Consider the following 71,162-nt stretch of genomic DNA (forward strand, 5'->3'; position numbering starts at 1 on the left):
TGTGGAAGTAAATTTCCCTCTTTCTCCTGCCATCATCTAGCATCTCCCATGATTTTCTGTTTGTATGATGCAGCTAATTTACTGTTCTGACACTCCTTGATATCATTCCAATCCATCACAAACTCTAAACATTGTGCTTGTGCATGTGTTTTATTCCTTTATTTTTTAAATAGATGTACACAAATGAATCCTGACTCCAGGCCGATTTACACAGCTGCAGATGGGTTATTATGCCTTTAATTTGCAAGCATGGTTGATATAATTAAAGAAATTTCTGCTTTTTAGCCCCACAATTGCATATGGCTTTTTAGAAAGAATGATACTCCTGAAGAATTTTTCCCCACTAATGAACATAATGATTGAACATCAGGTACAGAACCATTCTGAAGGCAAAAGAATAACATTCCAGTAAAATCTCACATGGGTTGGTAGTTGCATGGTCTGGAAATAGCATTATTACCAAACAAACCTGAATTTTGCTGACCATCCTGATGTACTGCCCTTTTTTGGGGGTGATAGAGGGAATGTACAGGAGCACAAATATATGATAGTCCATAAATATAACACTACTCGCTAAAATGATCTTTTCAAATAGTAAAAAACTTTCCTAAAAATGTTTCAATACCATATAATCTATTTCACTCCCTCAGTAAAAGCAGAAACAGCTTAAAAATTTCAATAATTTTGTGTAGAATATTCCCGAGCAAGTCATTTGTATGCTGGATTTTCACTTGATGCAATATGAAACCACAGAGATACCTTATCATACTCCAAAGGCTGACACTATAAGGCACCACTGGAAATATTGCAGAGCTTTGCACAGCAAAGAACATTCAGCCAAGCAGCTGGTGAGAGTCCTGTGTTCTTAAACATGGATACCTTTGCTGCTTCAATATTACTACTTCAGGAGACCAGAACCTAGCCCATAATATTTATATCACTTTTAAGTGTCATGGGTGTAAGAAATCCAAAATGAAAAGGAAAGAAAGAAAAAAAAAAAAAAAAGAAACAAACCAGGGTGAAGGGATGGGGAGAAAAAGCAATCTAGCTGGGAAAGCTCCAGGGACTCAGTTCTTGCATACTGACATTTTCACCACAGTGAAAGCTTCTTTTAATGCTGGGCTGTGCAAACAAGCAGAGGGATGTCCCTGCTTTGGAGAAATGAGAGGCTGATGTGACCCAGCCCATCTCCTCTCTCACCCAGCAGAGCACTTGCTCAGGTGCTGTGCAGTGTCCCCAGCACGGCAGGTGGGTCTGCCCAAACACACTGTCATAAAACCCACAGGCTGATCTTTAAAAACAGCTGGGTTTGATACAAGCTGTGGGTTGGGTTTGAGTTTTTGTCTCTCTGCTTTGTCTAAAACTTGACATTTAAATTGTGGCTTCCTTAGGGAAGGCTGCACTTTCAGATGCCTCTTGTTTTCAAGTAAGATCTCAAGTTTTTATGCCTGGTTTTTCTGAAGCCTTTGGAACTGGGTATGGTTTTCCCATGGAATCAGAAATGGTGTTTATGTAGGTTTTAAAATAATTGGTTTTAAAATATCTCCAAGTGGTTAAATCCTTTGCTTGTAGATGATAAGGAAACATATTTTTACTGGATATTTACTGCTGTTTTCATGGCTTTGTGAACCTAAGCTTTAATTTTTCTTCCCATTTGTGCTTATGTCCAAAGGTGTTAAAGTTGAACCATTGTAAAATTAATTGCATCAGGAAACACAATGTTATTTTTCTCCCATATCTGATGTTCATATTGCAGCTAAGGGAGGGAAGGAGATGGAAGGGGAGGTTTCTGAATGTTGTAGCAGACAAGCTGCTTGTTTCCTTCACTGATAAAGAGAGTGATTCCTTCAAAGTGGAGTAGAAACATGGCTTGGGGCTTTGGCTGTGACTAACATCACACACAGCTGCAGCAGGAGCAGAGTCAATATCATGCTTTGTGGCCCCTGAGTGTCTGGGAATGAATGCTTTATGGTCACGGTTAGAGCAGGCTGAACCTCATCTAAAGGAGCAAAAGAGTTTTCTATTCTGAAAACTCAGACCTTTGCAGAATGCCTTATATATTCTGTACTAATAAGAACTGTAGTAAAAACTGACGCTGAAGATTTACACTGACACATAAACACATATAGATGCTAATGTGCATAAGGAGCAGGGGAAGAGAGGAGGCAGATTTAGATGTGAATGCAGGATGAAAAACTAAACACAGTTGGACTGTTGTAGCCAGAAAATGAATTAGTGCTGCATTTCTCTGCCAAATACAGAATATCCATCTCATTTTTAATTTTTTTCCTGAGCCATGGATATAGAGCTAAATAGATGTGATAAAAGGTCAGGGGTTTTAAACTCCACACTGAAACAATAAAAAAGACAGGACTAATTGTCCTGAGACGTTTTGCAGCTCATAGGAAGGACAAAGACAACTTTGGTGTGGTAATTTAGACTTGATTCTGTTTCATGGAGTTCACGGAAGTATTGCCCTCACCTCGCCCCTCAGAAGAGATTTCTTCCTCACCTGGACATTTAGAAACTCTCTGCTCAAATACTTCCAGGCAGGACAGGAAGTTACAATGACACTGCTAAACTGTGGTGTGATTTTCAAATCTCCTCATCTTAATTATCAGTCTCTGAAGATTTATTTGTCTCTTGCTGTTTTCTCAAAATCTAATAAATCCCATTCTTCTGCCAGTAATGACAAAACTATAGGGGGAGAATAGAATAGAATAGAATAGAATAGAATAGAATAGAATAGAATAGAATAGAATAGAATAGAATAGAATAGAATAGCTTTCAAAAAAACCCAATGCCGTGAAAAAAGTAAAGGGCCAAAGTCCACAGAAATTTCTGAGGCTGTAAGAATTGAGCCTCTTTGAAGGCAGATTTATCCCCATCTGCAGAGAAACCATAATCTGGTTCTTCCAGTTGCTTGTCGAGGGCCCCAGCTCTGCTTCCCCTGACCCCCATCTCAGAGGGTGTCTTATGCCTGGGCAGTGCCTGTCTCATTTCCCCATGACCTGATGTCCAGCTTTCCCCTCTCTGCCACCTCCCCAAAGGGCTTTCTCCCCTCCCCACTCCTCCTCCTCTCGTTCCCACCCTTCCCAAGCCACGAGTGCTCAGCTCTGGCAGCACAGAGGGGACAAACCTGTGTCCCCACCTTGGTGGCACTGCACAGGTCCTGCTGTCCCCTGGGCTGAGCCCTGGTGTGCTGCCAAGGGAGAGGCAGCTCGGGTAGACTAAGTGTCAGCTCCATGGCAGCATGCAGGGCTTGTTCTGCTCCAGACTGCTCCTCATAAATGTGATTTATGAGGGCTTCTTTTCCCAAGATGGTTTTGAAGAAATGATGATGATATCTGTATCTATCACACAGAAAAAGCAGAGTAGGGGTGGTTTTTTGTTTAGTTTTTGTTTGATTTTTTTCTTCCTTAGTATCAGATATCTCTGTGGAACAAGTACAGAATCCCTCCTTTTTTTCTGTATTTAAAGTGTGGTCTTATTCCCTGGATTAAATTTCAACATTACCATACAACATTTCACTTATCCTGTGTAGTGTTGCAGTGGTGAATACTGAGATAAAGCTACAGAAATCTGAAATCAAGAAGTTTTTTATCTCTTTTGAAACTGTTCAAAGTCATTCTAAAGTTAGGAAGAAAGAAGGTATACTCTCTAGAAAAGGAGCAGACATTCACCACAGTTTGTTTATTCTTCGTTGTTTGTAAAATAGTCCTCCTTTCACCTTAATAAATAGAAGAATTAATGAAAGCTTTTTTTTGCACCCTGGCTATTACTTTTATATAGCCATCAAAAGGAAATGTGAACAGGATTGACAATTTCATTTATCTTTGTGATAGAAATGCAAAGTAAAGAATTTGTAGCAAGTTCTGTGCACATCATAATAAAAGGGCAGCAAGAAACCCTTTTCCAGCCAGTGCAATTTATTTACCTCTTTTCAAAATCAACTTCTTATTGTGTGCCTACAAATCTGCCTGCTCTGAATACGCATTCAAAGAGAAAGAAAACAGGGCAACTTTCAAAAGGATATTACATAGGAAATTGCAAAAAGTACTTTGTAATTAGTTGGAAGTTTCAGTAGGTTGGACAGTGCATTTTTGTGCATTTCAAAAGGTATAAAAATGCACTCAGCTGATGACCATGGAGTCAGCATGAGGAGAGCAAGGTCCATTCCTGCCTTCAGCAGCACCAGCGAGCAGTGCCCATCCCCAGGAAAGGTGCAAAGGCTCTCATCTGCAGAGGGTCAAAGAACAGAGGAAATGATGACTCTGAGGCAGGACTGATTCATATTTGCTGTGATTAGATACTGTTATGTGAAAAGGAGCATAAGATGAAGGAGCTGAAATGAAGACTTTGAAGTTCCCCATCACAGGGGCTTTTCACTTTCCAATCCCTGAGAATGGAGATGGTTAGCTGTCCACGGTGGGTGATTCCAAAGAATCAAAACCCCTTAAAAAAAATCCAAATAATCAAAACCCCTGTGCTTAAAAATGCACAGTTTTAGTATAACAACTTGGAAGGAATGATCTAAATCTACCGGCCCCACGTGCTTTGTCCCACCTGCTCAGGTCCACTGGATGTGTTGGCCCTCACTGCTGCAGGCAGGGGCTACAAGTCCACACGTGCATCTGATCTGCCAAATTCCTGGCTCTTCCTAAGCTGGAAGAAGGCCCTAGTGGGAGGTAGCCAACATCTGGAGCCCTGAAAGCCATTTCCAAGATCGTTGGAGAAAGGAGCCATTCACTTCCATGACCAGGCAGTTCCAGCACTTCCCAATCAGAACAAATCTCAGTAATAATATTTATATAAAATGTAATCAGGGTTTGTTGCAGGAATGGAAGAAAAAATTACTTCTTGGGTTGAGGAGAAAAGTAACAACCAAAGTTCTAGAAATAATTAATTATGGGTACAAGCGAGGCAAGTTTTTCAAACACAAGTGCTACAGTGCCCATCAAGCATCTGCCAGAGAATTCCAGATAATCAGCCATGAGAGGTGATGACAATGACAATGAGAGGTGGTGACTAATGACAATGAGCAGCTGGGGGAAAATAACAGACTCTCCATGCCTCTCCAAGCTGGTACTTCCACAAAGTCCTAATCAAAGAATGGATCTCCACCACTACTGTTTAACTAAACTAAAGGTTTACGTGGCTCTTTGTCCTGGAGATAATGTACAGTCTCTTCAAAGAGATTGTTAAACTCAACTCACAAAACCTTCAGTCCGAAGACAGGGACAAAATCAAAACCATTGCTGAGTCCACGACAGAAAAGATTCTTGGTGTTCAGTTTGGCAGCAAACCATTTGGTGTCAGGAGCACCTTCTTCCTTTCCTTGGTCTCTAAACACCAGCACAAATCAAATGTGGAAAAAAATAATTCTTCACTAGAAACAACACTGTATTTCATGTGCTTTCTCTGTTTGTCATTTCATTGAATTTGCAAAAATCTGACAAATCTAACCAACCATTAAAGTGTGTAATAACAGTGATAACTAAAAAGCATGCTTTGAGGGAGCATACACAAGCAAATACAGACGATGAAGAAGCATTAGTAGAATTTCTGACTCATGATGAAGAGATTGAATAATTTGGTCAGACAGCTTTAGTAATTCGTCATTTATTCATTAAATTGTACTGCAGCATACTCCTATTTATTTCGAGTGCAATGGCAAAGTACAGCTGCACAGAATGTAGGCAGAGAGCTGGACAAAGGATGGTTTTAGGACAGGTGCTCTCCTAGATTTTTAAGCAGACATTTCTATAATTAACAGTGGATTTACCACATCCAAAACACTGACTTGTGTAAAATGCCCTCATATATTATCAAGGTTATACTAAAGCCTATCAATAACTTTGGAGAATTTAAAAGACATTATAGGCTAATGTATTTGTAGACTAAAAGGTGAATCATTAGGTTTTTTAACAAATTTAACTTTATAAATAAGACCTTTTCCACAGACGATAATTTCTAATCACATATCTACAGAAATTCCTACTATGGTATTTACATTTCACAAACTACAAAGGTTTTCAGTGTGTGTGGAATATTGTGTCAAATTCCCTCTGCAACACAATTTGATGGCATAGAAAGTTGTAGCCCAAGCACTTGTTCAATATTTTTGGAAGCTGGTCTCTGTCAAAAGTGCAACTTGTTTTTTCTACCTGAGTAAGCCCCAAGTTCAAATGCAATCAGATGAACATTTTAGTCTTAACTTAAACTCTACCAGACAAAGAGTCTGGATATCAGCTATTTCTCAGGAAAAGGTCAAAAATAACTGCCATAACTGCCAGCAGCTGTGGCTGGATAGATAGGTTGATCCAAGTACAGCCAAAACAACAAAAAGGATCTTGGAAGAAAAACTAAGTACATATTACAGTATCTTAAAAGTGTAAATCATTACAGTAGTCATGTTAGAGAAGTCTACCTGCATTTTTGGTCATCTCTGGTTATTTATTTAATCTTGAAAAGGTGAGATATTTGGGAGGCTTCATGACAGCAGTGCTGGGGAGGCCACCCTGGCCTCACTGCCTGTGTCCTTTTAGCCATAATTGCCATCATCAATTTCAGGGCTCTGGTTTCCATAGATCTGCTTTTGACTTGATGGTATCAAGTTGACAGTGAACCTACAGACAACAGAAGAGCTTCCTAAAGCTAAAAAATATTGCTTGTTTTTATCAGAATTTTCATTAATCATGTGATTCACTGCCATGAACTTCACCATCAGCCAACCAGTCCTGCCTATTTGACTTGGCTTTTCTAATCCACAAAACAAGGCCATGAAGTTGGACTTTAAAATTAGACACCTTTTCCAAAAAGGAAAGGTTTTATAGAAAATCATAAGCAGCAGTGGGGAATCATCACCCATAAAATAAGAGGATACTCTGTGAAGCAGATAATGAAATCCTGGTAATCAGGATAAGACGAAGCATGGTGAGATTATGATTTGAAATCCAACTAGAAGTTTCCCATTCAAACCTTTCTTTGAAACACTGGGGATAGTGTTTATGGCAGAATCCATGTGCATCATACAGGGAGAAAACACAGAAAACATCTCCATGAGGGTTCTGGCATTAGAGTACATTTTGGTGAGATTTTGGCTTTCAGGAGCTGGTTTTGGAGGCACAGCCAGGTAGCTCAGGCAGAGCAGCCCCTCTCCAGCACAGGGATGTCCCCAGAGGGGTGCTCTTTGTGGTCCCCGTGCAGAGCAGTGTGCTCAGTGTCCCTGCGAGGGGCAGCACCGCGCCTCAGTGCCCAGGTGCACAAAAGCACTCCTGACATCTGTCCCCTTTGTCACAGCGACCATCTGGCCAAAGGACTTGTTCCGGGGTGTAAAGCACGGCTCAGAGAGGATCTATTGCTGAGGGAGATGCAATAAAAATAGATAAGCGGAAAATGTCACCCATAGAGCTTTCATACAGAGAATAATAATGCTGGGAAACAGACAGGACTTCCACACGTGGTGGTCTAAGTTGGGAGCAGTAGAATAGACTGCAAATGCTCTAAGAAAAACACTGATTTTGCTGGGATAGAAAGCTCAATCAGTGCTTAGATTTGCCCTCAGTGTTCGTCTGCTAACAGTACCATGACTGAATTGATTCTGGTTATCACCACAGTTAAGACCTTCCAAACTTTTTCTCAGTTTCTTCCTGAAAACCTGAACTCCACAGTAGCCAAAACTATTGAGTGGTGGCAGGATCACAGCTGAATGCAAAGAGCTCTAAGAGAGAACACGTACTGTGGTCAACTCTATGCAGGTTTATGAGGATTATCTCCCAAAAACCATCAAAAACGGCAGACCTTCTGAACAATGGAAATCTCTAACTAGCAGTGTAGTCAATTTATTTAAACAAATGTCTATTTTTACATGGTGGGTTAATCTCAGATTAGTGAAGTGCTTAATATTTATATACAGATGCTTAATATTTATGCATCTGTAAACATCTGAAATCTTGAATTTTTAGAAAGTTGTAACTGTTTGCCTCAGATACTTTCCTGCCCATTAAACCTTTATCCTCCCCGCTGCAGCAATGTGCTGAAGGCAGGTGAGGCTGTGAGCAGGCTCTGGCTCCTGGGCTGGGCAGGAGACTCCTGGGCACAGCTGGGCTGGAGCTGCAGACCCCCAGCACTGAGACACTGCCCTCACAAATGTCACCCTCACAGCCCAAGCTCCAGAAACCGAATGAATTCCCAGCATGTTACGGAGCTGTTCTTCCTAATTCACCTGGATACCTGCCTGCAGTGAGCTGCACATGACTGAAGTGCAGCTTGAGGAATAAGCATTCTGCTCAACATCTGTCACTGTGTAGAAGATCCAAGTCAGAGCAAAGTCACATCCAAGGACCAGGACTCTCACCCAGATAAGAGACCAGGAAGGGAAGGACAGGTTTATGAGTTTTGCGAGTTACATGTTATCCCGACAGGAGAGCTTTCATGGAGGAGCACCTGAAGTCAGACACAGGATTATCCCTAACAGTAGCCACTTTGAATGAGTGTGTGTTACAGGGTATTTTTCTAAAAGTCTGCAAATAGAACAATTTGTCTGTGAAACTCTTTGTTAGAACCATTTGCTCACCTCCAAAGACTCATTTAATGAAGATATTTTGTCCCAGACTCTTCCAGGATGCTTTTGTAGATCAGTTGCTGGGTATTGTGTATGGTGTATTTTGTATTTCTGAAGTGGTCTTTACTATTTTAAGCTGAAAAAACCTCATTTAAAATTTTTTAAAAGTCAAACTCTTCTGAGTATTTCCTCAAATCTATCTTCCCATATGTTGAACATCTCTCCTGAGTATTGGGCTTTGTCTACAGCCAGCGTTTTCTGCCCACGCTTTTTGCACCTAACAAACTCCTGTTTGATGAAAATTATTAGTTACTACTCTAATGCACAGCTTCTAACCCACACCTACCAAACAAGCTGCTGAGGTTAGGTTTTGGTGTTTCTTACTAAAATCTGTACAAAAGGATGACCTGTCAGAAGTTAACCAGTTCAGATCTTGGGATAAGGGAGGTGAGAATTATTTTTAATGTAATTTCCCTGAGAACACTGAGAAAAAACGTCAGTCTGCACATGAAGGATGTGGAATCAAAAACAATCTGCCTTTTCATTTCCTTCTTCATTTCCAACTTCATTCCTTCGCTTATGGCAGTATCTCCTCAAGTCTCCTAGTGCCACAAACTCTATGGAGAACGGGAAGAGGCTCCTCTTCCTGGATGCTGTTGATCCTTTGGGGCTATGCAACTCTTTCTTATTCGGAAGAAACTTCTTTAGGGCCATGGGCTGCAGGAAAATTACCCAAGAAAAAATTCATTTTGGCCAGGAGTGGGCTCCAACCTCCCAGTTAGAAGTTGAGAGGCATCCCTCACAATTCAGTTTCCCAGGTCAGTGGCTGGAGCTCTGAACCAGCCCCTCACAACTGAGTGCCAGCTTCCTCTCATTTTGGGGGACAAACAGTTCAGTTTTCTGAATGGATTTTTCTTGAGTCCTTCCTATCATAAAACACTGACATGCCAACAGGCCATTCCAAACTTCCCCAGTGTCACCTCGCTGTCCAGCACTTACTCCCACACATCCATCAGCCCTGCAGCTTTGTAACTGCAGTGAGCACTGAGGACACACCAGCAAGTAACTGCCTGGACCAAGGAGCCATTTCAGGTCTCATTTAGGAGCCATGGTCTCTCACAGTCCTCCAGAAACAGCGGATATTGGGTTGATTCACCAGCAAACTGAAGAGGTACGTCATCAGTGGAAGGGTTATCTGCAAACTGAAAAGCCCTCGTCCTGTCACACTCCCTCCTCCTTTCCCCAAGTGCATGCTGTGATGGCAGGGGTGTGGAGGGAGCCCCTCTCAGCCAGGCTGCTCCATCCAGGCTCTCTCACAGAGCCATGGCTGCCCAGAGGAATGAGAACAGAATAGGGGATCGGGGCCAAATTTTCCTTCTTCTTCATATAAAGAAATGTAAGATAAATGATTAAGTCAGAGCATCTGATTCATCCATACAGCATGAGGTCAGGTGTTCCACTTGATAAACGAAGACATCGATTTATTAGCTCAGTTTTGGCAGAATTATTAAGAACATGTTTACATTCAAGCTCATTAAGAGAGACATCCGAAACCAGAAGCATCCAAAATTAATGGATGCTTTTTGAGACTGTTGGCTCCAAGGAGTTGTGTTGCATTCTTTTATTAAGTGGATAGGTTTTTGTGGTTTAGGCAGACAGCAGCTGCAGACAGTTCCTTAAAAATATAAATGTATTCTGTAAAGGAAAATTAATTGAATACCTAAAAGCCTTTCTGTGCATCAGTCCACATGTTTGTACCCAATATGATTTCCCATGTTGTATGTGTTTTGTGTGTACTACAAGATTCTTGTTTTACGTGGACTTTTCCTTGCACTCTGATCTTCTGTGTCCTAGTATTAATTGGAAAGATGGGATTTCTCTAGGTTTCCTGATTACACTCATTTAACAAAGGTCATTATTTTGGCTTTACCAACTCACCAGATTGACACTGTCAACACCTTTTCTCTTGCTGTCTCACTCACCCGTGATTCAAAAACATGGTACATTGATGTGCTATGGACTTAAACCCAAGCTGCAGCTGCAGTAACCCACATCCATTTGGAGTATTTCCTTATGTTCTCAAAGCTTAAGTGCCATTTATAAAAGTATGTAATATAGAAAATCTTACAAATCATTTAAAGCACAACAACTCTGAATACCACGTGTCTATATAGAGACATCATGTCTCTCTATATAAATACAGATCAACATAAAATAGAATTTATTGTGTGTTAAACAGCTTTTAAACCAATTGGTACTGGTGAAAGGCCCACAGGTGAGCACATGAAGATTGTCCCTGTACCTGGGTGAGGCCAGGAATCAGAGACCATCAGGCTGCAGAGGATGCTGCAAGTGTTGCTGACTCACCTTGGCCCCTGCCTCCTGCAGGAGCAGATTCCTCTCACCCACAGTGGCTCACCTGAGCTACCTGGCAGCCACATCAGCAAACCTAATTCAACCACATTTCAAATGAAGGCTTTTCTACCAGCTTTAGCTTCAGCTTGACCAGAGGGATGCAAGAGATGACTTTCTAATGGCAACTGTTTTCCTTCCAAATGTTTATCAAGTTTTCAAGTATTTATTATTAAAAAAAAAAAAAAAGAAAATAAATCATGTATCCTAAGCAAACACAACTCACTTCCCCACCTCTACTTAATCAGGCTTTATTTGCTTAGTATCTGTGATGTAGCAGTAATTATACTAATTCTCCAGTCATTCACTGAATCTCTCTCAAAGAACTGGATAGATGTGACTTGAATTTCTAATCCTTTAGATTTTCTAGCTTTGTACTAGTGGAGAAGTGGAGAGCCCAGCATGATCAGGAAAGATGAAACAACCTTAGCTTTTTTAAAAAGTAAAGCAAACTCCCTGATTTTACACATGGGAGAACATATGTTCTTCTTTATAATATTGCCCAGCAGGTAGATCTCCTCCTCCTTTATATTGGAGATTGTTGAGACATTTATATTGCAAGTCATAGAAACACTTGCAGAACTGAGAGGCCTAAGTGTTTAAGAGTTTGCTGCAGATCTTGTCTGATCTATTGGTTTCTTATGGATTTCTTTCCTTACGAGATGCTGGGAGTTCTTTGGGATCAAATATATGTTGGTTTTTTATGTGGGAAATGTTATTAATATCTGTGAGCACAATGGGATTACAAGGGATTGCCAAACTCAGTGGTGTTCTCTCTTGGACTTAGATATGGTGATCTAATATAATTTCTAAAGATCTTGGTGCAAGTTAAACATTTTCCTCCCAGGAAGTGTGTAGGTAAAGATATTTCAAAGTCAAAAAAATTCCCCTCCATTCTGTTGGGCACTGCTGGGACATCTTGGAGTCAGAGCTTCTCATGGTAATGTGGAATTTTGGCAGCTACCCTGTATTTCGCCTACTTCTGCAAAGCAGAGTATTTTTTCTAATTCCCAAGACTGAGCTGAGTTGGCTTTTACTCTGCTCTCTGCCTCTGGGTGATCCACCTCAGTCAAACTCTTCCCAATAAATTTGCTCAATCCCTTTTGTATGCAGGAGTTGCACTGAGCAGTGGAGGAGCAGCAGCTCCCATCTGCTGCAGGTTGAGCTGCCAAATGCCAACCCCACGTGCTGCTGGACCTGACAGATGACAAGCTTTACATGTTTTCTTCTCATGCCGTCTTATACTCCTGTCTGTTAGGCAGCCAGCACCACGTATTTTATTAAAACAGACTATGTGGCTATAAATTTCACATACATTTTACAGTGTGGAAATAATCTGGCTTTCTGACTGTCTTTGATTTTGTTGTAATCATGGTATGCTAGAATGTGAGATTTTGTTGCATTATTATGAAGATGTTGTCTTCTCTTTCCATATGTTTCTGCATGAGTGTCTCATCCTGTTAGATCATTTAACAAAGAATGTCAGATAAGAAAGCAAAAGTAGAAACTAAAGTTAATTAAAAATGCATTTGCTGCATAAAGTGAGAACCGTGCCTGGCCAGAATGCAGAAACATGCTTTCTACCTTAATCAGTTTCATGGAAAGTTAAATGGAGTTTTGTGGTGGAAATGTCACTTGCCCAGAGTAAGGATAAATAAACCAACGAGGCAGCACAGTCTGCCAGTTTTAACCCTGAATTTCCTCATATGACACCAATCAGTTCTTTCTCAGATATTGTGTTAGAACTTCTGACTGTCACCTGGATCCTGGAATAACCTCAAGGCAGTGCAGCCCCTGCTTGGAGATGGGAAATAGGAAATTCATAATGTATATTGAAAACAATCCAGCCCTTTGAACTTGCAGGTTTTATGATCTTTTACAAACTCCTTCCAGAAACACAAACACGTTGTTCATATTTGACTGGGCCCAAAACACGGCTTGTTTTTGGGGGAACTGGAATTTGGGGGGTGGGGAGAAGGCAGAAACAAGGCAATTATACCTCTTGATTTGATGTTAAACCAGTGACATTTTAAAGTCAACCAGGGTGGCAGTTGCCAGCCTGTTTTTATGAACTGCTCTGAGATGGAAGCTCCACAGTGAAGGTCACTGTGCTGGAAGCAGAGATAGGAACATTTTAGCATCTCTCTACTTTTGCTTTTTTGGGTCTCTTTACATCCAATGTTCTCTTTGCCCCCCATCTATTTTCTACAGAAAATGCAGTTTGCAGAAGCCCCTCAGCATGCCGTCAGCACACTCAGGTTCCAGGGAGGCATCCTGAGCCCCAGAGTGTGCTGGAACCCCTCCTGGGAGCTGTGAGTGACAGCACTGTCTGCTCCAGCCCCACATGTCCACAGGGGGCATGTGCAAAAGCATTTACTTTCTGTGACTAGAAGCAAAATTGGCCCCTGTGACTACAAAAACATGTCAGTCTAATGAGAAAAATGAGAAGGAAAAAAAAAAAACCTGAAAAAAAATTGAAGAATAGAGTGTTAAATGGACTTATTTCTGCCAAAGGATTTAGGGGAGAGATTAATATTACTTAAATATGGTAGGAATACCATGTCACATCAGGTGTGTTACACTGCTTTTATACCAGCTCAAAGTATGTCTCATCTCACATGCTTTATGTGTGTAAATGTGGATGGTTTTGCAGCTTTCTCCTTTCCAAAGGTAATCTGCACTGCCCTAATTCCAAACAGGAGTGAAGGCTCCTCAGGCAGCCATTAGGAAGTATCTTGGTCATTCAAATAGAGGAGCTGCCAGTCATTTAAAAATATTACAGGGAGAATTTACAGACATTCTTAAATCTAATCAGCTACACAGTGCTGGAACCTTTTAGGGGATTTCATCAGTTCCTGTAAAGCACAGTCCAGCAACACCAAAAAGAGGTCTGCCACCACCAGCCCTGTGAGTGACAGTGGCTCACCATCCATCCCCTCCTGGGGTCAGTGGTCATTTCATAGAGGGGGACTTGGGCTAATAGTGGAGTATGAGAATGAGACTCAGAGATGACAGCGATGGCTGTCCCTTCAGGAGGAATTCTGCTGGTTTCATCCAATGGTCCCTTCAGGCTCCTCCTGGCTTACCTGGAAAGGTGCTCAGGAGTCAGGAAGGGGACTTCAGAGCTTTCCCTGCCGCCATCCCCTCAAGGAGTGCCTAGGAATGAAGCCACTTGTACAAAGTGATGGAGAGTCCTGTTACAGAACAAATGTTCCTGTGTTTTGGTTTATCCTATATTAGAGGGATTATCTAATAAATTCTGATTTGGAAATGGGTTACTATGGAAATGCCATAGGATTTCTCCACAAAAACAACCAATTTCCATTTGCCCAAGTGTAAAATATTGTTACCTATCTGCCATAAAAAATAAAGTCATCAACTAAACATGGCCTTTGCTTTAAGCACCTGAACGGTTTCCCTGATTTCTGAGAATTTCTGGATGATGCTGCAGAATCAGCAAGTGCTAAGTGAGCTTCTCCCTATGACATTCCTGCCATTCATCACCTGTTTGGGGTAAGAGTGCAAGCAGGTGAGAGCTTTTGCTGTAGAAGTCCTTTTGTGAGTAGGATTGAATCAATAAATGACTTCAAATGTTATGATCCTAAGAAAAAGATGATTTGCACAGAGTACTTGCTAGTGAGTATAGAGCACCACAGACCCTCATTAGAGTTTTAGTAGAATAGGAGAACATAAAAAGGGTCTTGAATTACTCTAACTCAAGATTGGGAAAAACACTCTCTTGTGTTTCTTATTCCTTATTTTAATTGAACAGAAAGATATCAGCACTTCAGTGTCAGCTGCTACACATAAAATCAAACTTGAGGGCAGTAAATACAGCAGAACTGAAGGTTTAGTGTTATATATTGAGAGAACCATTCAAGACAGAATTGTCTTAACCAACACTACTACTACAATAACAACCTTAAATTTATTAAAATAGAGCTAAGTTTAAATGCATTTGCCCTTCCTTATCATTTTTATTATGTATTTTTTATCTCTAAGAAACCAAACTCACTTAACATAAACTGGGTATTCTCACTTTCCCAGCTGTTGTAAATTTTCACAATGTTGCAATCTCAGAAGAAATTTCTAAACATCAATTTTAACAGAAACTTGAGTAAAAGTGTTTAAAACACGATTTGTCACTAGTCATTTGATATAAAAATTACTTGTTGTGATTCTGTTTATCCAGTAGGAGCTTTCTAATCAATCCTCATGCAGAGGGCACAAAGTTGTGGAATTGCCTCTCTAACAAAAACCAACTTAACCCATTCCTGGGATTTGACTGAAAGACTTGTGCTGCTGAGCAGAGCTGCTGCTGGATTTACTTCCTCAGGTGTGTCTGTGCTGGTGGCCTTTCCCTGCCTTCTTCATGTCCTGGTAGGAGGAGGACTGTGTGGGGACTCTGGCAAAGTGACAATTAAACCCCCTGCAGTGACAGGTGGCCTGAGGTCACATGCCAAAAAAGAAATAATGCTGGGTGAAGCACACTGAGCTTTTGGGTGAAAAAACAAAGTGTCAGTAATTATTAGGCCATTTAATTAAATGGTGTTTACTAGTTATTAGAATAAGTTTCTATGATTGGCGGGGCCTAACTCCACCTGCCTGGGGAACTGAGCCCTGCCTGGGGCAGGATTTAGGCTCCCAGTGACCAATCTGGAGAAAGGCAAGTTGCTCTTCAGCCAAATTGTCACAGACCCGCCAGAGGACTGCCACAGGATTTAAGTCATGGTAAGATCAGTAGGAATGGCTGAAAATGCTCTGAAGAAAAAATTTCCAGCAAGAAATATTGATTTGATGCAGTCTGGGTATTCTTCAGTGCTGTGTGAATTTTACTGGAACTTGCTGATGGAAACCTTGCAGAGGTGGCTTTTTTTAGCAGGGAAAAGCAGGGTCCAACCTCCACCAGAGATTTTTCTGATGGGACAGAGAGGCAGCTGGGGAGCTATAGACTACATCAAAGCTGGTCTGATTTAGTTATTCAGAAAGTGAATGTTCTCGAATATTTTGTTCCATAGAAATCTACATGTATCCAGCTAACACATTGTGGTATAGAATGAAGCCATTAAAAATATAAAGGTAATTTTCTGCAGATCTTAAAACGCACCTCCCAGGCCATCACAGTGATTACATAAAATTGTGGCTGAACAAAATGGTGACTTTTAATGGAATTTCCAGTGGGGGAAAGGGGAAATATTTTAGAAATGCACCTCAAATTTATTAAAATACAGCTCCCTCACATTACTTTCTGCAAAAACTCAAAATCTGCGTGTGATTGATACTCACTGTAATGACTTTGCTGATGACTTTTTGACGCTTCTATTTTTTTAACTGGGACGTTTGCCTGAGAAACAGCTGATCCACGGAAACGTTTTCTTGTTATGATACCGTTTCCTAAATCAGTAAGAGTGGGTTTGTTTGGGGGGTTTTCCCTCCCCACAACGTATTTTAACAATAACACAGGCAGTGAGTTGGGAAGCCTGGCGGAGCAATCCGCCGGGGGCACGCAGCCCAGGAGGAGCCCCGGGCGTGGATGGGGATGCCGCGAACAGCCGCGGGATTGCTGCCGCTCGCTCAGGGGCCTCGCAGGTAGCGGCAGGGGCCGGAGCGGAGCGGGCCGGGCGGCCAGCGAGCCCCGCGGCTCGGCCGGTCCCCGGGGCGGCGCCGGGCGGGGCCTGGAGCGGGGGGCGGTGCGGGGCGCGGGCGGGGGCCGGGCCCGCGGGGCAGCTGCGGCCGGGGCCGCGCATCCAGCGGCTCCAGCGGCTCCGGCGGCTCCGGCGGCCGGGCGGGGAGAGGCGGGCTCGGGCTGCCGCCGCCTCCGCCGCGCAGGGGCAGAGCCCGCGACGGGCGCACGGCGGGCGCTGCCCGGGCGCAGGAGGGGAGGGGAGGGGAGCCTCGTCCCCGCCGCCGCCTCGCTGGACCTCGCGGCGAGCTCCGGGCGCGGAGCGCTCCGTGGGATGGGGCTCGGAGAGGCGCCCGGCGTCGCCTGCTCGCTCTCGGGCTGCGGGAGCCCCCAGGCAGCGCAGGGCAGGTGAATCCCGCCCGCGGCGGAGCGAAGGAGCGGGACGAGATTTTACTGCTGCATTCCCAGAAACGTCGCTTCCACCTGCGAGCGAGTTTGAGCAGCCGGCTGTGGATTTTATATTTGCTTCTCTGCAAACCGAGGTTAGCCGGGAGGCTTTGGCTTTTTGGGAAGGAGCCCTGCCCCGGCCCCGCTGTGTGCGATGGATTGAGGCGTGCCCGGCTGCGCCCCCAGCCAGGCCCCCGCCCGCAGCCCACATAGATGCGATGGAAAGTCGGGGGCTGTTCTGCACCCTTTGTTACCTGATGTTCAACGCTCCTCTGCTGTTCATTGTCACCGGTGAGTAGGAAAGTTCCCGCGGCGACGCGCCGCTCGGGGCACAACTCGCTGGCGGGAGGCTGCGGGGCCGTCGGGGCTGCGGGGCCGCCCGTCCGCAGCCGAGCTGCAGCCGCCCCGCTGCTCCCAGGCCCGGCCTCCCCGGCGCGTTCCCAGCGCGGGGCTGGGGGCAGGGAGCTGCCCGGGCGGCCTCTGGCAGAACAAGGTGGCACTGTTGGGCCGCAGCTGCCGGCAGCGCGCAGCGGAACGGAGCGGGGCGCGGCGGGCGCGCAGCCCGGGACGGTCCCCGCCGCTCGGCGGGAGGGGACGCTGGGACACCGGTGGCCGAGTATCAAGCCCACGGCTTTCTTAGAAGGACCGGGGGGGGTTTAAAGTCCTCTTCAAACTTTCCACTGAAGCCGCGGCTGCAGGGTGACGGGGGCCGGCTCGGACCTGCCCCGGCTGCGCAGCCCTGGATGCTCTGCTTACCCCGCGATCTCTGGGCTCCAGGAAACCTGTGCCGCGGTCAGCGCTTAGCTCTTGAGCTGAAGCAGCTCACGTTAGACTGAAAAGCACTGATCTTGTCTTTTAATCTCTCTCGTTAACCAGCCCTTGTAACTCTATCTTCCCCTCCCAGCTACCTTTACTGAAGTTCCCAAAGATGTGACTGTTAGGGAGGGAGATGATATTGAGATGCCTTGTGCTTTCCGAGCCAGCGGATCCACCTCTTACTCCTTGGAAATCCAGTGGTGGTACCTTAAAGAACCAGCCAGAGAACTTGCACACGAATTAGCCATCAGTGTCCCCGGCAGCAGGAGCAAGGTAATACATTGCAATGGAGATATAGCTCTTCGTCAAATGCAACGTGCTTAGGCAGTGATCAGAATAAACTCAGCATTCCCAGAGTGCTTCCTCTGCCCAGTGCCAGCCACCAGTAGGAAGCATCAGTGTGTCTAGGCCCTCTGAGGAATGTAGGAGTACAGGGCATGCACCGTGAGGGATCTGGTGTCAGAAAAAAACATCAGTGCTTCAAGGACTGTAAACAGAAAATGATAAATGTTCCACTGCAAAATCAGCAATGAGGTCCCAAGAACAGCTGTAGTATGAAGTGTGGACAAGCAAAAACCAGTGCTTCTGTGGACTGAGCTGGGAAGAGCCTCTGCTCCCTGATAGTGTAGAGAAAGGCACGAGGGATGCACCTCTCTGTTGGTACATTAATGTGGTATCAGTCTGCATCTCCAAATGCACAGTTACTTGTACATGTCCACACTTGTGTCCATATCTGAAGCTCAGCAAGATTTTTTCAGTCAGATGTTGCAATTAAAATGCATGAAGCGAAGTTAAATCTTGCGTGCCTTTTCCCCTCCCCCTAGGAAGCCTCTTGGTGTGAGGGTAGGCTTTAGTCTAAATTTTTCAGCTGCATTTCCCCAGCATAAGCCGGTTCATTCTACAGCCCCCCCTTCACCAGAGCAAAGACAACTTGCAGGTGCCAAATAGGGCTGCACAAGGAGTGGGGCAAAGCAGGACTTTGAGGCTGTGTTGCCCTACTGTGCAGAACATGTCATCCTCTCCAGCCCCTGTCCTCTGCGCCAGCAGGGTGGCCCGCGGCAGCCTCTGTGCCTGTGCCAGCTCCCGTCTCTGTGGCACGCTTGTTTTCCTGCAGAGCTCAAATAGAGATGCAAAGCATATAGACACTGAGCTAATGTGATGCCGCCTAGCTGGGGAAAGTGTAAGTCAGTTGTCAGACTGGGAAATAAATCGCTTGGATTTAAATGTCTTCTTTAACCTTATATAAAAACTGTGAGCTGCTTTTACAATAAATGATGACAGAGCAAGCCTGGAGAATGATGACCGTCTCCCCGAGAGGCGTATCAGTGAGGTCTGAGGCATCACTTAGGTTTACAGTGGTTGGCTGGAGACAGAAACATAACCAAATATGAAACCTGCTGTGTGATACCTGCTCCCAGGGTGTTTCAGGACTGAAGCTCTGCCCTGAGCCATGCAAGATCCAGCCTTCCCAAGCCCTTCCCTGCTGCGCTGCTGGTGAAGCGTCTTCCCCAGTGTTTGTCAGTGACTGTGAGCAGCAGAGCATGCAACAAGCATTTCTTTGGCTGCTGTTCGCGCCCTTGGGGAAGACAGCGCTTCTGTGGGGCAGCACGGGAACTTTACCAAAAGAGTCCCTGCGGGCTGAGCACTGGTTTGCTGCCTTCCCCATCACCTGGGGAACTGCCCTGAGCCACACGGGCTGTGTGAATGGCAGGCGGAGAAAGTTGTATCTACCCACGTTCTGTCCTTCCACTGGGCTGGGAATATGAGCATCCTGTTGATGTGCTGACAGCTCGGAGTCTAATTGCCCTTTTTTTTCTGTTCTTTTAGGTAGCAAATAAGGATGCAACAAAAATCAGCGTAAGTGCAGCTCGAGATGGGTGCACGCCCGTCCTCCCACGCACGTGGGATTTCCTGCATGCCCCCCTCATTTCCTGACACACGAATGCAGCTGGTCTCACTGGCAGCCGCGCTCCTGCAGCACGGCGGGAGCGTGGCACGTTTCCCCTCCTCAGTGTGCCGTGGCTCAAGACGTTGTTACCATCTGTTGCTGGTTTTGCAGTCACGTCTCATTCCTTGCAAATCCAGAGGAGGTGACGCTTACCTTACAGCCCTTCCTTAGCCACGCTGGAAAAGGACTGTGGGCCAAATCAGAAGAGAATCTTGCTTTTCCCCCAGCCTTGTGCAACCCCCAGTCGCCTGAGGCGACCCCTTCTCTGGCTGTCCTGAGGAAACACGCCCCTTTCCCTTGGATGTGGCGCGGGTGCCGGGTCCCCCTCCGCGGTGCTGGGGACACGGGCCAGCTCCTTGGAGCCGCGGCGGGGACACCGCCGGGCCGGGCCGGGCTTGGCTCGCTGCAGCGGGCGGGGGCAGAGCCCCGGGGGCTGCGCTTTCCTCGGGGGGAAGAACGGGATTCGGGAGGGCTCCTGAGGGCTGGGGACTGCCCAGCCCTGGGAACCTGGGACCGGCCAGGGGGCGAGAGAACACCCGCGGGGGTGGTGGCAGAGCGCTGGTGGTGACAGGTGGGAGGTGGCGTGGGAGCGGTGCGGACAGAGGCTGGTTCTGGACGGCCCCCGCCAGGTGCTGGGCTCAGCGTCGGCTGGTTTGGGGGACTCAGCCCCGGCTCCGTGCTCCTGGCAGCGGGGCCGCAGGGCGGGGCCGGGCCGCTGCCCGCCGCTGAGGCCGTGCCGGCCGTGCGCTCTCTTGCAGACGGTCCGCGTCCAGGGCAACGACATCTCGCACCGGCTGCGCCTGTCGGGCGTGCGGCGGCAGGACGAGGGCGTCTACCAGTGCCGCGTGTCGGACTACAGCGACGACGAGACGCAGGAGCACAAGGCTCAGGCGCTGCTGCGCGTCCTGTCCCGCTTCTCCCCGCCCGACGTGCAGGCGGCCGAGGCGGTGTCGCACATCCAGAGCGGGGCGGCTCCCCGCCGCCACGGCCCCGCCGCCCGCCCCACGCCGCCGCCCGGCCCCGCCAAGCGCCCGCCGCCGGCCCCCGCTCCCGGCGCCACCGCCGCCACCGCCACCGCCTCGACGGCCGCCGCCGCAGCCTCCTCGGCCTCGCCGCCGCCCGGGCAGGCCGCCATCCTCCGCCAGCAGCACGGGTCAGGTAGGGCGGGCCCGGGAGGGGACCCCTGCTCCCGCACCGCACTGAGCCCGCCACTGACCCTCCCGTGGGGTCGGGCACTGTGACCGACCGACTCCTGCCGTGGGGGAGCTCTCGCTGCCGCGCTGAAACTCGGTGATCGCGCCCAAGTCTGTTGGCAAGGTGTGCTTAGGTGGTCCCGAAGCCGGGACTGGGGCCTTGCCCCAGCCTGGACAGGAGTGAACACAGGCACGGAGCTGGGGAGGTGGGTCCGAGTGCAAGGCTGGGACCTGCATCCCTTTGGTAGGTGCAATGGGAGGCCCCACGTTCAGAACCCCCTTGCAGCTTTTTGGGTGCGGTGTTTGAAACAGTAGCTGCAGCCTCAGGTGAGCGAAACACCGTGGATGTCCTGCACAGGATTTAGATTTGCAGAGCATTTAGATCAGTGAGTGGCTTGCAGGGCTGGCTGTCCCAATCAGATTCAAAGCCTGTGCAGAGCAGGATTCAGAAGGGAAATGTCAATTGCCGTGTAATGAGCTCCACATCTGAATTAATGGCAGGATAAGAATTGGAGATACAGTGCCGTATAATGTTTTCCAATGTAAACATCATGCTAATACTGATTGTCTATCAGTTAATACTGTATTAAGTTATTAATGCCACATTACCATATTGTGGTTTGCCAGAGAAGGCAGTTATGAACCTTTATTTATCCAATGACAGGAATGTCTGGGACAAAGAACACAGTCCGAAATCTGCATTGCAAAAGTGTTTCAAGCTTCAGAGGTGTGGTGCTGCTTTGGCTGGGCTTCAGCTCTCCTCTCAGCCACTGTGACTTAGCTAATGGTGAACAAATGTCCCTGCCAAGTTATCTGTGGAAGAAGGGAAACAATTTTATGCCACTGACTGTGCAGGGAAGGCCCTGAGCTCCCTTCTCTGCTGAGTCTCTTCTGACGCAGATTCATAATCTTCACACAGGGAAGTTCACACTTCTTCCTGATACCTCTTCACACTTTCTGGGCAAACAGTTGCAGGTTTTGGCTCACAGACATGGAAATCATTCCTATATGGGTCACTGTGACCTGCAGGTGCTTTACAGGTGCTGTGTTTAATCTGGCTACTACCGTTTTCTGAATAATTTAGTTTCTTTCTTCTGTAGAAATACATGTGAAAGTTTACTCTTTATCATTCCCCAGATTAAGCTGGTTGTTCATTGGTGTCTAGTGGAAGATAAGGTGACAATTCCTGAGATTTAACTACAGGTGCTTGTGGCCATTTAAAGAAGTTCATTTTGCTTTTGCTGAATCTACTAACCCCAGAAGTTAAACCAGACACCGTAATGCTTATGATCTATTGTTTTTTGTTTGGAAAGATCTGCTTTCCTCCTGGGACCCCAAGGCTAGGGGTTGTTTTCATGTTTCCTCTCCACTCTGTGACTGTGAGAATTCTTGCAGTGTTTTCCATGCTGTCCGTAGAGGTTGGGTTTAGGACTTGCAGCCCTGTGCACCCTGCCTGCTGAACCCAGAGCTTATGTGATTCATATGAACTAAAAACCAGGACAGTGGAAGTGCAGTGGGCTCAGTTCCACGTCAACAGATGGATACGAGCGTGTGCCGCCAAGACAGCATGTCACATATGCCTGTCAGGGCAAGACCTCCTGCCCAGATCAGCTAAACTGCTGTCTGTCCCGATTTTTTACATGTCTGTGGTTTGGGATATGGCACTTCTGCATCCTTTCTAGGCTGCATTAAATTCTGAAAATAAGCTGGTTGCACTGTGGCCAGCATTGTGGAAGTAACAAAAGGGTTTAAATCAGTGAAAAAGGTAGCAGAGCACAGAAAAAAATCTAGTGGGTGTCTCCAGGTAGAGACTGATGCTGAGGGCTACAAAACTGACTAAACCAAAACTTGGTGCCGTGAGCTCCCTGCTGGGCACACTGGTCTCTGTGAACAGTGCCACTCCGTGGCAGCTCCTGTGCTGGAGAGAGCCCAGTCGGACTGTTCCTGTTCCTCTACTGACTTCAGACGGGGTAAACCAGCACCTGCTCTTGTCCCCATCAGAGGGAGGGAATTAATCGTGTACTCTGTATGGTCCTCTTGTAGAAATAATACCTTTTTACTCTGCTTGCATCAAGACCTCCCTGAATAACAGGCTTCTCCCTGGTTTGTTGGAATTTCTGTACCTATGGCAGTTTGGAGCTGTAATTACTGAATCAATAGAACATCAATTACAGCATGGCTTAGGAGATTTGCAGCTGAGGGACTTGACCTTCAAAACTTCATGACTGAGGTGCCTTCTGGACCAGAACTGAGTCTTGTTACCACAAGACATCTCTTTGGTTGCTTCTGTGAAGCAGATTGCTGCTGTCCCAGTCCTCATCTCCTGGGTATTTTAGAAAGACTCTCTGGGCCAGGGATTTGGTTTGAAGCAGAAAGACAGCTTGGTGTAGAGGCAGGAAGTCTTCCCTAGACATGAATGTGGCATAGAGACCTGGATAAAATACTAACATGGCAGTCAGTGTGATGAGGGCTTGCAGGAATACCACCAGCTTTTGTGAGGAAAGGGAAGATGAGATTTCCAGTGCTGTCACTAGATTTGGATAAGCACTAAACTTTCTGCAAAATATCCTAAAAGAAAATGACATCTTAGATTTTCTGAGTTTCCCATTTGTTGAAGTGGTGTTCTTTAGAGCTCCATTAGGTACAGTAATTTCTGTTCTCCATAAAGAATGCAGTTGCTTTATAGGAAATGGGGTTTTTTGTCCCGTTTATTTACTACTGGGAACTAGAAGCCCTGTTTTAAGTCCACTTCCCTGAGGCAGTGTCATAACTGGTTTTCCACACAGTAGGGCCAACAAATCCAACTAAATCTTTGTTCACGTGGTGTTTAAGACTGCAGGACCTAACCCCGTGTTGCTGTATGAGTTACATCTGCATAGCAGCATAACTCATACACTTCATTATCCTATTTGGAGCTCTGTAACACATACAGATAAGTACTTGCACCAAATCTGTGTGTAATAATTGAATAGTCTAATACATTGAAAGTATTTAGCATTTCTAAGTCTTTTCATTGTACACAGGGATATTTCCTCTGTATAAAAGCAGAAATGTGGTTGAACAATGGATTTGCTGTCAGTGATTAAGAAGCACCCTCATTTTAGACACTGGAGAGCTCTGCCTCAGAGCTGATGGCATGGCACTAGCTACAGTGTCCTGCATGAGTTGGCCTCTAATCCTATTTTCCTTGCAATAGAAATCTTCCCAATACTTTCAGTGTAGTAAGAGAGGGGCCTTAAGTATTTGGATTCCAATAAGCATGATTGTAGATGCAATGCTGCATTGGGATGTGCATGGAGGGCTCTTGTTGACTTCAGTTGCGGCCTCATCATGCACCATGGGAAAGTGTGATTCTTCACATTTTCTAAGTGAATTTGTTAAGATAAATGTTTCTCTTACTGATACTATCTAAAGAGCAGAGAGTTTCATCTGACAAACTGGGTATGAATAGAAAATCCATTGTTTTGGACATCAACAGAAATGGTATTTGGCTGAAGTTTGTGATCAGCATTATGGTGTATAAGGCAATAGATCCAGTATAGCTGAAAAATTGACCAATATGCCACAAATACTAGCTACTTGAACAGAATTTTATCCATGATGTTTAAACAACCATATAAAAACTTAGTGCTGTGATCCCATGAGTCAGAAAGGTTACTGCTTGTCTGCCAGCAAGGTGAACTGAAGTGGAAACCAAGAAAATGGGATTTGGGCTGTGAGGAGACAAAGATCTGCTGGCAAGACCATTTTTAACACTATCAGAGAAGCAGTCATCCATGTGGTTCTAAACGAAATAATATTGAGCTTTTAGTTGAAATGCTTGTACACAAATGGAATCTTACACTGTAGGAAAAATATTGGGGTGAGCAAGTGAAAGTGTGCAGAGTTGTTGCTGTTTGGTGGTGCTCTTGGTTTTTACTGGGTAGGGTAGGGGGGATGCAGGAGCATCACTGAGTGAAACACATGGTGTCTCTGTCTCAGGAAATTTGCAGTCCAAGTTTGAGACATATATGTTTGAGACAAATAAATGACACAAGAACAATAACTGACTTGGTTGAGTCGTGTGACAGCTGTGAAATTAAATATGAAAACTTAATTTCAGATGTTCTAAATTTAAGTCCAGTGCCTTAGTTGTGAGACTAACTTTGTCATCTGATGGTGAAGTAATAAACAAGGATCTTCATCCTGACCTCCTGGGAGGGAAATTGACTGTATTATATCCTAGCAAACTGTCTCCAAAATGAGTGCCTGTGTATTTGCTTGGGGGCAATTTTTAGTTTAACTTCTGAGCGGAATGTAGATCAGACATTGCAGCTTCCAAATTCCCTTTTATTTGTTTGATCTCTAGCCTCAAAGCTCAGAAGTGAAAGCTTTAAATAAAATAAACAAAGGTGGGAGTGTGAAACAAGAAGCTCTAGGAGGGACACAGGCTCATGTGTTATGCACAGATGAAGTGGTCATCGCGAGGAAGAAGATAAATCTTCACTCTGTGCCTGTCCCTCCCCTCCTCAAAGCCTTTTATGTGTGAGCTCTGCCCCTGTGCTGCTTGGCCAGGATAAAGCAGCAGGTGCCAGTCCTGCAGCCTCTGTGCCCGTGGTGCTCAGAGGAGCAGGGCATGCACAGCCTGCCCACCCTGAGGCAGGAGGCCATGGGGAGACTCTCAGATCTCTGTTGTGCACTGGGCAGCAAGAGGCCTGTTTTTGCAGCTTAGAGACAGCAGAGGAAGGAGCACAATGTGTTATTGCGTGTGCAGAGCTGGGGCCGGTCAGGGGGACGCTGTTTGGAGGGCTGTGGTTGGGTTTGGACCAACTTTGGGTAAGGGTTTGAGTTCAGGGCTCTCCTGGCTTTGTCAGAGCGTGAATGACTCTCTGCTAGTTTGAGGCACAGCCTGTGGAGCTCGTTTATGTTTGATAGATGAATGTTACATGAAATAGCAGGAAAAGAAAGTCTGTGAGGCTGCTCAGCTCAGGCTCCCTGCCTTTCCCACTCAGTAATGTCTGGGTCTGCTCCACATCCCCTGTGCTTTTTATGAGACCACGTATGAGCTCAATTCTGTTGTTACTTGTAGTTAAATGCAACCTGGGTCACATCACATTTTCCTTTACATTAAATAAAGTAGCAAGACAGAGGCCATAACTGAATTATCAGGCTGACCTCCTAAATGTCACTGGATAATAAACATGCAAAAAGAATTCTCATTAAATACACATCACTAGCACTTTAATATCTAGGAAAATTAGACTGCTTTGGGGACAAGTGAGGTCAAATATCTTCTTTTGTGTCTGTGTAATATGGATTAATTCTCGAACTGGACAAAAGCACTAACTGCTGTACTGTGTCACCTCATTATCTAGGGCAGAAACAAGCTGTGCCTGGGTGTTTTTGTACTGTGGAAATGCAATTTATTTGAATAACCTCCTTTCAGCAGTTCTTGCTTGCTCCCCAGAGGACAGACAAAACTGCACTAACCTATTCTACTCTAGCCTGTTCAGTGCCCTTGAAGAAATCTGAATATTGTTGGAATTTCTTTGATATCTATAAGTTATAGATGAAAAAATCTTCTAAAAATATTACTAAACACAATGAAGGGAGTATTCCAGGTCTTAGTGAATGTGGAAGCTGTACCTAACACTGGTCTAGATTTCTATATAAGATTGATTCATTAGTGAGTGAAAATTAGAAATTTATATGAAGAAAGGCTCAGTGCACCCACATGTGTTTTTGCATAAGCAAGCAGCATTTGGGGCAGAAGTATACATATAGTGCTAGTTCTTTGTACATGATTCCAACAGATACTTTGCAAATGGAGTCTCAGTTTGCAGAACCAGCTAACTTTGAATCTTTTATGAGTGGCAGTAATTGTTACACACTCCCCACCACTGCTATCCTGCTGCAGCTTTACTGATGTATAAACTAATGCTTGAACTGTGTTGTCAATTTATATAGGTCCCTAACAGTCTAAAAATTGGCAGTCATGGCATAAAGAAATGGCCAGACAGCCTTAGTGGTGCTGGTGTTAAGAAGGCTTTTAGTAGTGTGGGCTGTAGCTGGAGAGCAAACAGAAAGTAGCCTCTGCCAGGAAATGAATCTCACAGTAGTCCTGTGTAGGTGTTTCTTTTTTACTTAAGAGAGCCTGACAGGATTGTGCTGGCAATAAAAGGAGGTTGCTTTGGATTTTGATTTAGCTTTGCTAAAGCAGTATGAATGCTGTCAGGCTCACTATTGCTGTTTACTATGTGTTTTTTAAAATTAGATAATGGCAGAGCAGTCCCATATGTCAATAATAAACAGTTCAAGTAGGTTTGTATTGGAAAAAATGGGGTTGTCAGCAGAATGGTATTATTTGTCACAACAGCAGCTAACAACCGAGTACTTTATATTGCTAGGCTGTTATCAGCTGGGAGGCAATTTTATTAGCTGGAAAGAGGAGCAGTTTGGCAGAGCAGCCGAGGGTTCTGTGTGAGCCAGCACAGGGTTGTGCCACGGCAGGAGGAGGGAGCTGTGCTCACAGAGCAAAGGACCCCAAGCATCCCCCACAATCTCTGCTCTCACCCTGGCCCTGGCTGGGAGCAGGACATCCCTCTGTGTGCAGGGACAGGCTGCTGACTTCCAAACAGGCAGAGCACAGGGAGCTCTCTCATGGACGTGGTTTTCTACAGCTGTTGTTCTGTTACTTTGCTCTCGGATGTGTTCAGGAGACATGGAAATGTGTCACAGTTTAGTGGTAGACAGTGTGGTGGTGCTGAGTTCATGGCTGGACTTGGTGATCTTTTCCAGCCTCACCAGTTCTATGTGATTCTATGGGTAAAAGTCATCAAACTGACATGAGTAGAAATAGTTTACTGCTTTATAATTTTTAAAATTGGCGTGCTAATCTGAGTCCCTCTCACGCCGAGGGGCTGGAGATTTCACATGCACAGAGGGTATTGAGGAATATCCCATGTCCACAGTTTTGTCAAATGACTCCTTGCTGCCTTATTCTGCAAAGCTTGGCCTCCCTTACATCTAGGGCATAGCAAAGTCTTTAGTTAACTAACATCTAGCAAATATCAGTCATTGGAAATGTTGGGAGGGTCTGTGTATTTGTGGGTCAGTCCCAAAATGCTGCTGTTTGTTTACAGCAAAAAGGTGATCTCTTCTTCATGGAAATCACAGGCTCTGCTTTTTTTTTCAGGCACATGGTCTCAATACAGCCATTTTTATTGTGTCATCAGGCATTCTGCTAATGCACTTAGCTCTGTATTTTTAAGTATGGACCGGATAAGGTTATTTTTCAAAAAAAAAGTCCTTAATCTGCACTTGCATCTGCTTAAGTTTAGTAATTCTGATTGGAGTGATAATTACAACTACATTGGCAGCTTGCTCCTAATCCTGATCAAGCCAGAAATACTCTAAAAACAGTTAAGTGAGAACCACAGTGTCATAGTCTTTATTTCTGGGTTGCAAATATTTACAACTTGTATCAGTTACAGAATATGAAACCTGTGGTTCAGTCCAGTGGGACTCTTTTTGTCAGTCTTTTCATAAAGTTCCAGCCTGTGGAACTGTGTGTCCATATCTAGCTTGCCTGCTTTTCTTCAATATGACTTTTTAGTCCTCCAACTTATAATGAAAAACATTAGAATATGTCCCAAACTTGCTTCTAAGCTCAGTAGCTGAAACCAGCACCCAGTATTTTTCATTGCCTTATGATCTGGGCAGTTTGAGTTGTGCTTTTGCTACTTGTATGTATGGATATGCTCTGGAATTGCTCAAATTATAGTACAGAGGAAGGAAGTGTAGGACTGGCTGCTTATTTACCACCTGAACTACCACTAATGCAGTTACTTCTTTTTCTCTGTATTTTCATTTAGAATTCATTTTCCACCAAATTTCATTACAAAGAATTTTGTATCTCTCGTTATTCAACAGTCAAGGAATGAATTAACGGTTCTTGATTTTCTTAAGTTAATTTTAGATCATGGAACCGCAGAAAATTCTGGAAACTAAAACACATTCATAGTTGCATGATTTGAGTGTCTTAATAAGATGTTTGGTGAGGAAATATCATTTCACTGATACCAAAGCAGGAATCTGTTTATGTGAGGGTAATACAAAGTAGACACCAGCTGCAGGTCTTAAAAGAGGAAGGTTACTGGCTTATTTAAATGCAAACCAATAGAAAGTATTTAAACTGTATAATCTATATAGAATAAATTACTCATTTTAAGCATTCAGGATGAATTTCTATTCTCCATTGACACCATCTAGAGCAGTGTTTCCTTTTGGAGCTTGTTACTCCTGGTGATAAATTACTCCTGGTGTTGCCTTGAAGTTACTCTTCAGTTCCTCCCAAGTGGATGTTTGGAGTGGTTGAGTGGTTGGTTTGGCTCTCTCCAGTGTGGAAGAGATCCCAAGAGCAGCCCCTCAAGGGCCTGACTCCCTCAGCTCAGGCCACTCTGCTGTGTGTGGGCACTGCCTGCCCTCAGCACAGAGGTGTTCACAGGCACATGTAGTGTTTGGAGAAGCAGAGAGAGGCTTTGGTACCAGTGCTGATTGTTCTGTACGCTTTTGGCTACCACAGAAGGGAAATGGGGATATTGAGGGAAAATATTTCCCATATTGTGTTACTCCTGTTTCTTGTAACTTCCATGGGAGATGGGGTTTTTTTGCCAGTCTGTTGGCAATGAAACTGCATATTTCTCTGGGAACCGAACAGGAGTATTTCTATATAAAAGTAGAAGCATTTCTTGCTCCATAGCAGATATGCATTTCCCTACATCCATCAAATCCACTAGTTCAACAGCTCCTCTGTTTGTGATAGCTGTGGTTAATACAAAAGTGCTGTGCCTTGCAGACCTGCAGCAGCTGTGGAATGGGTCAGATCAATTGTCCATGTAATCCTGTACCTTATGTCTGATGATGTCCTTACGATCCAGGAGGGGGAAGAGCCTCTGTAGAGGATATCAGAGCACTTGGGTGGTCTGTGTACCATGAGCATGTTTGGCGGAGATTGTTAACACTAACATTTTAACGAAAATTTGGCCTTAATGAGTCTCAGTTAAAATGAGCTCTGTTGAGATCAAAATCCACCTCAATAGTTGCAGGTGCCTTAAGAAACACATCCCCAACTCCTGTACCAATGCCTGTGTCTGTCCTGTCCCACAGGCACTCACACATTGACTTCCAGCAGAGCACTGCAGTGCTTCAGAAAATCAATACTGCACAAGGACTGTTTTTCTTCTCTTAGGTTCTTATCAGAACCAAACTTTTATTTCTGCATAATTTCCTTGCATGACTACGCTCCTCTCTCACTGCCATCCAGTTTATTTGTTTTCTAACCTACAGCCTTCCTGCTACTGTGCTAAACCCCCAAACCACTGAAACACCAGTCTCCTGTCCTAGGTGGGCTTTTTGAGTTGTCACATCAAGGATGGTCAAAATTAAGGATCAGGCTGCTACAAGGAATTGGCTTTTTCTCAAATATACATCTTTATTTTTCTACCTATTCAGGAAAGTTTGCACTGTGCTGCCCTGTATGCAGCTTCTGTAGAGTTACCAAGCCTTAAATTCTCACCTCCTTGTTTTCAGGTGAGTTTAGCCCAGCATGTAACTAGATAGAGCTGTGGGCAAGTAAAACATGCTCATTTCATTACTGCAAATGCAAATGGAATCTTACTGGAAATATTAAAACCTTTTGAATTTCCAAAATTAGGACAGGGGAGGCTTTCAGTTATTCTTGTAACATGAGAGTTTGGCAATTCACCTCTAAATATAGGCCTGAATATTGCAGTGGATATCATGAGAAAGAAGGCAGAAAAACAGTGAAACTCGGGTGTATTTGAGAAGACCTAAAATAATGACAGAGTTTTACAGAACTCTGGTCAGTGTCTTCTGGCCAGTAAAATTGCTTTCAGCTTCCTGGAGAGTTTGAGGCTCTAGTGTGGATAAAGAAAGTGAAATGTGGGCATTATCATGAAGGGTGTGGAGGGCAATGCTGATAGTTTCACCTGGCTGTGAGAGAAGATTTACTCCTGACCTTAAAAACCTTGATGTCATGGATAAAGGAGCAAAGGAGAATCACAAGCGTCTACCTGCATCGTTGTGTAGAAATAAAAACATATGCTGACTTCTGTGAGGCATTTTCTTGAGATGAGTTATGGAAAGCTGTTCCAAAACTCAGCGAATTATAAATAAAGACTGTAGTGGATAGAAAACTAATTTTGTCATCATGCCTTCTAGGCAGGTTCAGTGGCGAGCAGATCCCATGCAGTTGCTCATAAATATGTGGGAAGTCACCACTGCTGAAATTAGCTGCACCAAAAGGCAGCTGAGGAGCTGTTTCTGGTTGTGCTGGGCAGGATGAAACACAGCCAGCCAAAAGCCAGGAGTAAGGGGACCCCATAGTTCAGTGGGTTTTTTTTGTTGTACCAATACTTCTTTGAGCACCACCACATCCTGTTCCATGCAGTGCTCTAGGGTGGAGCTGGGAGGGTCTGCTAGAGTCAGCACAGGCTCTGCATGCAGTTCTGCACAGCACCCTGGAGATTTAGCTCTTGGGGAGGAGTGGGAATTTTAAGGCATTAGGTACAAAAAAAAAAAAAAAAAAGGTTTAAAAAAGCAAATATGCAGTGTGTGGATTGTGGTGGAAGAACTTAAGAGTGGAAGGGTGTAGGCAGTTTGTAAGATCCTGTCTCAAACTGTGGAACAGTTCTGATGGGGTGTAGCTTATTATCTCTTTGGTTCAGTAAGTGAATAGTGACTTTAGTAATTTCAATTAAAAACTTCTAAGAAGCTCTTAAGTGTGAAGTTGGGTATATTCCCTTCAATTCAGTGCAAGTGCTCCAGATGTATGTCAGTGAATGAGGTTTATCTAGGAGGTTATTGCTTGTAATGATCATTGACTAGCAACCCATGTAAAACTCAGTTTTTTCCATAGATACCAGAACATGTATCAAGTGCAGTCTGAAGTTTCTGGACTGAGAGAATAGATCAATCTGTATGGTCAGTTTGATCCCTCACCTCTTAATGAAATGCCTGGTTTGAGGGCTTTAGTTGGGCACTGCTCTGTAAGGAAATAGGCCAAGGCTAACAGGTCACTGCATAAAAGGCAGTACAGAGAAGTGTCTCGTGACACTGCCAACCAGGGCTCCAGCTCCATCATCAATCAGCAGTCAGATTTTAGGTGTTATCTCATCTTTCAAGGAAAATAGGCTACTGATGTCTTTCAGCTTTTTGTTATATGGGCCACTTCATTTTACCACCATCTCAGAGAGAGACATCAAAGGACTTTTCAGATTCTTTCTAGTAAGAAAAATAGATGACTGCTGGAAACTGTGGGTTTTGACCATTGGTTAAATATAGCTTGTAAAAGAATCATCCCATTTTTTCTGGGTGCCACAAGTCACTTGGTTAATTCATGTTTGTTTTCGATTGAACTGTTTTAAGTCTGACTGTGATTAATTCCGGCATTAAAAAAAATTATTAAATAAAAAAATTGCAGTAAAACACTATTATGTCATAAATCGCAAAGAAGGATGAGTGATGCCAGAGAGCAATTCACCATACACGAAGAGAACAATTTGTTCTTGTTCTGCATGGTGGTAGACTTTCCCTTTTGGCCATGAGCACATAAATATTTCAAAAGCAAAGCTGTAAGTCTGTATAGTGATAAATAAGCTTGCAATAACAGAACATCAAATGAATATTCAAAATATCAGTGAAATGTTTTCACGCAAGTGCCCGTAGTTTGCAAGTAACTGTGTACTCCTGATTTAGTGTGTCTGGACAAAGACACACTAAATCAGGGACAAGAACCCTCTGTTCTCACATCTGGGTCAATCGTGTGTCCAGATCCTCATGCTCAAGCCCACATTTTGTTTGTTTACATCTACAGATGTAACAATTTATTAACTAAAAGTCAAGACTTCCACTACTGCAATAACAGCTGAATTGAGGACTAAGTTCAGTTTGTTTATAATCAATGGTTCAGTTTAACTAATCAAGGAGAAGATACTGGAAATTATTTTTCTGGTCTGCTTATATCTAGAGGGAGGTGAATTCTTAAGTTCTGTGTGTCCAGTACTGCCCGAAGTCTTGGAGCAGAACAACACTGAATCAGTATGAAAAAAGAAGCTTGTATGTGATGTTCAGTAAGAATAATTGCTTTCAAATATTTTTAAGAAATATATTTCATTTAACTGCTGAGATTCTGTTAACAGAGTGTGAACTCACATTCTGCCATCAGAGAAGATGGAGAATATAGGTTGAAAACAGTAATTTCTACAGAAGGAAAAGACAAAATTTGGACTGTTGAATTCACAGTTCTGCACTGAAATTTAAACTAAAACTAGTACATAAAGGTAAAACCAACACAGGAATGATTTTGGTAAGCAGGCACACAGGAGCTGCAAGGAATTGTGACTAATACTGCTTTCCCTTCAAAGCCTAAATGATCCTAAGCTGGCATTTCTGGCAGCCCTTTAGTATCATGGTTGTAAGAGCACTTGAGCTTCAAGAGCCCATTTCTCCAGGTCGTTTCTCAGTGTTTCCAGGGGAATTCCCCCTTACAAAAGCACATCTTGCTGTCTGAGTAATTGGCAGCATCTCATACTCGAGTCCTGCTCATTGAAAGAACACGTTCAGCCCTAGCAGAGAAAGAATGGGTTCTCAGCACCCTCAGGTTTGATCATCAGAAATACCCCAGCCAGCTCTTCCCTGCAGTGCTGGGCAGGTGTGGAATTGGCACAAATTTGGCACCACTGAGCTGTGTGCAGCTGCCAGGAGTGTTGGCTCTGCCGGGCTGCCAGTGCCATCCCCAGGCTCAGGGGACAGTGACAGCACGTGGGGACTGTCCTGGGCTGGCATCTTGCAGCTGTGCCATGTCCCAGAGGAGAGGACTTCCCTGCACACACTTTTCAGTGTCTCTTTGTAATGAGTTGCAACTAACTCCTTTAGCTGCTGGGGTTAATTGTGTTTGTTAATGATTTTTCAGCTTTCAAAACAAAAATCCTGTATTCATCTCAATACCTTGCTGTTGCTATGTAGGCAGTCCATAGCACGTGTTTGTGCATGCAGGGATTTAATTAAAACCTTAATAACTAAATAATCACCACACAGTCTGGGCATCTGTGAGACAGCACTGTGGAGACATTTCTTGAGTTCCTCAATTGCACACCACATTGCTCTGTCCTGTTTTGGATGCTGGGTAATCGTACTTCAGCACTGCTGGGGAGGTGGATATAGATTACGAGGCAGCTGGAGGAGCAAGCCCAAGAGCAGTGCTTTGCTCAGGCACCGTTTGAGGCATTTGCTTTGATCATGCCACAGCTGGGAGCCACTCACATGTCCTAGAGACCAAAACTAAAGTATTCACGTTACGGTGCCTGAAGTGAGTTTCCTAAACAGAAATGCCCTGATCACTTTTCCAGAGATACTGAACACAGAAAACTTAAAGTTTTCATGCTTTGCAAAGTGTCTCTCACAGTCTGGGTGGCGGTCAGTGTTTTGGGCATTGATTACTCCTGTAGGTGGGGTATTCAGCAGAGAGGAGGCCTCTCCTCAGGTGCCCCTCTGCACTTCAGGTGCAGGGCAGACAAATTCCCACTGGACTCCTGCTTTTGCATGGAAACGTCCCACATCTGTCCTGTGCTGGTGACAGCTGCCACACGTGGTCCTCTCATGGCTCAGCAAGGTGTCCCCTGAGGACATTTGGGCCAGGCAGCTGCTGTGGGCCAGCCTGGCCTTGTCTGCTGGGCTGTGCTGGGATCAGGAGCGCCAGCAGCCGTGTCCTGCACCGGGCACCAGGGCTGCTGCAGGGCACGGGCACCTCTGCCTTTGCCTTGGCTGGCAGATAGCAGTGGCCATTGCAGAGGTGGCACGGCCAGAGCCTCGTGCCTGTGTGTCCCGTGTCAGTCCTGTGTGTCCCATATCAGGTCTGTGTTCCCCATGCCATGCCCTGTGTGTCCCATGCCATGCCTGTGTGCCCCATGCCATGCCTGTGTGCCCCATGCCAGCCCTGTGTGCCCCATGCCAGCCCTGTGTGTCCCATGCCATGCCTGTGTGCCCCATGCCATGCCTGCTGTCTTGACCTCATCCCCACAGCTCAGCCCTCCCATGACAAGGAGAGGGCCCACACCATGGTGCACACAGCAAATACCGTTTTGGATCTTTTCAGCACACCTCGCTGGAAAATAAAAAATCTGAGCAAGTATCTTGGTGTAAATGGATGGGAGGCCTTGGTAGCTGCTGCATGGACGTGGCTGCTGCTCCTTGCTGTGGGCAGTGGCCTCGGTGTGTCCTGCCCAGGGAGGGCCATGTCCTGCCCCATGAGTTAGCTCATCGCTCTCCTCAGGACAGGCTGACGGGAACAGATGTGTTCCACACCTGACCTCTGTTTTTGTATAGCTCCTGAGCACATTTTCAATTTAAAATTCAGCTCTTTCCTATAAAAGGTAAAGAAGATGTCAAGGTCTTGCTGTTCCCATTCCAAATGAAATGGGTTCATGTCCTGTTAATCAAGAAGTACAGACGCAGCATTTGTCATTTCCCTTTAAAGTAATGGGTGGTTGATACCTGTCATTTCTCAAGAAACTATATACCAGATTATGGTGTATTTATAGAAATCTCAATTGCTGGTAACTTGGCCAAAGCCAAGTTTAGGCATACCATTAGTAACACATAATGAAATGACCTAAGTGGTGTCAGATTTGGGAGGGGGAGGAAAAAGCTATTTGAGTTGGATAGCTTGAGGATGCTGTTTTACTATTAAAATTAAGCTTCTGACCCCTGGCACTGAAGTGATAAAAATGAATCTTCCTATATTTCTCTTCTGCATTTAATCTTCTATATTGGAAAAGATAAAAAATCAAATCTCCTTCTCTCCCTTGTCTCTTTCTTTTCTAGGTACAGGACCTATTTATGCTACAGACCCACTCTTATACATGTCCCTGTTAATACTGCATAAGCTCGTACATTTATTAGTAAACCACTGACGGACTGCTCCCTCCACTCCTCCTCAGCCAAACAGAAAGGAACCTATTTAATAACAAACAAAACCCCTGACAAAGAAATCCCTACCGTTTTAAAGATGGACAGAAAGAGACTGAAAGAAGCATGATAAATTCTACATAGGGGGAAAAACATATTTTTGGGGATGCCACAGAAAAGTAAATCACATAGAATAATGCATCTAGTTTCCAGACTCTATGGTGTAAAGCCCTGCTCTGTGCATGGCACTTATGATTCCTCTATTTTAATGTAATATTTTTTCTTTTCTAAACCTTTCCTCTGACTCTTCATTTTGCACGAACTGTTGAGCAGTTATCTTTATGACAATATGTAAAGATGTTGGGTCAAACCCTTCCTAAGAAAGGAAATATTTTTAGTAGATTATTGTGTTTAGGTTTTTTTGGATTTCCTTTTTCTTTTTTAATTAAATTATTTCTTTTGGAGACATCAAAAAGGTACATCTTACCATAATTAATATTCACTGTCAATAATATTTATTTTTAAATGAAGATTGGAGACAAGGTAAGACATTTGTTTATAAACTGTATTGTATATTGCTGAATAACAGTTGAATAAAAAGATTTTGAAATAAAGTTTTTACAGATGTGCGTGCCTTTCCCTGTGTCCTGAATGTCCCTGAGAAGGCTTGATGGCTGTGTGCCTTCCCTGCCTTGTCACACACAGAGACTTAAGGAACAATGCAGCACAAACAAAAAAAAATAAAATCAGTTACTTTTCAGACACCCTCACCTGATGCCAAAGCCCACAGCAGAATGTGCAGACAGTCCCAAGCTGCAGCTGCCTTTTCTTTGGTGCCAGCCATTATCTCTGGGCAGTCAGGGTAAGATCTGGTAGATGGACAGTGGGACATTGTGTGGCATTCAGTGTAAATTGCTTTGGTTTGCCCCAGGCCTATCTGAAAAAAGATTAATCAAGCAGTGGAAAATCAAAATAAATTATCCTGGAATGTTGTGTTCCCTAGTTCTAAGATTTGTTTAAAATATATTCAGATTTTAAAAATACATCATTGTGTCAGTTTTCTTACCCAGGTGAGCTTTCTCTAAAGAAGCTTTTTTACAGTAAATAGAGTAGTTACTTTACAGTAAATAGAGTAGTTACAAGTAGTAACTTGTTTTTCAGGTGAGCCAATAAAATGACTTGGTAAAGAAACATGACCTTCGTTAGCTAAATTTAGTGAAGTACCCTGAAATTTCCTATGCCCGACTATGACTCTTATCGTGTCCTTTTGTGACATTTCAGAAAGGAGCTTCCTTGTGGGAAAGGCAGAGTGACAGCTCCAGTGGCAGCAGGACTGTGCCTGCAGGAGCTGCAGAGCAAACACAGGACATGCCACTGCCTCACCTCGTACCTGAGTCCTGTTCCAGAAGGAGGCCAGGAAGGGCTTATCTTCCCAGATGCTCAGGATTGCCTTTTTCTAGGGCTAGCGCTGACAGCCAGGGGTTTGTGCCACTTGCACTCTCTGGGTTCGAGACCAAGCAGGTCTGTGTTTGATATGTGTCCTACACTGTGATAGTAAAAGCCTCTTGCACTGGGGCAAACTCAGCATGGGAATCCAGGGGGGATAAAACCTTCACAGTAATGTTCATCCCATTATTACCAGCTGTAGGATCCTGTGGATTGGGGAACAATCCGTAATCCTCCCACAAAAAGCCGAACTGCTCTTGGGAAGAACTTGGAGGAGGTGGTCGTTGTGAGCCTGGAAGTGCATCAGAGCATGAGACACTGAAGAACACAGTCCTTGACTTCCATGTGCATACAGGAAGGCTTCTGAACCTAGAAGGGAAAGATAGGTGGGAAAAAGATTTACATATTGGACCATCTCTAAACAAATATCAGCATTCCTGTCTGGGAATTTGCTCAAGGACAGTTACTCCAGCAGAGGTGTGTGTGGAGTCTGCACTGTCAGGAGAGTTCTAATCCAAAGGATTGCTCACACAAGTGAAACCTGCCTGTGTTTGGACTGGGGGTCCTCTGGCCAACTCTTCATTGTTGCTGCTGTTTTCTCAAGGGCAGAGAATATTTCTCAGGGCCTCAACTTCCTTCTAAGGGAGAGAGAAAACTAAATTTTTTCCACAAAAGGAAGAAGAAAATCTGCCTAAATTGATCTAAATAAATAGCTGAGGCTTGGAGCAGTGAAGCATTTTTATCTAAGAGTAGTTATGCTTCTATTTTAACTTCAGCCCTCCAGCTGGTCTCCAAGTAAACAGGTATCTGCTTTGCTCTGATACTTCTGTTCCTTCAGTTAGAGTACATTGTCTCTTGGATTACAGACTGCATGGTTTGGAGGAAACACATCAATCATCTTAAGTTTGTCCATCCCTTCCTTTTGTAGCCTGTTATCTGCAAAAGGAAGTGGCAGCAAGTTTTGTGTGCAATGACAGGAATAGAATTACCAAGGTCTTTTAGATTTTAATCACATTAAAGGTGAAAAAATATTAAATCTGCAACTAAAAATAACTTTTTTATCCTTTCTGAGATCAGAATTGAGTGTGCCACAGTAGGAATTACATTTCTTATATTCCAATTCACCATAAAACCTTAGATATACTAAACAATAACCTGAGGATTTGATGAAAAATCTCTTCTAGCAAGAGCAACAGGCATCTTTGCTTTTCAGTGAAGACCTGTACACAGGCAGAGAGAACTCATTCCCAGCACAGAGCATAACTTCAACAAGTGAGATTGCCTTGCTTTACCTTTACCTTCACCTTCACCTTCAAATTTTCAAAATTTGTCCTTCAGGTTTTGGGGCCATGGTTTCCACATTCAGGCCAGGGGGGTTTTTTGGGGTTGTTTTTTTTTTTTTTGGTGTTTTTTTTTTTGTTTTGTTTTGTTTTGTTGTTTTGTTTTGCTTTTTTTGTTTTTTGGGGGTTTTGTTTTGGTTTGGGTTTTTTTGGTTTTTTGTTGTTGTTGTTGTTTTCCCCAAAATACACAGCCTATAATTGGCCCCATATTCCTGTAGTGCAGGGAAAATAAGTGGCTAAAGAGAAGACTCCAGCTTTCAGTACAGTATTTAGTCTTTAAAAAGCACTTAAAGGAATGAGAAATGTTTTGAAGAAAAATTGTAAAGAATTTGGAGCCTCATTGCTTATGAGTGTGTTGAGAACTTTTGCTAAAACATCTGTCCTTTGAGAGTGCTCTTTCTTCTGAAAAGGGCAACTGCCTCACTTCTGCTGATTGTATTTACAAAGGGCAAAGCGAGGTTTTGCCGTACCCTTAATGGACAGAGGCTAGTGGCAAATCTTGCTTTTTCATAAATCTCAGCATTCCTCGTGGTGTCTGCTGTCAGAATCGATTAGGAATAAGTGCCTTTGCTTCAGAGTGTGGGAGGGTGGTGTGGCTTCTGCAGTGCCACACGGAGCCAGGCACAGAGTCCCCCGGTGTGGAGTCCCTTGTGCCATTAAAGGGATTTCCAACTGCCCTGCCCTGGAAAAACGAGGATTAAAGATACCCGAGTTGTAAACAAAGGCTTCTCCCCCATGGCTCCCTGCAAACACTGTGCAATCTTCTCTTGGGGTTTCGCAAGCCCATCACCCAGCCCATGGCATCCCCTTTCCCTATTTCCCCATCGGCTATGGGGGTTGGTGTCCAGTTCCTCTCTTCCCTCTGGTCACCTGGCCCCTGCCCTGTCCCCAGTACCACCCATGAACGAGACCCTGTATAACCGAGGAAAACCACAGAGTCGCTCTCTTTCTGGCCTCGGATTCACCTTTGGCACATTGGAATAAACGCCTGCTGGAAATTTATCTGGGGCCGGGAGCCTTCTTCCTCCTTGCTGAGCAAACCTGGTAACGTGTGGGGTGGTGTGAGCTTGATTGTGCCTGAAATCTTCTCAAGCAGTTTCTCTAGGGAGGGCTGGCTGGGGTGCAGAAAGGCTGCCCTCCGAAAAGGACACGCTGTTACACCCCAGCACTGCGATGGGGCGGGTGGTGCCTGGGCAGGCAGCCCCGGGTCCCTGCTCTGGGGACAGCACAGGCTCCTCGCACAGCCAGCGAGCAGGGAAACATGAGGGATGGCTGCTGGGGGCCAGAGCTGAGTCATCTGTAATATAATCATAAGGAAACACACATTTTTCCTGAGAGAAAATCAATAGAACTTTGCACTTTTCCTTGTAATATTTCCAGTCTGCGCCATCAGCTGCAGCTCGCTCAGTTATACTACCATAAATTCACTGCGAGTTAATGGATTTCCACAAAAATGAATGGATTTACAGCACTGTAACAGAGCTGGTGCTAGAGCCATGCACATGTAAAAATACATGGAACAAAAGTAGTTTGATAGCACACAGGTGACCTTCAAAGTGCCAAGACCTAGCGAGTAAAAACCAAAATCGCCCAGTTTGTGGTGTGTTCCTTTCCTGACAAAGTTCCCCAGGAAAATGGAGCCTGCAGTGCTGAAAGCCTCGCTGTGCATGGCAAGAGGGCCAGACCCACTGAAGAGAAGATGGGTGAGTGAGCAGCTTCACGCTGTGATGGAGAGTGCAAAGACTGTCTGAACATGTCATTTGTCATTTCCTGCATAAAACATTTTGGAGCTTAGTCTCGCTTAGAATTAGTAAGTAAGTAAATAATGTGCTCCCAAACTTGTGTGTCAAAACTAGGTTGGTTAATGTATGAGCTGCCTCTGTTGTATTTGTTGCTCCACAGCAAATTTCATGCTTAGCCAGAGGCTGGCAAAGTTCATTTATTCATTATCCCCAAACTTTGGGCAGTTATTATTCAAACTCCCCTAGTACATCTATTTAATAAGAAGAGAACAGAAAATTGATGGGATCAGAAATGTTAAAGTCTTAATTAATGCTTTTAGCAAAGACTGATTGGAGGGGGGTTGTTGTGAGAATATTGATGTGCAGCAAGCGTGTCTGGCTGGTGTCACTGGGCAGGGGAAGGGCTCTGCCAGCCCTGCCCAGGGAGCTCTGCACCTGTGGGACACCACCTGCATCACCCCGGGGCTCTGTGCCTCCAGGGCGGGGAAAACCAGTGCTGCAAGCCTTGGGAGAGCACTGAAATACCAACATGTGCCAATTACTGCTGCTAATGGGTTTAAATGTAAAACATCCACTTACAGCAGAGATGGGGGATTCTTTCTTTTCTGTCTGTGGGCTTTTGTGGCGTTTCTCTGCAGTGCTGCAGATCCTGTGCTGCAGTGGGGGCTGCGGGCAGCTGGGAGCTTTGCTGTGGGCACACGGGGGCCAGGTTTGGGTTTTGTTCGTGCAGGAGACACTAGAATTATTCCACAGGAATATTAAAAGGTTTTGAAACAACGGGACCAAGATGAAGGCTTGAAGAATCCGAGCAAGGCAGGCCATAACAAACTCCTGCATCAGCCTGTCCTGCCCCAGCCCAGCAGCAGCTGTGTGTGACAGGGATGGGGAGCAGGGAGCAAGGGTGGGATGGGGGTTATTACTGAGTTTACACCATGTTTATAAAACCCAGCAGCCTCTGCTGAGTAGAGATAAATAATATTATAAATGGAGCCAGTCAGGGAAAATAGTGCTTCAGATCTACAACAACAATCCAAAATTTAGCACTGAACAAGGTGGGTTTTTTAAGGATCCGTGCTAATGCCAATGAGTGGATTGAAATCTCCTATTTCTCCTCTGGTGACTGCCCGCCTCCTAATTATAGCAGCTATGGACATTCCAAGAAAAACACCGTTACACTAAGAGTTGAATCAAAGAAGACTCTGATGTAGAGTTAGTTAATGGATTTCCCTATTTGTTGCGTATGGATTTCCTTTCCTGTTATTATTGAACTGTTTCTTAAACCTCATATGGAAAATCATCTGTAGTGTAACACAAACTAAATTGCCAAGATCTTCATAAATAATTCAAAAATGTTTACAGTTCAGTTGAAGATTATAGTTTTCTAACAGGAAATTTTTGGAATTTACTCTGGGGAAGATGGGAAAGGGGGTGTTACTTTTTTCTGTTCCATGACCAGATCTTTCAAAAACTTTATCTCGTGTTAGTATTATCCTTGAAATAGGAAGCAACAGGTTAAGTCTTTAGGAGTATTATACAGAATGAAAACCAGATGACCATAGAAATAGGCTCTTTTTTTTTATTTATTTTCTTGTAATTTTGCTTGGAAATTTGAAGTAGTTTATTTCTTTTAATGAACTAAAGTAGGAATTCTTCATTACTAAATATTTTTCAGGCTTTGAAGTTGCACCGACAATCCAGTGAGTATTGTGACTCATTTTGGCTTTTAGGGTGATCAACATAGTACCTAGACACATATTGATATTTAGAGTGGCAGTAAAACTCAACAGTTTGGAAAAAATTAGGAGCATATTCCTGATTTCCAAGCATTGTGTTTTTATAATAGATTTTAATTTTTTTTTAACAGAGTCCATCTGTATTAACAGTCTACATTCAACATGAGATTTAGCAGTAAATTCCCATGACATAGCCTCTTTTTAAAGCCTATGCTGTAATTTATTTACTTACTGTTCTGGACTGCTGCATTTCAGTGCTTCCAGAGTTGTCAGAGTTGATCCAAATGATGGATACCTGTCAGCATGTCATTAACCAACTGTCTTTGCAGTTTTACAGATGTGTCACCAGCCCCAGAGGGAGAGTGTCTGTGCCCTTAGGCTGGGTGTGAGGAAGGTCAGTGCCAGGACTCTGACACCCTCTTGGCTTAGCCTCATCCTTCCCTCAGGAGAGCAATGTGGTGATGGCTGTGACCCAGAGAGGAGCAGCTTGGCCAGATCTCAGCCAAGGATCTGAGAACTAAATTCCCCTTGGGAATTAACGTGCCCTCTCCTGGCATCAGGCAGCCCTGGGCTGGGGGTTGGTCTGTGCTCTGAGGATCAGAGTCAGTTCTCTGCAGCCTATGGAGCACCAGCAGCATCGTCGTGAGGACTCTTCAATTGTCCTTCTTTTCTGGGTCCCCCTGCAAAGCACTGAAAGCAGGATGGCAGGGACTGGATTACCAGGCCACCAGAGCCACGGGCAGTGCAGCTCAGGAAAGCTCCTGCCCAGTGTCTCAGCCTCACACACTCTGGTCTGGCAGGACAGCCACTGCTGCTCTCGCTGCCCTGAGCAGGCAGGGACTGTGGGAGCACAAGGAAAAGTCCCCCCTTCACTTCCTGAAGAGACCCTCCAGTGCGTCAAGATTTAAAAGCCAGTTTTCCCTAGATGAAGTCATCCTGTGTCTGTGGCAGGCATTAGGATGCTGCTGAAACACCCCCCAGTGCTATACTGAATTTACAGTGCCCTGGGAAGCCAGCAGTGCCTACCCTCTGTGTCTCACTCCGACTGAGCCAAGCACTGCAAGAGCTCCAGAGCTGCACTTGCTTGGGAATGTTGATAAACCTTCGGACAAAGACACAGCGTGCACATCTAAATCCAAGTCAGGCCAAGGAATAACTGTACTGAGTGATGATCTAGGCTGAACCACGTCTGTCAGTGATACCTGGCACCCTCAGGGAAATGCAGAACTTGAGAAAATGCACAAGAGAAGCTAAAGGCAACAAAATCAAACGAGACAGTGAAAATTTACAGTTTGATTAAGGAAACATCAGTTACTTTATGATCTTTACCACATACACTCGTGTTTGTTATTCATTTATGCTAATTCAGTGCAGGACAGTAAAAGTACTATCATTCAGTGCTACAAATAATGATAATAGTGTAATCCATTTACAGAGTGCCTGGATATAATTTCAACTTTTATATTATGGTGGTATGAAAGTCTCAAGTTAGTTAAATGCACAGCAAGGTGCTAATTGCAATCCTGGTAAGAATGAACCTCTGTTTATGGTTAAGTCACTGATAATGACTTTGCACCCAAGCTAGCCAAGAACCACGCAGCCAGACTCCTTATGACATCTTTTAATAATTAATAAGCCTGGCATTTCAGTCTCCAGAGAAGCAAGCAGGGTTTGACAAGACAGAAAGACCAGGACTGTGTACCTATTAGTGCTTCAATGCTGGAGGAATCTGTGGGTGTGGCCGCCTTGCAGTTCCCCAGCGCTAGGGAGAGACAGAAGTGGGCTCTGTCCTCAGGGCTCCAGCCCCAGCACAGAGCACTCAGCAACCACCCCAGGCCCCTGCCAGAATGGGAGCTGTAACATGACTTAATAACAAGACTGAATAAAAGGAACTAAATCTAGCTTGCCACAGTGTCAAATGCGAATAGTTGAACTTTTTGCAGTATTTTTTAAGAACATAAACTCCCTTTATGAACCTGAGTTAATTCTTTAATGACCAGAGAGATCTTACACTACTTATGCTAGACTAAAACATTTCACTAAAGAAAACCATCTCAAAAGCAAATGCGAGGAGCTTTGCTGGGTTCAGAAAGTGTTTGTCAACCTGCTTGTAAATGTGTATGGAAAAGTCAACCCAGTTTAGGCTCATTACCCCCGGTAATTCAAACCTTGCCACGGCGGGTTTTTGGGGGGCACAGCAGCACCAGAGAAAGCCCTGCTCACGTTCAGGGCCATGAAAATGCCATGTGTTCACCCAGCACGTCTCCCTTCATTCAGTGCTCATCTGTTGCTGCTGGCATTTACTGGGCTAGGGAGAAACATCCGTCCAGTTTGTTGTTCACAGCCGGGAGCCCACTGCAAAGCGCTGAGGGGTGAGGCGCTGTGGGGAGCCTTGGGGACCCTTTCCCCGGGGAAAGAGCTCCTGTCCTGCTCCGGGGGCTCAGCACCGCGGGACACACCCGCTGCACGGGCAGTGCGCTCAGCAAGTTCTGCGCTCACGCTGAAGCCATTTATTTTTATTTTAGCAACACTTAGCATTCCCAAAACAGCCGGATGGAGTTCAAGGACGCAGGTAAATAAGCAGGAACAGCATGATTTGACACAGCTCGAAGTTTCACTCTGCTCTAAAACAAGCTTTTCTCGGTGGAGAAAAAGGAGGTGGGTATTTTTCTTCACGTGCTGAACCAAGAAGCAAAATAAGGTGTTTTCCCACCTAAACGAACTGATAACGGGTTTTGTCATGCATCCCTAGCTAATTGGGGTGTGATGAAGTGCATAATTCCAAAGCTATCTAGCCTGAGGGCTTAAAGAAAAGCTTAACTGTGCCTGCAAAGCAGAGTGGAGATAGCTGGTGTGACAACTGCCTATCAGGAGGCTGCAGGCTTCCGAACCAGCCTGACACAGGGGCACTATCTGATGGCAGCTCGAATTCTGCTCACAGACCTGCTGCTGGGTTCAGCAGTGACTCGATGGCCAATAAGGCATTAAAGAATCACAATGTACAGCTTATTTCAGGAGGAAATATTTTAACAGCACAGGTGACTGTCATGCATGCATTAAGAAAACCAGGACACAGCATACCAAATTAAGTTCAGCTAGAGTGAAATAATTGTAACAGAGCAATGCTGACCCCAGCTACTGAATGCTGAGACCTGGCTTTTGCTGCACAGGTGAGATTAGGTTTTTCTGGTTTGTTTTCCTCCCTGTCTCCTTGCATATATAAATCACATATATAGTGCATATTCACAGAAATATAGCATATATCTACTATTAAGATGTTTGAGATAAAACCCCAATATCTTAGAGAGAGAAGTGTCCTTCAAGCTCTGCAGCACAAATTACAGTCTCCCAGAAATACAAACTGCAAGAGGAAAATAGCCCCTGCTGTGCAACTCTTTCACTTTGTTAGATTGCAATATATTTTCTTATTTTTCATGTGTCTAGTTCGTGTGACCCTGCCAGTATGTAAAAATGGTTGTTGACAGTTTCTTTGTTTTGGTTTTATTATAATGTAATTTATGGGATGCTGAAAGTCTGCAAGTACTTGTACTTGACTGACATTTCTTTTAAAGTCAAAAGATTGCTCTGTATACTTGACTGAGATTAAAATGAGTGACTGCATATAGCTGTATCCTGCTTTGAAAGTGCAGGATTGGAAGGCTTCCATTAAATTGTTATTTTCAGTTATTATTAGCTTCTAAATCAGTTAATATAATTCCTTTTCCATAATGAATGCACAGCACTGTAAGCCTAAATGCCATATTTTCTATTGATCTATTTCCACAACCTGTTTAGTGAAATAATTAAAATGATTTACAAGGCTGACCCAATATCTTAGTGGTTTAGTAAATCACGCTGCCATGTGGGAGGCTCAGCTGGTTTTAAGCACAGCAGGAGCTGGCAGCAGCAGGAGCTGCGGGCGGAGCTGTTGTGCCGCACCTGGAGACGCGCCGGGCTCCGGGAACGACTCCTCGGACCCTCAGGGACACGGAGGGCTCCAGCTGCTTTGCTCAGCCATCACATCTGGCCAAAGATGGGCAATGCCTTGGTGCTTCCCAGGGAAACCAGAATCTGCGTCGCAGGGAATGTATCTGCACTGGCAACTGGAACGTCCCCTTTTCCTACCTCCAGAACTGACTCTGTATATCTGTGTGAGCACCAAAAATGTCTCAGCTGTGGAGTTTGGTATTTTTACATGCATGACAATGAGAGAAATTATTATTTCTACCTTTTTTTTTTTTTTCCTTCAATTCATGAGACGAGGATAACACACAACATCTGTGTTTAAATGCCAGAGTTATGGAAGGGCTCAGTACGACTCAGTAATGTAAAGACAAAGACACATTAAAGCATGCCCCACAGTCCCTTAAAATCCCTGTAAGTCAGTCCTCAGGGGACAGGGAGGGTTTAATTAAGATGATCTCCTCGGCACAGGAGCCTCTCCTGTAATGACATGAGCTCTCCTGACTCCTTCATGTCTCCCACAGCTCACCCAAGCCAACACACAGGGGTGATGCTGGTCGGACGCCCAGGATATTCCTGGGTTTGCTCCCAGCTCACCTCCAGTGTTATGGAAACACTGAGAGCCCTTGGAGCAGCGGCAGAAGGACACTACAGCAGTGCCGGGGAGGAAACACAGCAGGCAGACTGTGTAGCAAGACTGGCAAGAGCCAACTAAAAGTACTATTATCAAAAGTGGGTAACAACTCTCCTTCTCATGAAGAGTGTGGATTTTGACAGCGGCAGTCTGGAACAAAAAGGATAGAGGTGATTTCTGTGGCATCAGGAAAATGGCTGTTAAGCAAGGAGTGTGCAGCCAGGGCCAGCCCTCGTGGGGTCCCTCAGGGTCCTGCCCTGGCCTGCCATGCAGGGAGGACGTCCCTTAGGGGACACGTGTGTGGGCAGGAAGGACACAGACCTCCATCCTGGAAAGACAGAGCCCATAATTCTGAAATCAGCATTTGAGACACCACTTGTAATGCCTCTACTTGCAGTCCCTGAGCATGCCTCGACTTTGCTTTCAGCATCTAGTACATTTTTTTAGTTCTATTCTTTTGCATAATTACATGAAGAAAAGAAAAAACATCCTTTAAAAAAACCTTTAAAATTTGAAGACAGTTGTTGGATGCACTTTGCAGAAGATGTCATCTTTCTTTCCTGACCCTGACCCACAACCATTTGTATTTTGCTTTAAATAATACTGTAATTTCACAATATGTATTCAGCTGGAACTATTCTTTTTGTTAAATAAACTTTACCCTTGTGCTGGCTGCTCCAGGCTTTGAAAAGAAACACTTCTTCCTTGTGACTGTTGCAAAATGTAGGTCTGAAATTCAAAAAAAAGAAGTGTTAGTAAGTGGGCTGTAATCATACTGAAGGGCAAGTGAGTATTCCTCCTCTAAGGCAGAAGAAAATAAAGGAAAATCTGCTTTGCTTCTGCTGCTTCAATGCTGATAATTTTCCAGATCAGAGGGCTTTTTTTAGAAAGAAGCCTGCTGTGCTGCAGTGTGTGTTTCAGAGCTGAGATACCCATAGTGAAGCCCTTAATGCCACACTTGGATGTGTAAATGAGGGCCCATTTCGTGTCTCCAGCAGCACCTGGTGCCGCCGGCAGCGGAGGGTCCTGGCAGACACGGCCACAGGCACCGGCAGCTGCAGGCTCACCACGGGCTGAGTGTGCACTGGGAGCTGCATGTCTGTCCTCAGCTGTGCACCTGAGAGCTGCAGGGATGTTACAGGAGAGCTCAGTGCCTGTGACAAACAGCACTGAAATGATGCAAGGTTCAAAAATTACCTCAGAGAGGGATAGAAACCCACAAACACCCACCTCCTGAGGGCACAGCAGGGTCACAGCCCCCTCACTGCCCTCTGCCACTGGAGAACATCTCCCCTACTTCAGTGTCTGCCTGGCCTCAGAGGTCCAGGCTTTCTTCCAGAACAGGACAGCCACAAACCAGAAGGAGCTGGGTGGTCAGTGTGTGCCACATGGCCGAAGCTGATGGAGTCCTGAGCAGTGACTTGCTCACTGCCCCAAGCCTGCATGGCACACACAGCTCTGTGGTGACTACCAGCCCTTGGTGATTACCAGCTCCCTTGGTGAATACTAGCTCTTTCAATGATTACCAGTGTGCTTTTGCATACAAATCTCTCCTTTCCTGCAGGCTCCTCTGTACACTTGCCAGAGCATCAATCCTTGAGTTTGCTGTAGTCCCAAATAACCTCTGATCTTCCTGTAGCAGGACCCACCCCTGCAGCACTCCTCATTTCACACTCTTGTAACTCAGAAATCCTTTAAACCACAGCAACACAGAGTGACTTGAGCTACCTGCTAACTAGGGCTCTGTACTTACTGAGCTGTGGCAAAGCCAAGGAGCCCCTGGCAGTTGTCTACAAGACTGCTTTGGGTCAGATACAAGCCTGTGATTAGTTAATTCTGTTTAGAAAATGTACTTGAATTAAACATTTTTCTCTCCCATTTTCATACACCGTTCTGTTTTTAACAAGTATAAGGTGCTTAGTAATCTCTACCACAGGCAGGATGAAAGCTCTCCCCCTCCCATCCTTGCCATTTTGTCCCACTGCAAAATGTATAAATTAATCCCATGCTAAAATTAACATATATTGCTGAGGCAAATGAATTGGCATCTCCGTGTGTATCTATTAGCTTCCAGCATTTCCTGAGAGGGCTTTCATTTAATTACCAGCCTGACAACCTAACTCACTCCCGAACTGCAGCCACATTTATTACTTTTATCTCCTTGGACACCTGCCTCTCTATGTGGTTTATCAGATTTCTACTGAAGAGAGGGACAGAGTATTTTCTATTGCACCAGGTTATTGTTTCTTTAAAAGGCACTTACTAGAGCACTGACCTCAGACAGGGGGTTGTTTTGGTTCGCTTTGGATAGGCTTTTTTCTTTTTCAATTATCAAAAGACTGCTGCAGCGTTAACCCCCTCACTGCCCCACCACACTCCAGCAGTCCCAAAGAAATGGGATTACAGACAGGGAGCTGAAAGCCTCATCACCAGCTCTGTGCAAGGAGCTGACCACTGCTCATAAGGACCCTGCCTGCAGTGGGGTCCAAGCCCGCAGATGCTGTGACTGCTTTTCACACTCCCATGGATGAAAACTTCAAGAGTTCTGAGCACAGCTCAGTGCCCTCCACTGCAGTCCAGTGAGGGGGATTTAGCTGAATTTCCCTTGATGGTTTTGGTTACACTTTATACAGTCACTGATGCCTCTATAATTGGTTGATAAAACACCAGTGTAGATAACCAGGAACATTATGAAAGTAATGCTGCCTCCATGCATTACCAGCATGGTCCCAGGCAGTGTTATGGGTTAGCAGCACCCTGTGTGAGTAGGCATCACTCCGTATCAGCTGGGAATGGCAGCGCTCCCCTCAGACTGCCTCAGGCAGCAGCTCAGGACACTGCTAGTTCAGGTGCTGGCTGTGCTAACGGGGCTCATCCAGCCCAGTTTCAGGAGACAAATAGCTCCCACTTGTTTTTCTTTGGGTCACTCCACCTGAGACACACAGGTCCCCTGGGCAGGACTCTTGTGAGCTGGTGTGCTGTGACAGACACGTTCAAACAGCGGGACCTGAAGCTGAGTGCTGCAGAGGAGCCCTTCCAATATGTATTCAGCAGCTGCATCCTTTGGAGGTGCACAAGCAGACTTGCTGTGTTAAAAGGAATGGCTCACTGCTGACAGCCTCAGCACACTGCTTCCAAAGAGTCTGGCAGGAGCAGGGCTTTGCTGAGAGTGATGCTTTTGAGAAAGATGCCTCATTATAGAGGAAAAACGAGAAATTCCTATCTGTTCAGTTAATGAACCTTCTCAGCTTCCCTGGGATTTCACAGCAGCTGTAACTCCAGGCACGGTAGCTGTTTGGAGGAAGCAGCTGCTGGCTGGGAGCTGTGCAGGAGGTGGCTGTGCTGTGGACACTGCCCAGCGTGGCTGGAGCCTCTTGCTCCCTCCTGGGTCAGGATGGCACAGGCAGTGCCCACCGTCCCAACCAGAGCCCCCTCGCCTCTGGTCCAAGCACTTGCTGGGAAACACAGCAAAAGGTGCTTCAGGGAAACACAAATTATTTTAACACACACCTTTTATTTTCAATACAGCTGTATTATTTTCAAATTTTAATGAATTATGTTAATTTTGTGTAGTTTAACCAAAACCAAGTGAAATACACTAAACTAGTCAATCTGCTGTAACTCCAATGACTACTATTACTTTCTAACTCACTATTCCTAATACTCATTTTTGCATCATACCTCTCTATCACAGATGAGCCAATGTTAATTATGTTTTAAAATAGAATATTCAACAAGTTCTAAATGAAACTCAAAGCATAACAAAAGTAATGACTGTGAGACAGACTGTCATGGAATAATACATGAATGCTGAATGCTGATATTAATTAGTAAATACAAGCTGTTCAGGAGCAGAAGTGGTGCCTGTCATGCTGATATGTGTTTGGATCATACGTGATCCCTGCATGCAGGGAAACCAAACGTCAGCTGCCAAAGCCTCAGCTTTTCTGACTGCTCGTTACTGTTTTGGGAAGCAAGCACTGCTATTTTAGTGCTGCTCTGTGCACCAAGGCTGGGTACTTGCAGTTTGCAGTAGTTATCTCCAGGTATTCTGGGGTTGCCCACACGGACATAGCTTTTTATTTTGATACAAGAATTTATTGGTGTTTAAGAAGTGGCCTCCTTAACTTGTAGCAAAATTGAATTCCTTCACAATCCTCTTTTCACTGACACCGCAGAAAGAATTGGTATATGGAGGAACTGGAGTTGTGTATGCTAAACCAAGCTGCAAATGGGCACATTTCTTTCATAAGAGGACACAATTTGTAAACATTTTTAATTTATTTTTTATCATGAAGACAGTGAGCTGAACTGCAACAACACTGTACAGACAGTCTCGGGCTGCCCTCTAGTGTGAGCAGCTGTGGGGACAGGGCACAGCCTGCCAAAAACCTGCCTTGTTTCAGTTTGGTTTTTAAAACCTAGCTATTAAATCATTGGTATTTCCTGAAAACATTTTTGGATTATTATTTGCTTCTGATTTCTGTGTCACTGAGATCTCTTTGGACTCTGCTTCCCAGCGCTTTTTTGTTTCTGTCAGGCACAGACAAGCCAGTCTTTTGTCTGTGCCCTGGAGCGGCAGCTGCAATTCGAGATGAGAAGGAGCCAGGACTGCAAGGAAATAATGACCCTTCAGCTGGGAAGGACAGTTTATGAGCCTGGGGCGGGGGCAGAACACGATGACAAGCCATGAGTTAAGGGCGAGCTGATAAAGCAGAAAAATTAATGGAAAAATATATGGAAAAGAAACATTTGAGGGATACACAGTTCTTCAAAAGATGCTGCTCATCAGTCAGCCACAGCAATCTAAAATCAGTCAGCCAAGCCCCTAATGCAAGAGTTTGGCTTACACACACAGCTATTGCAAACCTTCCTCTGGCATACCGACATTGACACGAGATGAAGGTTCAGGCTGCTCATGTCAATTACTCCATGTACCCATCGGGCTGGATGGCAGATTTTACCCTGCCCACCCACCCTGCACCCCCAGACATGACCCTTTCCTAAATGGCTTTTTCCAGGGAACCCTGAGTACTCTGGACTCCCTGGAAAGGTCCTGGCTGCACAGCCAGTGCTGGGAGGCTATGGTCAGCCTCTGGCCCTAAAACTGCTGGCACAGAGCACCCCCAGGCCCAGAGGAGATGTCAGGAGCAGGGTGCCAAGGCTGGGTGCAGGCAGGAGCTGGTGGGATGGTGGCAGGGCTGACACACACTGGACAGACGCTGCTTCAGCACAGCCATGGGAAGGGGGTGGGAATTGTATTATCTGGATAGAGGAAATCAGATCAGAGGGCTTTAAATGGAAATTATTTTCACCAGTACAAATGTCCCTAGGGACCAAATTCAGCTGCTAATACAATTTGGCCAAGAGGAATAAACTATATTGATCTTGAGAGCTCAAATGCTTGCTGAGACAGTCCTTCTAGAGAATTACAGTATTTATTTCCTGCATCACTGTCAGCAAAAGTACAGCAGTGATTACAGCCCAGTGACTTTTTGCACACACCAGTTAACTTCACGCTCATTTCTCATTTCAGTTCATAATTACTCTTTTTAAAAAAAAAATCCCTGCTCTGCTATTCTTGTGTAGCACAAACATCTTTAATTATGGCTGTCTTTGGTCACTTCACATCTCAAGTTTTAGCTTTCTGTGACTGTCACAATAAAACTCATCCTGTAATTGCTCCACAGCCACCCAGCTCTCCCAAGGCACTGCTGTTCCCCAACCTGGCCTGCGCACGATTCTTGCCCATTCCTACAGTTCCACAGCCCCAAGAGGTAGAGCAATATCCTCCCCCAGGGCACACAGTTAGACTGTGTCCGTGAAAGGGGTTTACATGGGTGTGAGTGTATTGCTTATTTTTGGAAAGCAATAAATAAAGCCAGATTTAACTGGATAGGAAACACCAATGTTGGCACCTAAAACATGGTATTAATAATATATACCAGGGAATTTTATCACTAAAAACCTATTCCAAGGTGATTTACTTGAGGTAAAAAACTTCATAATGGTAAGACACTAAGACAGGGTGCTGCACATCCCAAAACATGCGTTACAGTTATTTCCTCGCATATTTCCACATCACTTTACATTCACATCTTACCCATTTTTCCTCATTTCTCTGAGCCTTCTTTTTCTTATCGACAAACTGCCTTTGCCTATTCTGTGGTTTCTCCGTTTCTTCACCTATTCTTTTTCATGTTTATTTGATGTGTCTCGATTCCTGACGCAGAGCCTTCTTGCTGGGACACACACTAAAGCCCTGATCTCGCTCCCTCAGACATTATATCTGAAGATAAATTGGGAAATGAAGATGTAGAGCTGTTGGAAGAGACTGGTTTCCCCAGGCACCAGTTTAGCCTGGATCATTGGATTTACAACACCAGCACCGCCAACACTGATTTGACTATTAATCCCTGAAGTGCCCTAAGAATTGCAGCATAAATCCAGTGAAGGAGCACTCATATGGCCCTAAAGACTCATAGCGCTTATCCTGGTACTCCATTCATGAAAATTGATCTTCTCATAGTAGCAATGACAACTCAAGGAGTCCATGCTTTGTAAAACCAAGAGATCCACTTGCTGTGTTAACGTACTTAACTGCCAGGAGGTCTGTGATACAAACCAGCTGCTGTTCATGCTTAACACTCTGCAGAGACAGCCCTTTCTCCTTTACACACAACCAGAGAGATCTACTATTTCATTCCCTGTTAGGGATCACTTTAGTACCTTTGTGCCCCACAGCAGCACTCCACAAAATCATCATGTTTCTTATACCCTACCTCCGTAACTCCCTCTGCAAATATCTTTTACCGAGCAGCACTTAATTATCTGCTGAGCCAGTATCGCCATGTGACAGGAATATAAATCTTTTCTGTATTTGGAGAAATATCATGCCTGAGCAGAGGACTGCAGGAGTTGGGACTGGGCTGGCAGGAGCAGGAATTGGCCACTCTGGTTTCAAGACACTTTCCTATTGTGAGCAAGTAGGACTTCGTCCTGTCCCAAGAGGTAAAAGGCTCTGATGTGTTGGAGCATGTAAATCTCACAGCGAGTGGCATCTTCCTATGTCCTGACCATGATCACTAGAAACATGAGGGCTGGTTTTAACCAAAGATCTCATGTTGCTGGGTGTGCAGTTCCAGAGCAGATCTGACACACTGTTAACCGCTGAGAACAGAGCCAGGCACTGCCTGCAGCAGCAGCCAGCACCACGGCTGGAGAGCCTTGGAGGACAGGATGGGACTAGGAAAGAACTTCTCTCCTACCAGGATCAGTGGGGTGGGAGGAACTTTAGTGGGGACAGGGAGGACCTGTGCCTGCCATTGCCCTGGGGACTGGGCAGTGGCTGCTCCAGCACCACACAGGTAAATCTCGGCGGGGAGGAAGACCTCCAGCACAACTGAGGCAACAAAAGTGCGAGGTGAGGAGACTGCAGGACGGAAAGGTGGGAATGTATATCCCATCATCTGTGGTGAGAGTGACTGCAGGATGAGAGAAGTGAGGACTGACACGGCCATGACGATATCCAGACTGCTATTTCTATGGGAAGGACGCTGACATGTCAATACCCAACAACAGCCTTGTGCACTCTGCGTGTCTGCGACCACACTCTGTGGTGGACGACCACAGAAAACGAGGTGGCTTGCGTTACAGAAGGCATAATCGACTACGCTTTTTAAAAAGAAACTCCTCCATGACAGTAAATGAAATATCTGTTGCCCAGCGTCTCACAGTTCAGAGCATTTATTGGCAGAGGAGCAGTAAACAGGCAATTACAACAGCTCCCCTCACCGCACCCCCGGCGCCGCCTTGTGGCCAGGCCGGGGAGCGCCGCTGTGCGCATGGGGCTGCGATACGTCATCAGCCCGCGCCGCCCGCGCCGCAACGCCATGGAGGGTGAGGGGACAGCGGGAGGGGAGAGAGGGACGGGGGAGAGCGGGGGCGGGTAGGGATGAGGGGGGAGTTGTGGAGGGTGAGGGATGGAGGTGAGGAATGAGGGGGAAGCGGTGGAGGGTGAGGGATGGAGGTGAGGAATGAGGGGGAAGCGGTGGAGGGTGAGGGATGGAGGTGAGGGATGAGGGGGGAGTTGTGGAGGGTGAGGGATGGAGGTGAGGAATGAGGGGGAAGCGGTGGAGGGTGAGGGATGGAGGTGAGGAATGAGGGGGGAGTTGTGGAGGGTGAGGGATGGAGGTGAGGAATGAGGGGGAAGCGGTGGAGGGTGAGGGATGGAGGTGAGGGATGAGGGGGGAGTTGTGGAGGGTGAGGGATGGAGGTGAGGGATGAGGGGGGAGTTGTGGAGGGTGAGGGATGGAGGTGAGGAATGAGGGGGAAGCGGTGGAGGGTGAGGGATGAGGGTGAGGAATGAGGGCTGCCGGTGGGCGATAGAGGGATGTGTGGAGGGTGAGGGATGCGGGGTGGGCGGTGGAAGGTGAGGGACGGAGGATGAGGGATGCCGGGAGGGCGATGCGGGGTGAGGGATGGGGGTGAGCGCCCGCCCCGGCCGAAGCCGCGCCGCCGTGCCTTGCAGGACAGCTGTACCGCCGGCTGGCGCCCGAGGAGAGCGGGGAGCTGCGCCTGCAGGTACCGCCCATTCCCGGAACGCCGTGCCGGGGGTTCCCGTGTGGCGATTCCCACTCCTGCACGCTCTGCCAAACGCCGTTAGACACCGCTGGGCCGGGGGTGGGTTGGGTCCCCGGTGTCCCCTGTATGTCCCGCTCGGAACTCGCCGCTTCAAGCGAAATGCACAAGAAGGGCTTTTCCTGCACCACGTGAGTCCGGGAGCGGGCCGGACGCGAGGGCCGCGGTGTGCCCGCGCTCGGCACTGCACGCAGGGGCTTCAGCATGGGAACATCTCCCTCCACTGGCTCTGACGGGAAGATCTCCTATTCCCACGGAGATCTTGCCGACTTGATGAAACCACTGGTCAGCAACAAGTTCTAATTTAATTGACACGTACTGTTTTAAAGCCTCCTTTCACATGTGTTTAGCCCCAGGGCTCAGAAGAAGCCAAGGCATTTGTGCATGCCTTCCTGAAGCGTAGCATGCCCAAAATGAAAGCTGAAGCTATCCAGGAGATGTTAACTCGGAAAGCTGTCGTTCTGGAGCATTATCCAAAAAAAAAGACCAAGCAGAAGAGGAAGAAGACAAAAGGTTTTACTGCCAAGCAGAGGCGAGAGCTGCGTCTGTTTGAAATTGAACCTGAACAGCAAAGGTATGACTTCAGCTGTCTTCTTTTTGTGGTAAAGTGGAACTACATCAAAAGTGTGTGAAAGCAGCAGCATGTGCATGTGGGTAGGACCCTCCAGTGTGTAAAGTCAGCTTGAAACACTGCTTGTGGCATTTCAGCATGAGAAAGGAGTTCTCTTGTCTGCATAGGTGAAAGATTCATTTCTGTTGTGTTCATTTTGTGTATCTAAACATGACAGGAAATCAAACCCAGACACAAACCTCTCTGGTTTCAGTCTGTAAAGTTGGACTCTCTATGACCAGAGAGTCAAAATTCTGCATAAGGTTCCTTGAATTTATTATGCTGAATAAAGCCCCTGCTTTGCTAACAGAGTAAGCAGGGAGATAAAAGAACAAAATAAAAAGGAGAAATCTCTTCAGTTTTAGCGTGATTCTCTAGAAGACATCACTGTTTTAGGTTGGTAGAGAGGAGCATGCTTTGTGCTTGTTTTATAAAGTAAAGCAGCTGTTTGGAGTGGGCCAACTTGCAGAGTAACTGAAGGTTGTGTAACTTAAAAATGTCAGCCTTAACTCTGGAAATACAGACTACTTCAGCAATCAATATAACTAAATTTTGTATAATACTTTTCATTTATCTTTTTTTGCTGCAGATATGCCATCTTCCTCCCACTGCACGAGCTCTGGAAACAGTACATCAGGGACCTCTGCCACGGACTCAAACCTGATGCGTACGTGGATGTATTTTAAATTTAGTCTGGGTTTCATACAGTAGATATTTCCAGTTTTATTGAATTTATTGAGCTTGAAGCACTGTGGTTAACTGATAAGCATATTGGTCCTATTTCTCAGAATCACAGAATTATTGTGATTATAATAGTCATAGTCACATTTTGTAAGTGTGACAGTTCAGATGATTTTCTTCTCTCCTCTTTGATCCCCTTCTCTTCTTCAAGGCAACCCCATATGATTCAGGGCAAGCTGCTCAAAGCTGATCTCCATGGAGCCATTGTCACAGGTATTCTGTTTGTTTGCTTGTAGAACATCATTTGAAATTCAGTAGATGCTCCTGTAGTTCAAGTGCTTATTTTTAAATTCCTTTCAGTACCATTAACTCTAGAATCACATAGTTAAGATCATAATTCTCTCTTCAAAATGCCAATTACTTTACAACTACTCTTGAAAATCATGTTGTTGGTTGCAAAGGTTAACTGCACATAAAGTGCATCTGAAATTTTCTAATCCATACTTCTGTTCTTTCAGTTACAAAATCAAAGTGCCCCTCTTATGTTGGGATAACAGGAATCATTCTACAGGAATTTAAACATGTCTTCAAAATTATCACTAAAGAGGACAAATTAAAAGGTATAGAAGGCAATCATTTTCTTTTTTTTTTGTGTTATTTTCACAAATTGAATCATAAAAAAATTCTTGAGCATGCTCTTCTTTTTGTGCCTTTGAGTACATTGGTTTATATCAGTGCTCTTGGCTCTTTGCTTAGAGTAGCAGAAGTCACCAGCCAACAGCGCAATAACTTACCCAAAACACATCTCATTAGAGATGAGCAGTGTTTAAAAAGTGCATCACTTAACTGTATGCTCCTGCACAAGGTCTAACTTTGGTAATTCCAGTGAAATGTGGAGGCTTGGGTTATTTTTCTTCTCCTAATAAAGTATAAAAACCTTGAAATGTGTCAAGGCTCAAATCTGCAGGTGAATAAACATCCCCTGGTATGTCAGTATATTCCCATGACAGGGACTTACATTAGTGCACTTTGTTCAGTGTGTGTCCTTTTGCATTTCAGTTGTTCCCAAGCTGAACAATGTGTTTAGCCTGGAGCTTGATGGATTCATTTCCTACATCTACGGGAGCAAGTTCCTGCTCAGAGCCAGTGAAAGATCTGCAAAAAAATTCAAGTTGAAAGGAACTATTGACCTGTGATTTCAGGGAAAGTCAGAAGCATTCACAGAAATGGCTGCTGTTTTCCTGCAGTTCAAAGAGCAGGTTTTCTGGCAGATGGAAAAAGCAACAGCCATGTGAAATATTTATAAAGCATTTCTTTCTACTGAAGAATAAGCAGTATCTGCTGTCTTTAAGCAGCCTCACCGACTGTTGAAATTGGTCGGGTCTCTTTTTTATTTGTATACAAAATTCTGGTTTTTATTTAAGTTACATGATTAATATTAACTACCTAACTTCTGTTTCAGTTTATAATTGTAAATTTGTACAGTTGAAAATTTTGTAACTCTTTAATAAATGTTATTGTTGCCTTCTGTCTAAGTTGGGCTTTAGCTGCCTGTTACATGCTTGCAGTGAGACTGCTCTATAATCATTGTGCCTGGGCCAGCATCAGCATATTGGTTGCTGCAGGCACAGGCAAATAAACAGTTTGAGCTGGTGGGTTTTTACCTTGAGTGTCTCCCTGGCTGGGGTTGATACTGTTGTAGGTGGGAGGTGTGCACAGTGAAACCCATGTGAATGTATAATAATGAAAAATGTAACCACACCAAGCATGTCCTCACTAACACCCTGCTACTTTGAGGCTAAGTCAGGTATCTGTGTCAATAAATAAATACACATTGTCATGGCACAGTGCAGGGAGCACAGCACATGAGAGGGAAGCACTTGAAACTGGAAATTCATAGAAGGGACCCCTATTCAATGCTGTATTTCAATTACCCACAGAATTGCTCTATGAATATTTAACCTCTGTCCACAGAGCTGCCGTGCTTTGTCTATCCTCAGCCCCTTTTTTATTTTTTACTGTACACTTCATTTTTGATTGCCCAGATTACAATCCCTTATTGACTGGGCAAGTTTGACATGTTTGGGAGGAGGAAATGACCCCTGTAATTTAGATTGCTTAACATTTTTCTGTCACAAAAATGCTTCTATGGTGGCTTTAAGGGTAATTTTTCAGGAGCTTTTCATCAATTTCAGTATCATATGAAAAACTTGTACCTAGGAAATCTTTTTCCCTGTCACCATTCAAGCATTTGTAGCGAACCAGGGTCATTTCTTCGAAGAGAACACAGCTGTTCCTCACACAATCACACCCCAAGGCTGAGTAACTGGGGTTGGCAGGGCAGTCAGAGCTTTAACCTGCACTGAGGGCACTCAGGGCAGCCGAGAGCCAGAGCTCATCACCCCCTCCAGCCCCAGTGCCACACGAACACTTACCTGGCCTCCAAAGCTCCTTTCCAGACCTGCTGCTGGGAGAGGTCACAGGAGAGCTGCACCTCCCCCAGACACAAACCCCCTTCACCATCCCTGAATGGATGAACTCAGTGTGGGCACTAGTGGTGTTCCAGAACAGATCTTTGGAATCAGGAAATAGAAACAGTTGGTATAGAAATCAAAATCTTTGCTGCAATTCTATGAAGTATTTCTCTTGAGACGGGGAAACAGCATTCTTGCAAGGGACAGGTAATTTATATGGGGCGATAGGCATTTCACACCAACAGAATTTTTATCTGAAGAACAATACATGTTAAAGTTGTTAGACATAAGTTATTATTCTACCTTGCACCCATTACTCCTTTCAACGTTCTCTAAAACTAAAACTCTCAGTTTCCTGTAAGAGGTCAGAAGGAAAAACAAACAAAGCTGTAGAAACCATAAATCATAGCAGAAACTTTCAGGACAATGACCTAGTTTTGATTTTGCTCATAACCTTCAGTGTAACATCTAATTAAGACATCTGTTAAATGCCTATAATATTAAATTAATAGGGGGAAGCTAATAGAACTTTATTGGCATAGTCCAGTTAATTAACATTAAGGGCCTTTAATGGAGGGCTGAAAAAGACATTAATGGGGATGCCATACAAATCAGAATTAGGCACAATCATGTCTCACTGTGCTGTGAAGGACAGAACATGTTCTACCATATGGACACATAGAGGAACACGATACAACTTCCCACAGCTACTGGCACATGCATTTTTTTAACCTATTTCAGCAAGCACAAGAACAAACACTGCCTGGGAGTGCCTTGGTAAGAGCAAGGCTTTTGATATTTACAGTGAAGAGTGCCCAGGAGATGTCAAAGAGTTCCCCAGAGTAATCCCAGGCTGGTGGCACAGACAACTGACAAATGAAGAATAACAAGAGCTGAACAGCCCAGGCATTGAGGATCCTTTACTGCAGCTGGTAAATCAGCTGAGAGGCTGTTCTGCAAAGCCTCCAGGTGTTCCGTAACTCACTGCAGCTGAACCACCCCCAGCAAATCAACCAAACCCCTCCGGGGATGGGCTCTGTGTTCACTTTCCCTAGGACACATTAAACTTGTCCAGGAACTTCCTTAGAAACTGGGAAACCTGAAAATGACAGCTCACCAGCCCTTCCTCACCCATTCATGGCCATTCCTCATCTCTTCATTAGCTGAGACAGTAAATACTTAATAGATTTAATATTGGGAAATTGGAGAACTAATCACAGCTGTCTCTAATATGCTTTGTCTTTCACATATTCAGCTCTGGATTGCACTCAGCAGAGACAGATTTTTGTAATGATTTTTGCTCCTAAACTCTCACTTACCAGGGTATAATGAAGAGCAGTGAGCAATGTCTCACTACCTTACACACATTTCTGCTTCCCTATTACTGTCTACATATATTTATAAAAAATATGAACTAAAACAATTGTAAGCAATTCAGTTACTGAATTTTGAACATTGCAGCAAGAATAGAAAACAAAAATCCCATATTTTCTGTTTGAAACCTCAAAATAATTCATTGTAGGAAATATTTGAAATTGAAGCCAACTCACATGCAAGGAAACACACGGAAAATTCTCTTTGAGGGGGATTTCCTCTAAAAAATTGGTTAGACAGCAGTAGAGTAGAAACCCCAAAAAAATGTCTGTGACTGACAAACTCATATCAAATCACTGAAATAATAGCAGCAAGTAGCTGGCATTAACTCTGTATATTCAATTCATCCAGTGTTTTAGAGAAGTGTGAGAGACAGCACAAAATTCTGATCCAGACCCCGCTTTCAGATGACAGCAGCAGTATTTTCTCAAAACCAGGGTGCCCCTGATTTTTTCTGAACAGGGCAATCCTTCAGCCCCTTACCAGAACAGTTCCACGTGCCCATTCCCCATAACAAATGCTCACCTTTGCTCCTGCTGTCAGACAACCCAAAATCTGATCAAGCCTGTCGTGCTACAGATTCACCAGCCTGTGGCCCCACATACCAAGTCCAACAATACAGCAACAGCTGAGTTAATGAAATTTTACAGAGGTTTGACCGGCCTTTGTCTCATGTTCCCCATCCTTAATTCTGTCACTCCTGTGGTAACTCCAGTTTTGAATCCCTTCAGTAGGTGATGAAAATGTATTATTTTGGTAAGGCAGAAATTTCCCTTGGTGCATTGGTTTAATTAAATCAATGAGCAAACACGAAAAATAGAGGTTCTATAAAACAAAACACAACAAAAAAATAGAGGATCTGCTGCTGAGAGGAGCAGTTACATCTGGCAAACATGAACCTCCTGGGCTGCAGAACAAACAGCAACTGACACTACCTGCAGATGGGTTTTGACACCTACCTCTGCAGGCTCTGCCTTTTGGATAGGGATTATGGAAAACTACAGAGAACCCAGCAACATTTAATACTGAATTAAGAACTCTGCCTGTGAAGAGAGCTCTCTGCTGCTTTCTACTATAAGTCAGATAAGGTACAGTACATTATAACCATTGAGAAGAGAAAAAAAATGAGTATACAATTAGGTAAAATAACATAACTGATAGGAAAAGGCACAGTCTAAACATTACATTCTATCCTGCCCTGCTCCCCAGCCTATTTTTAGGGTTTTCTCTTTTTTTCATTCTGGTAAGAACTACTCCCATATCGCAAAAGCATTCTGATCTAAAACATGTTATTTTCATATACTTTCAGGCACTGACCAATCTTTTAATAACCATTCCCTTCTACAGGCATCTAAACAGCATGTTAAAGATCTGCATACAGGCCTGTTAATAGAAGCCTCTTTCAGCTGTATTAGTTAATAAATTCAGCCTTATTTCTTTCAAGTCTCAGGATTAGCTCCTACTCTCATGGCATATGTATATGCTTTTGACTGAGGAGCTAATCTTAAAAAGTTACAAAAGTATAACATAGTTAGAACGTTAATGATAATATTCAAATCAAAGGACTTTGACTTCACCTCAAAATTTTAAGCCAATAACCCAAACTGAATATAAATGCTTAGGGGCCCATATGATTGTTAAGGGCAAAGGACTACAAAACCTCAAGCATGACTGCACTCACTTTTCTGTGGGTCAGGGCTTCTCAGCAGAACCCCATGGCTCCAGAGCCCCAGGTTTATAACAGAATGTGTAGGGAAATTATGTGCTTGTTGTGTGTCCTGCTGCCATCACTGGCCTCTGACTACAGTCTCCTTGGCCATTCTCTGGTGTACACACAGTACAGCCCTGAAATAGGCTCCATTTTATAGCACCATTATCCTGGGAGGGAAGGAAGGATAGGATTATGCACTTCTTGTAAATGTTAAAATAATTCCATAAATCTGAATAAAATTAATTTTTTTCTTGGTGAAATTGTCTGCAACACTCTCCCATGCATATTCTTCCTCTACAGGATTATTTCAAAATTATGGACTCAGAAATGTTCAGCTGGATAGTTCTTGGGTGGCTGAGGTGCTCACTGAAGAATTTAAATGATGTAATAGCTATTGAACACCCCATTATATGGCTGCCTAATTAATGTGAATGATAGTTATGTCTTACTCACAGAAGATTATTTTACACGGAGGAAAATCTACTCACTGCCACAGTAGCCATTTCAATAGTTTTTATATTGAAAAAGCAGTTGCATTATGGCTTCATTGAGTAAAAGGTAAGTAGCCGTCCTAAATAATGAAGATTGAAGGTTTAATAGTCCCAATAAAGAATCCTGCAGGTTTTTTATTTCAAAAATTAGAGTTTGATTGCAAGCGTATGATAATGAGAGGGAGAAGAGCACTGGCACGTGGAATCCTTTGGGCTCCTTGGGAACTTCCATTTCTTCAGTGCACAAATGTAGAAGCGTAAGGACGGCAAAACAGAAAATAAGCTGTTCTTTACTTTTCCTAACAGCATGTCCAGGCTCCAAGCCTCTCCCTGTGGCACCATTTCTGTGGACAAGGATATGCTGGTTTGTGCTGCTGTGCTGGGGAGGCTGGCGACTGGAACAGCTGCACAGGGCTGATCACCTACACACAAATAACCCCAAAAAATGGGAAGAGCCCAGCTCAGAGCCATTGGAATGATGATGTGCAGACATAAGCCAGCCTTGCAAACCTGTCTCAGAATTGCAGCCCATTACAGCAAGTCTTTTTTGTGAGGCAATAGTCAAGGGACTCGGCATTTCTGTTACGAGACCCTATTTCCAAGGTTATATATCAGAGATTATAACAGCTATAAAAATTCAAATGGGATTTAAAACTTGGCATGAGCAGCCTCACTTGGGATCTAATATTTTTAAAGCAAATCTTTACAGGAAAAGCTAAAAGTTTACTTGTTCCACTTGTTATTTTAGGTCTCCATTGGTACATAATTTTCAATCTAGACTCTTACACTCTCCCCATTGCAGAACCCAAGTCATCTCTTCTCACAGCTTGCATTTTCAGAATGGCAGTTCAAAGATAGGACAATTGATTTGACATTTGTTTCTCCAAACAGCAAACTTTCAGGAAGGGCTTTAAAAGAACTTCTGTTCCAAGGCAGCCACTTTTTTTTTTTTTTCTTTTTTTTTTTTTTTAGGCAATAAAGTACCACATGTGTTTTAGCAAGTAAAAAGTGGCAACAACATTAACCTGAATTATGGTAACAATGACTGCAAAACAAGCTGGCTGGGGATTCGCAAACACAATCTCCAGATGTCTGCAAAAGATCTGATTTATCAAACACACTCCGGTAGGATTTGCACTTCCTGATAAAAGAGGTCTGGAGTATTTATTTAGTGGTAGTGTCAGTGAAAGGTGCTGCCCTTGAGACACCTTTCAGAAAGGTAGATCCCTTTGGAATAATCCACAGGATGTGGAGGGAGATACAGACCCCAGAAATTAGAGCTTGGTTTTATCAGTGAAACAGGATGAGGCTGAAGGTTAAATACAGGAAGGGAGGAAAAATTGTAGAAGCTGGAGGCAGCCTCAAGAGAAAACCTCAGGTGGGGCAAGGGAAAGTCCAACGTACCCCAGCCTCAGGGACAGGTTAGAAACACTGAATACCAGCTATGGAGGCTGCAATTGTATTTTATCAGCACAGCTGATCTAAAATGCTTCCCTTTGTGTGGGGCCTTAAAAGCACCACAGTAAAGGCTGATTTCACCTCCAGTATTGATGCACAGCCTTGCTGCTGAGCCTGTGATGGGAAGCCTTAGCTAGTACTAACCTTAGGAAGGATTTTTGTGATATGATTCCCTGCCATACAGTAATGCACCCTTCCCAAGCAGGTCTTCACACAACCCTCCCCATGGACAAATGCTACCTGCAAGTAACTCCTCACTCTTGTTAGTGATCTTAGAGTGCCACAAGCACTGGGGCCATTACATTTATATTCCCACACCTTCACTGTCACAATTCAGCCATGAAGTAGTTTGGACTGAAAACTAGAGCTTTTTACAAAGAATTTGGTGTCTTTTTATCCTAGGCTCTCTATCCAGGAGGAAAAAAAAAAAAGAACATATTTACATACATACACAGTAGTAAACCAAATAAAACACATGCTCCATAGTTTTTATTTTGCATTTACAGAGCAGTGCCTCTTATTTGCAATGACTTGCAAACAATAGCTTAAGGACAGCACCTCAACAAGATAATCACCTTTTGTTCTGATTCGTTGTGTTGGGTGTTGTTCTAAAGCAGCAAATTTCGGGCAATTCTTTAGGATTATTTAGAAAACCCAAGGTTTACCCAGCAAATGATAACACCTGCTTTTGAGCAACGACTTACTTCTGATTAAACCAAAAAGAGTTACTAAGGTGAACAGATTGAGTAATCAAGCTCAATTAAGCATGCGCAATATGCGCTGTAACAACATTCACTCTTTGGTGAAGTAATAAAACTGCTTTATTTTCTTTGACTTCTGGCGGTCTACCTCCAAGAGCCATTCCTTCCTGCTTCCACCCAGCTAGCCTTTCCACGAGGATGCATCAGGAATTTTAGTTACTTTGCCAAAGATGTTGCAGTGGCAAACAAAGCAATCCATCCTCCGGCCACGAGCAGAGAACAGCACCCACAGAGGCACGGGGCCCCACGGGGAGAGCCCACGCTGGGCAAACACAGGACAGCAGGGTCCTGCTTCTAAAGACAAGCCACCTGGGGGCTAAATATAAGGGAATGTTTCAAAAGGCAGTTTTCTTCCAGCACAATGGTTTGTAGCTTCAGGAAATCTACATTAATAACTCGTAGCTTGGCTCTAGGGCACAGGTATTTTAATTTATTATTATTATTGTTGTTGCTGCTGGGTTTGTTGTTGCCTTAGTAGAAGCTAACATAAAAATGACGCAGAAATTTCACCTATATCCAGAATAACACATTTTGCTTTGGTACCAGAAGATGGAGCCACAGGCTCACAGTTTTAAAGTGGATTTCTTTTCCTCTTGCGCCAGAAAACCGACTCACGAAGCAGACAGTGCCTAGAAACTGCTCCCTTACCTTACATGAACTCGCTGGTTTAGTGTGTCTGTGTGCGCAGCGAATCGGGGGCCTGCCTTACCCCGTGTCAGCTGCCTCGCTCCCATGTTTCCATAACAACTCCATTTTCCTTGCTGCAGATGTATTTTCTGAATTGCCTACCATGTCAAAATTAAATCGGGAAACAGAACCTAGCTAAGGCAGGCATTTCCAACAGCTAAAATATCACACCCCTCATTTCCTCAGTGGAAGGATATACTCTTAAAGGGAGTCATAAATATCCCAGAACCATCAACATAGGACTCTTGACTGCTCATCTTAAAAGGCCAAATAAAGGCAGACACCATTTTTATTCTGTGTCCTAAAGCTTAGCTATATGTGCTGAGATGACAGAACAGGCTAGGGCTGTTCTAGGTCTGCTGCAACCAGAGTAAGGCAGGAATTTCACATGACCAAGGTGTACCTTTGCCCACTCCAGAAGGCAAATAAACCTCTGATTCTGCTTCAAAACCTACTGGCAAAAAAACCCCCAAATCCCCAAAACTAAACAAACAAAGCAACCAAAAGAAACCAACCAACCAACAAAAAAAAAAAAAAAAAAAAAAAAAAAAAAAAAAACCAACAACAACAAACAAAAACACCTAAAACCCAGCCATGGTAGGGCATCTCCCACTGTCTGCGGTTTTTTTTTTTTTTTTGCAGTAGGTTTTGAAACAGAACCATCCCCTGTGCAGCATCCAGGCTGTAGCAGTGCCAGACTGCTGCTCCACAGGCAGGCAGCTCTGCTGACCCCTGGCAGCTCCACCCTGGGCAGGACAGGGGGGACAGGGCTGGATAAGTGAGAGCCCCTCGGCCAAAGCCTGCCCTCAGCCAAGGGCTGTGCTGCCAGCCATCCGCACCAGGCACATGAAGATGAAAGGGGCCTTTGGAAAATGACCCGCATCTGATGGGCAGAGAGAGCCTTCAGTAAAGGTATTAAAGTCCATTAGGGCTGTCCTTTGTTGGCTGCTTGCTCTGTGTCAGCCATATGAGCAGCCAGTCCCACAGAGTCAGATCAAAGCAAGATAATGCATTCCTAATAATGCCAGCAGAGATCTTTCAGGTAAAAATGTTTATTGTTCAAGAACACTGTCAGATCCTTTCACGTCCTTTTCTGACCTGGCAACGTCCCAGGTTAGTACGGAACTGTTTTAAATACACATTTAATTATTCTTTTAGCTGCTCTTTCAGACTGTTCTGAAAGGCAGAAGAAGCAGGCAACAGTTTACTCTCATCCATTTTCTCAGTACAATGCTGTAACTTTATAACAATTCCTCCACCACAACATTTAACATCTCTCTAATGACACATTAAAAATGAAGTCAGCAAAGCATTCTATCAGAGTGTTCACAAAAAGGAACCCTCAACATAATTTTTTACAAAATCTCAGTACAGGAGAAAGCTGCCTCTATAACCCCAAGTGCTGCAGCCTATCAGCAGCAGATACACATTGCTGCCCTGGGGAACCACCATTTTATAGGGAAAACCAGAAGGGTCTGCACAACACTGAGTGGGCCCCACGATGGGAGAGACTGACACAAGTGTCATCCTCTGTCTAGAGATTACAGATACCACAAGAAGGCTCCAGCATCTGTAACAACCAGAGGAATAGTTACTAGTAATTCCCAGCTTTTATTTTTGTACTCGCAAGATTGTCTCCATTCAATGAAAGGCAAGCTGAGCAACAAATCTGAAGAAAATGTCGTATCAATCCTTTTTGCCCCCATTTATTTTAGTGCTGTGGCCAAAAGCCCAATTACAGCTTTGGCTGCCAGGACTTGTGAACAGTGGCTCCATCACTCCCTCTGTGATTTTTGGATAAACATTTAAAAACTTGGATTTGCTTCCTCTGCCTGTAACATGCATGTGGAAAAACTCACAACACCAGAGGTTTGTGTCCAAAAAGGAGACAGAGGAGCCCTGTAACTTCATTTGAATGAAGGGGAAGGCCATGGGGCATTTCCCATGGGGTGTCTCATATTGTTGGGGGACGCAGCCCCCTCTTTATCCTAGGCTCCTGGCCACATCACCCTCTTCCTTTCCCCACTGCCTGAGGTACTCTGAGGGTACCCAGAATTGCCTGATCCATGCCCTCTGTAATACATCCCCCCTTTATTTTTTCTTTTATAACAAAACACTATTCATAACTGAATTAAGCCTTTGTTCTTTTTTTGTAAGTTGAGGAATTTAACACGGCCTTGGCTGAGCAGCAGCCCGTGTCAATTAGTAACATTTTCTAGGTCTGATGGTTTCTTCCCTCGCTTCCCTATCTGTAAGTCCCTGGCCCTATCTACAAGAGATTGCAGTGCTCTGTTTGTGAGGACACACTCATCTTGCTCTTTTCACACGTAAACAGCGCTCAGAGAGGGGCTATGAAAGCATCCTGCAGAGGTGTAAGGGAGCCCAGGCATCCCTCTGCAGACACTGAAAGGACTTTCACACTCCTCCCATGTGCAGTCTGGGTCCCTAGCAGAGCTGGGTGCCTTGCACAGCTGTAGCAGCTTTCCCAGTGAAGCTGCAGGAACTGGAGATTGCCACAGCCAGTGCAGCCTGCTCCTGTGGGCAGCACCACCCAAAGGGGATAAACCCTGCACTGACCAGGCTTAATCCCTGTTATAGCCTGCAGAGCCCACAGAGGACACGTGGGCACCAGCTGTTCAGTGTGCTGCATGGTCCCAAACACAGCACTGCTCAGAGCCAGGGCAATCCCACACACAAGGACAGCATTCCTCTGAAGTGCTGCCCTGAAATGGTGCGAGCTGAGGAAATCTCCAGGAAGAAGCAGAAAAGGCCACAGCGATGACTGACTGCCGTGTCTGCAAGATGGATGAGAATTTGAATTCCTTTGTGAGGGACCAAACATATCACTTAATAAAAACAAGGCATCCTACAATGAACCTCGCTTTCCCATATTTATTCCTCTCTAAACACAGCAGTGCACAGATTATAGGAAATGGTTTTACATTTAACTTCAACCCCAAGTGGTAAAGAAACGGATTGTATCTCACAACGTAAATTTGCATTTACCATCATTTAATGGATGTTTTATACATGCTATGTACTACTGTGTTTTTATGGAAAGGCAAAAAAATTACTTGGGAATTTGTTTTTAATTAAGCAATAAGGCTCAATGGGGTACTGCTATCGTGCAATAAAACCACTCCTGGGGTGTTGTGAGGCATTTGGTCCAGATGAGTGCTTCAAATCACCCCCAGATTGTGATTAGATGATTACTCCCTGGAGTTAATATTAGATGGCTCTCTCTACAGTTGTCTTATTGCTATTATAAAAAGTCTTCAACATGGGGAAACTAAGTAGCTTTTGTGCTTGAAGAAGATGAAGTTTTCAGTTTGAACTGTTGAGTGGCTGTGTGAGCTGTGAGGGTCCCATAGATCACTTCACCTACTTAGCATGCGTGAAAGATCATTTCGGGGCATTTCTTTGACCCAAACAGTTTTACAATTAAGTGGCTTTCCTTTTTATTTGGTAGAAGATGGAAGGATATAAACAGCAAACAACTCCCAAATAAAGCAATCCCAAGACAAGGCACTGAGGAATTCAATTCAGAGATATGTATTACCGGCTTTATCTTTTTGTTGGGAATAAGGAATCGCTATTATGCTAATTGTATTAATGAAGGTTAATGCATGCAGTAGCTGCAAGAGATTCTCTCAAGTTGGGTCCATGAGGAGGTGCATGGCCTGAGGCGTTTGTGAGGGCTCCCAAGCTAATGAAATCAAACAACCCAAATGGTACAGAGCCAACCTGCAGAGCCTTCCCCTGCCTCCCCCCAGCTGCTCTTCAGGGGTGAGGTTAGAGATGAAATATTTCATTCTGGGAACAGACAAAACAAAACAAAAAAAAAAAAAAAAAAAAAAAAAAAAAAAAAGAAAGAAAAAAGAAAAAAGAAAAATAAAAAGAAAACCAAAGTATCCTGCGTTTCAGTACACCAGTAAGAGAGAAATCTCAGGAAAACATTAACTCTTGCAAAACTCTCCCAAAAAGCCAGAATGGTACCACCAGGACATGGACAATTTTTGCAGAGTTTGAGTTTAAGTACAGAGCAGAATCCTCAACTCCTCCTTCAGATGTTCCCCACCAGCAACCACAGACCTCCTATTACACAATATCCCTCTGATTTTTCAACCAGACAACAATTTTTACACTTCACAGACTAAGGTGTGATCCTTTCTATATCCTGTGTCACATCTCATACATCCTGCACAGCCCAGACAGCAACACAGTCTCTAAAGGCCAATCTGTAAAACCTCTTCTACCTCAGAAGAAATCCCCAATTCCTCGTTCAGATCAGCACCTCTCCACTTAAAGATCCAGCATGTCAATGGATGGGGAGCTCAGCCAAGCTGAGGTTTGCTCTCTGGGTTTCCAGTATATCAGCAGAACACCTTGGAAAAACCACACTACCTGGCTGTGTTCCTTTATATTTGAAGATAAAAGGAAACAAAGATTTCCTTTTTTTGTTCCCCTTTCACAGAGCTCTCTGCACATGCACTCAATGCATGAAACCTCCCCAGGCAATGACAGCAGATGCCTTCCTGCACAAAAGACACTGATGTGGGGCAAGGTCCCTTACAGAGAGGTTTTTCCTTTCTGAGCAACACACACATTCAGCCTGGGTAGCAGTTAGAAAAGAAAGAGACCAAAGCATGTTCTTCACATAAATAGAAGCTATATCCATAGGCAAAGCAGGGTTCAGGAATGACACTCTTTTATTTGTCTTTGACTAATCCGTCAATCAGTCATTTACATCTTTTTGCATTAGCCAGTGATTATCACACCCTCATTCCCCATGTTTTTTCCCTATTTCAATATTTGAAATGGCTAATCTACCTCAGATTAGTCTTTGAAACACTTGCTCACAGTTATTTGTTCACTATGATTTATCTTGTGCAATAAAAGCATGCTGAATATGAGATCACTGTTCAGACAGAATAGCAGCAGTAGGAAAAGGGTTCAGAAGAATGTGCACAGAATAATGCCTTCTGGAAGGAAGGCTGAGCTCAGAAGGTGCAGCACTCTCTCACAGCATGCTGAAAAATGCATCCAGTAGCTCTTCTAGACACACCTCTCTTTTCTCACATTAATTTCATACATTTTGTTCTAATATTACATCCCTCTCTGCACTGAACACCTGCACCTTCTCACAGTTCTGGCATTTCATATTCTCTTACCCCAGCTTTTCCTCACCTTTGCCTCTTGTATTTCAGCTCAAGCCTGTTCCCAGTACCAAGGAACACTGCTCAGAAACGGGCTGGCAGCACATCAGAGCTCCTGCTTCTGTATCAGTGTGTGCTCACCCATCCTGCTCCTCAGGAGAGCTCAAACTTCTGAGCTTCCCCTGTGGTGAGTCCCTGCACTGGGCAGCTCTTGGGTGCAACCTGGGGACTCATCACGACCAACCCACTCGATCCACTCAGAAATTACTGATCACTTTTGGTTATTCAA

At 44.6% G+C, this 71,162-nt stretch overlaps 2 protein-coding genes across 4 annotated transcripts; both read left to right on the forward strand.

The window, feature by feature from the left end:
* The first annotated feature begins 16,779 nt into the window (after nt 1-16,779).
* On the forward strand, nt 16,780-36,566 carry VSTM2B (V-set and transmembrane domain containing 2B). Its single transcript, XM_066327309.1, has 5 exons — nt 16,780-17,339; nt 17,953-18,137; nt 19,692-19,721; nt 20,571-20,970; nt 35,889-36,566. The coding sequence occupies exons 1-5, from the start codon at nt 17,267-17,269 to the stop codon at nt 35,975-35,977; spliced, it is 777 nt and encodes a 258-aa protein (XP_066183406.1). The 5' UTR covers nt 16,780-17,266; the 3' UTR covers nt 35,978-36,566.
* A 3,575-nt stretch (nt 36,567-40,141) lies between these two features.
* Nucleotides 40,142-58,296, forward strand: POP4 (POP4 homolog, ribonuclease P/MRP subunit). 3 transcript variants are annotated; one of them, XM_066327924.1, is made up of 7 exons: nt 54,675-54,729; nt 55,361-55,413; nt 55,821-56,044; nt 56,670-56,747; nt 56,973-57,034; nt 57,280-57,381; nt 57,821-58,296. In XM_066327924.1, exons 1-7 carry the CDS (start codon nt 54,675-54,677, stop codon nt 57,955-57,957), a joined length of 711 nt encoding a protein of 236 aa, XP_066184021.1. In that variant the 3' UTR covers nt 57,958-58,296. The 3 variants fall into 3 exon arrangements, with proteins under 3 accessions (XP_066184023.1, XP_066184022.1, XP_066184021.1); XM_066327925.1 differs by lacking the exons at nt 54,675-54,729; nt 55,361-55,413 and adding an exon at nt 40,148-40,461; XM_066327926.1 differs by lacking the exons at nt 54,675-54,729; nt 55,361-55,413; nt 57,280-57,381 and adding an exon at nt 40,142-40,461.
* Nucleotides 58,297-71,162: the final 12,866 nt, after the last annotated feature.

Source organism: Sylvia atricapilla, chromosome 12 (assembly GCF_009819655.1).
Source record: "Sylvia atricapilla isolate bSylAtr1 chromosome 12, bSylAtr1.pri, whole genome shotgun sequence".
Classification (NCBI taxonomy): domain Eukaryota; kingdom Metazoa; phylum Chordata; class Aves; order Passeriformes; family Sylviidae; genus Sylvia; species Sylvia atricapilla.

Excerpts from the sequence above, each read along its gene's own strand:
- VSTM2B (XM_066327309.1), top strand. The coding sequence starts at position 17,267 with ATGGAAAGTCGGGGGCTGTTCTGCACCCTTTGTTACCTGATGTTCAAC. Across the intron at positions 19,722-20,570 it reads AGGATGCAACAAAAATCAGC|ACGGTCCGCGTCCAGGGCAA; the intron begins GTAAGTGCAGCT and ends GCTCTCTTGCAG. Across the intron at positions 20,971-35,888 it reads CCGCCAGCAGCACGGGTCAG|GTACAGGACCTATTTATGCT; the intron begins GTAGGGCGGGCC and ends TTTCTTTTCTAG.
- POP4 (XM_066327924.1), top strand. The coding sequence starts at position 54,675 with ATGGGGCTGCGATACGTCATCAGCCCGCGCCGCCCGCGCCGCAACGCC. Across the intron at positions 57,035-57,279 it reads CCATGGAGCCATTGTCACAG|TTACAAAATCAAAGTGCCCC; the intron begins GTATTCTGTTTG and ends CTGTTCTTTCAG. Across the intron at positions 57,382-57,820 it reads TAAAGAGGACAAATTAAAAG|TTGTTCCCAAGCTGAACAAT; the intron begins GTATAGAAGGCA and ends TTTGCATTTCAG.